Here is a 60,948-nt window from a genome sequence, read left to right as displayed (position 1 = left end):
ACTGCAACTCGCTGTTGGCTGGGCTCCATGCCTGTGCCATTAAACCCCTACAACTCATCCAGAACGCCGCAGCCCGTCTGGTGTTCAACCTTCCCAAGTTCTCTCACGTCACCCCGCTCCTCCGCTCTCTCCACTGGCTTCCAGTTGAAGCTCGCATCCGCTACAAGACCATGGTGCTTGCCTACGGAGCTGTGAGGGGAACGGCACCTCAGTACCTCCAGGCTCTGATCAGGCCCTACACCCAAACAAGGGCACTGCGTTCATCCACCTCTGGCCTGCTCGCCTCCCTACCACTGAGGAAGTACAGTTCCCGCTCAGCCCAGTCAAAACTGTTCGCTGCTCTGGCCCCCCAATGGTGGAACAAACTCCCTCACGACGCCAGGACAGCGGAGTCAATCACCACCTTCCGGAGACACCTGAAACCCCACCTCTTTAAGGAATACCTAGGATAGGATAAAGTAATCCTTCTCCCCCCTTAAAAGATTTAGATGCACTATTGTAAAGTGGCTGTTCCACTGGATGTCATAAGGTGAAAGCACCAATTTGTAAGTCGCTCTGGATAAGAGCGTCTGCTAAATGACTTAAATGTAAATGTAAAAAATGTAAATGTACTTCTGTACAGAAATCACTTAATGTCAACATTCTTCTCCCCCTCCCCACCACAACCCCTAGTGTCACTACTCTTGCTCAAATAAAAACAATCTTACGCATCATTTTTTAAGTCTCTCCCCAAATATTGCCATTTTACCCCAAGTTACCTACAACTGACCCATGTTACATTTAGCCCCTCCCCCCTCTTCATTCATGGTGAATTGTGGAGCAGTAACGTGACATTGATGGACAGACAGAAACAAGTAGCCTAACAGATCGGTTACTTCTGAAGTCATCTTGTGCTGCTATAAACTCTGGGTTTAAAATGGTGCTGTTCGCACATATTTTAGGAGTTGAGAAATAAATAAAGTAGGTTGTGGAAAGTTGGGATTCCCCCGCTAACAAAAGGCCAATACAACTGCTTGTCATAATGCATGTTTACCTCCCCATGACACACTTGAATGCTCCACAAGAGGAATAGTTCACTCCCACAAAACAAGTTATGTAAATAGGTGAACTATTCCAGTGGTAATCAAAGTTGGGGTCGCCAAATACATTTTTGTAACCAAAAAAATTAGAGTACAGATTATTATATGGGACAATAAAACATTTGAGAAAGATAATCTAAAACAATACTATTGAGTAAATGTATGGCTTTATTTTCTTAAATAAACCAATATATTTAACATTCAATTCATTAGTTTATTTATGTAAAAAAAAAAAAATCTACATTTTACAGAGTTTAAAGGTTGTGTCATTAGATTTGGGACAGGCTTGTGAGAATTGGCGGGGAAAAATATGGGGAAAATGGGGTTCTCGCTGAATTTGTTTTTGAAGACAACTGTGGTACTTTGTTACTCGTTTTGTTTTCAGAGGGGGAAAAAATGTGGACTGTTCTAGCATCTTCAAAGTGTGCTTCGGCAGAAATATTTTCCCAAGTTACATATTTATTTGCCGTGACTAATGATTTTGCCGTGGCGCAACTACGTTGTAAGGAATATCCGCTTGGAAGCCATAGGAACTGTACAACCACACTTTGGCTCTGCTCTCTGGATACTTGGCTCTCTGCTGTTTGCCACCAATGGTTAAAAACCACAGCTTGAAAAATATATATATAAAAAAAAAATCACGTGACTTTTTGAAACTGTATTCCAAGACCAGTCAGGCAGGCTTCTCTAACAAAGCACAATTGCACAAGCTTCCTACAGCACTGGAAAGAAGACGCCACACACACAACAGATAAAACACCAAATTACAAGCTTGCATATTTATTGCACTACTTCTAAAATTGCCAAAGTAAAGTACATGGGATACTGTAAGTTAAGCGCATCGTTATAATCATTTTTCCAAAGCTGGCATACTGTATATATATATTTTTTCAACCTTAGTGGTAAATACTGAATACCTCACGCAACACACCCTGCCTACGCTATTCACTTTGCTATGTACAAAACAGCATTCATATTAAGTAGTCTATGAGGAAAGAATTGCAAGAGGATATATATATATATATTTTTCACAAAACAAAAACCACAATGACAAAAAGAGAGCACGCAATTAACAAGACCAGAACATGCTGGTTCAATAGGTCCCAATATCGAGGGAGAATGGAAGACAAAAGAAAACTAAAGTGGGCTTTCAAGTTGGTTATTATTATATTAATTAGAATATTTAACAATGTAAAAAAGGGAAGCAAAAACAAAACTGCAAATACTGACATAACTTTGATGTTTTAAATCTCTAGCTAGGGTGGCAGATAGCCTAGTGGTTAAGAGCATTGGGCCAGTAACTGAAAGGTTGCTGGTTTGAATCCCCGAGACAACTGGTAGAAAAATCTGTCAATGTGCCCTTGAGCAAGGCCCTTAACCCTAGTTGTCATTTTTTTTTGGCTAAAATTTAAAAACTTTGGGGTTTTAGTTATTTAATAAAAAGGTTCAGTCAACAATTCATTTACTAAATAATTCAAAGACAATGAAAATATATATATTTTTAAAACGGAGATCACTTTATGATACGTGTGCCCTGAAAATGGTTTTCTAAAACAAGATTATATGCATCATGTGATTCCAGACTCATGTTAACTAACATTATATAACCACACATGACTCACTATAGCATTAATTCATATCCAGCTGGTGAAGAAAAGTTGAAACCCTGAACCCAAACCCTAACAGGCTGGGCCTTGACACACATTAAAGTGTGTGTGTCCATTTTATAATTTAACTATCAAGTTCTCTCAAGTACCATTTTCTAAAAATAACCTTTACGTTTCAGTGTTTACTTATGCTAACCAACTTGAAGCGGATATCTGACATTAACATTCTGTGGCGTCTTCTATACGTGACAATTTCATTACTCACAAGTGTGCAAAATCGCTTAGGAGATCTGTTAAACAAACACGTTAGGGGAAAAATGCACTCTTGGTTTCAAGATTGTCTGTCAATCAGAACATAAACAAAAAACGTAAACATTCTCTAAAAAAATTGACTTGTGCTGGGCACTACTGGATAAAACGTATCCCTTTGATTGCACATCTCAGTTTTAAAGGGTAACTAGTGTTAACGATTGCAGTTTTGTGATTGCTCCGATCAACATGGTGTATCCTCATAAATATTCTCACCTAAACCCCCCCCCCCCCCCCCTTTAGTAAAACATTACCATGAAAGAAGTTGATATTTTCCTTAAGTCCAATGAGAAAGCCGCACAGAAAGCGACAAGGGAAAAACAAAGCCAATCCAGACCAAGTTACAACAACCAGACGTCAAAGAACCAACCCCTTCCTTAATCAGAACATGAAAGTAAAAAATAAAAACCCATCTCGGCTACCTTTCCAAGGAGCAGATTAAAGTCCAAAATAGCACCAATCATCAGTGTCTCAGTTCCGTGGCAGCATCTCACTCACTTACCACAAGGAAACAATGCATTTCTACTATAGCTACTTCTATACATCACAGCGTACATGACTGTGTCTACACATGGTTTTATACTAGTTTGCAACGTAAACATTCAAAACTTAAAATACTACATCAAAATTTAAAAAAACATTTCAAAACAAAAAAAGAATGAACTACCAAGCATTTAGTAATCTAAAATGGAAAAAAGGGGGGACTCTTAGCCTCAGTAAATACTTTAGAGTATGTAAATATTTGAGTTTTGAGAATGAGCAGAGGATTTTTGAGAGCTGAAGGGTGTGAATCACCTAAAGAGCTGAAGGATTAGGACTATTAGAGGTAAAATACCGAACCCAATGTTTGAATGGTTATGCGTCGAGGTAGAACCACTCCCTTTCAAGATTTAAACTCTGAATTGTTCGAAAAAGACTCTTAAAGAATGTTACCGTTAGTCTACACCTGTAGTTCATGAAGCATGTCACAAATAAACATTTGATTAGATTTTTTAAGTGTGTTTGTACAGACAATGATATAAGTCTAGGCCTAACTACACACGGTGTTAAGCAGAGATCAATGCTGATGAGTGTGTGAGGTGAACAGAGCAGATAGAACTGAATGAGTGTTAAAACATGCGTGGAGGATCCAGCAGCTGTTTCAACTGTGTTCTGTGGAAGAGTGGATGACATGCTGCTGCCTGTCAGTTACTGTACTCAGCCCCCCCAAAAAAGGGGCCACCGGTAGAGTTTGAAAACGCAGACGTTGGGCCTCTGCTCGCCTGGTTCCAAAATCGGTTTGTGCCATCTTGCCGATGTCACGGAAGACAGCACAAACAGATCTCGGAACCAGGCTAGGTCTCAGATGTAGGAGACTCTGCTCAAGTCGGCCAGGTATCGGTGTTATTACATTCCTGAGTCTTTTCCTCTCCTTCCCGAAATACAAAACATATCGTCAAGGCTTAGAGTCCCTTACAGGCTACTGTATATCAAACATGTTAATAAATCACAGATAAGAGAGAGAAGGTATGAAACTTCAGAGTCATCATGATCTCATCTACACCCCCACACACCGACAAAAAAAAGAGACATGTTAACAAAAAAATATGAAACTAAAATATACAGATTTCATTTTTCCATTTGCTCTTTAGGGTGACAGTGTGGTGTTTCTTCCAGGAAGGAAGGGAAGGAATGGTGAGCCGTTTCGTTGCTGATCCCCTTTTGTCTGACTGGCAGTGACTTGCAGTCTTCTCTAAGAAAGGCAAATGTTAATTCAATGTTTTAGACATGATATATTGACTGCACATGTGAATACTGTATGTTGAGACTTGCCAAAATACATATTCAAGAAGCATCTGTAAATGCAGCTAAAATGTAAGTAGAGATTTGGGGTCAGACAACACAATACTAAGAAACCTTAACCATAATTTAGCCTAGAGCAGGTTTCTCAGCATGTACAGTTAAAGTTGGAATTTTACATACACCAAATACATTTAAACTCAGTTTCACAATTCCTGACATTTAATCATAGTAAAAAAATACCGTTTTAGGTCAGTTAGGCTCACCACTTTATTTTAAGAATGTGAAATGTCAGAATAAAAGGAGAGAATGATTTATTTCAGCTTTAATTTCTTTCATCACATTCCCAGGGGGTCAGAAGTTCACATCCAAATACTAATTGATTGTTAGCATTGCCTTTAAATTGTTTAACTTTGGTCTAACGTGTCAGGTAACCTTCCCACAATAAGTTGGGTGAATTTTTCCCATTCCTCCTGACAGAGCTGGTGTAACTGAGTCAGCTTTGTAGGCCTCCTTGCTCGCACACACTTTTTCTATTCTAGCCACACATTTTCTTTAGGATTAAGGTCAGGGCTTTGTAATGGCCACTCCAATACCTTGACTTTGTTGTTCTTAAGACATTTTGCCACAACTTTGGAAGTATGCTTGGGGTCATTGTCCATTTGGAAGACCCATTTGCGACCAAGCTTTAACTTCCTGACTGATGTCTTGAGATGTTGCTACAATATATCCACATAATTGTCCTGCTTCATGATGCCATCTATTTTGTGAAGTACACCAGTCCCTCCTGCAGCAAAGCACCCCCACAAGATGATGCTGCCACCCCCGTGCTTCACGGTTGGGATGGTGTTCTTCGACTTACAAGCCTCCCCCTTTTCCTCCAAACATAACAATGGTCATTATGGCCGACCCGTTCTATTTTTGTTTCATCAGACCAGAGGACATTTCTCCAAAAAGTACAATCTTTGTACCCATGTGCAGTTGCAAACCGTAGTTTGGCTTTTTTATGGCGGTTTTGGAGCAGTGGTTTCTTCCTTGCTGAGCGGCTTTTCAGGTTATGTCGATATAGGACTCGTTTTACTGTGGATATAGATACTTTTGTACCCGTTTCCTCCAGCATCTTCACAAGGTCCTTTGCTGTTGTTCTGGGATTGATTTGCACATTTCGCACCAAAGTTCATCTCGAGGAGACAGAATGCATCTCCTTCCTGAGCAGTCTGACGGCTGCATGGTCCCATGGTGTTTATACTTGCGTACTATTGTACAGATGAAGGTGGTACCTTCATTGCGTTTGGAAATTGCTCCCAAGGATGAACCAGACTTGTGGAGGTCTACATTTGTTTCCCCTGAGGTCTTGGCTGATTTATTTAGATTTTCCCATGATGCACTGAGTTTGAAGGTAGGCCTTGAAATACATCCACAGGTACACCTCCAATTGCCTCGAATGATGTCAATGAGCAAATCAGAAGCTTCTAAAGCCAACACTTAATTTTCTGGAATTTTCCAAGTAGTTTAAAGGCACAGTCAACTTAGTGTATGTAAACACCTAACCAACTGGAATTGTGATAGTGTGAAAACGTAAGTGATATATACGTGAAATTATCTGTCTGTAAACAATTGTTGGAAAAATTGTGTCATGCACAATGTAGATGTCCTAACCGATAGGCAAAAATATAGTTTGTTAAGACATTTGTGGAGTGGTTGAAAAACAAGTTAATGGACTCCAACCTAAGTGTATGTAAACTTCCGACTTCAACTGTATGTCAGCAGCTATTATTAGCTTATGACATCTTTACAGACCAATAAATACTACAGTAGCCCTGCACTGTCATTCATTCATTAAGGGACTTGGCTGTCTGACATAATTATGAAGCAGAAGTTCTTACCTCAGAGGATTCATCATAGCCTGTGTTCATTTCAGTTTGAGGGTTAAAGGTGATACCTAAGACCAAGAGAGACAAGCATGAAATACAAATGTTTGATGAATAACAGGAGTTAGTCTGTATTACAGTACAGAAAGTAGGCCAGGCCACCTGTTTAAAGCATAAAGACTGTCCTTTCCACTTCCCTGACTGCAGCTTGAAACGCATCCAGGACGCACCAGTCAAACGAGGCCAAATTTACCCCCAGCGTTGGTCCACCGTACTGAGCCTGACTCAAACCCACTTGACCCCTACAGGCAGCTTTGAGCTAGCAGAAACTTACAGGATACAGACAGTGTCCTGCTCGAGACACTGCCCTACAGAGTCTGTAGACACAGCTCCAGCCCATTGACATATAAGCCCAGTCCTGCTCCACTAGCACAACAGCCGAGAAGAAGGGAGGTTAGCCTAGCCAGATATTGTAGCAAGCTGAGCAGCCTAGAAGGATCTTAGAAGTATATAGACAGGAACAGCTCTCTAGCTCCAGTCCTGTACTACATCACGGGAGGGAGGGAGGGAGGGAGGTAGCCTAGCGAGCAGCCCTGCAGGGTCAGTGCTGCATCGGAGCCTGGGATTTACATTAGCCAGAGCACTGTTCAATGCTGAGCAGCAGTGACGATACTGTACCGGCTAAAGCTGTGACTGGAATACAGCTACCGGTATACTGCTGCTGCGCACTCTGATTGGATAAGGGAAGGCACACTGGTATCATTACAGCATCTACATTGGTGCTGGTTTAGTGTGATGCTGTGATTTGGTTATAGGTTCCTTCCGCAATTGGTTAGATTAGGAAATGATGTGACCGTTATAAAACTTGGCATGGATTATTTAAGATATGGCCAATACTCCTCCCTTTAGACTTGACACAGATACTTTTCTCAATGTTATAATGTGTGATTAAACATAGCTACATAACCTGCAACATATATCAAAGCAATATCCTAATAGCTATGTGACAAAATGCATATTTTAAATATGAAAATCAGCTTGGTTGGAATGTGTAATTTAGCAGGGCTGCATCAAATCTTACCTTGATTATCTGCCAAATCACCTTTGCTACTGCATGCATAGCCTGGCAGCTGGGCAAGTGTGGGACTCTAAGAGATTTAACAAAAATTTTAAAAAATAATGCATTTTTCCTTTTAAATGAGCCCGGGCGGATTGGCTATCTTTAGTTGGGTTGGCTGGTGAAAATTGAGGGAAAAAATAAAGATTGAAAAAGATTGCATGGCCGGTGATCCTTGGGCGTATTTAGATTTTTGAGCCATTTCTCTGATTGTTTATGAGACTTGTGCTAAATTTTCTATAATGCCTGCTACAAAAAGTTGGTTATTAGTAGTGGATGTGCATGGTTCTGGTTACATTTGTAACAAAAAGCGCATTTTCATAGACAGACTTGAAAGCCAAGTCAGTAATTATTGCAAAAAAAGCAGGTTAAACAATGTTTTTATAAAATAAATAATTTGTGAGTTTTACGTTTGAAGGCTTATATTTAACCTAGCTGTAATTTTACAAGCCCTGAATTATAATTGGATTATTCCCGACTGTTTGAAATGCAGTGTATTGACCTTTACTTGTGCAACAATGCTTAGACAGAAAGTTAATCGCCCCCAAAAGCACGTAGATAAGACTTGAAGGCCATATCGCCCAGCCCTACATAGGACTATAGGTCTAATTGGTAGTAGCCTACAACTGCAACGTTTATTTTAGGACATTAAATGTACTGCTGGATGAATACATGGCTACTAGCAGTGGGTATTATATTTAGAGTTAGAAATCTAGGGAGAGAAATGTCAACGTTTTCCTACTTCATATTCATCATCTCCAGCACATCCCCAAACACCTCTATGTTTTGTAGTAAAAAGGAGAGAGGAAGATACGTTTCCCAATGACGTCATCAGTGTGTATCATGTGATTTTAACCAATGATGAGTAGGCATTGCCTACTAATTGTCTGGTATTTGGCTGATGTCACCCGAAACACTTTTCTTCCTCTATCCTTTTTTATGTTGGAGAGGTGCTGGAGAAGATGAATAGGAAAGTGAACATTTTTGCTAATTTCCTTTCATGTCGATAAGGCGTAAGCAGACAGGCAGGGTTTCCGTTAGTTAAATATGGAGCCAGACATTTGACCCGCAGCATTTTAATTCACTGGGCATTTGAGAAATGCATTGGGTGCGTAAACTGATTAAGGTATCCACCCACTGTGCTCAGAATGATAGAAACCACATTTAGATTATGGTTATTCATATGAACATGCAAGTCGAGGATGCAACGATGTGTGGTACTTCTTACCAAATTCTGATGCCAACTTTTAAGATTTTTGAATAACTGTCCACATTTACTTTTCCCCCAGCCAACAAGAAGAGTAACCAACAGCAAAATCACTAGCCTATGTCAATCTACTTTCCACCATATTAGACAAGTTTACCTATTATATTGGGACAGCTGTGGGACAATAGATCCCAAATTCATACAACCAGTAGGCCTAGACAATATACAACAAACATGAAAATAATGAGTCTGATGCAACAGATCAAAACGTTAAGCTTAAAATGTTGAACTCATTTCTTCACATTATAAGCGCAGCAGGAAAACACCTTTGTTAAAAGCGCACCACACTTGCAAGCGGTTTTATGTTGACAGTGATGAAAATATCTGTTAAGACATTTAGAAAGTGGGGAGATCTAATATACAAAAACTAGCATGGGTTGCTATATGACTAGGATTGTGCCTTTGGCTACTGGACAATGAAAGAAAGTTTATATAAAATAATTGCCTCCATGGATATGGTCTGATTTTGGCTAGGCTACTTTGAAGCAAGGTAAGACATGCCTCATAATATGTAGTAAAATGTTCAGGTTTCAAACAATTAAGTATATGTTTTCAAAATGCATACTGCCTCCAGCTCATTGCAAAGTGGTGTGTGACGCGCTGATGAAGCCTGCCTTTTGTTGCTTATGCATTCGCTGTTTGGGATGCTGTTGCAGATTTTTCGCTTAAAGGCTCTGTACGCATGTGATAAATAAGATACATAATGAATATACTGTATATACACACAACAATTTAATTCCACTAAATTATGCAAATTAACCCATAGACCGATAAGCATTACCAGTCAAATGTATTTCCATCGACTGGTATTTCCATCAATGAATAGGCTAAAAAGCATTATTTTGCTATGGAATTGTTTCTTCGCCTGGACAATTGGCCGGCGCCAATTTTATTTAGCGTCTTTTCTATTTATTTATTTTAATCTGCCAAACGCCGCCTATTACCAGTTAACAAAACCCTGAGACTGAGAACAAGAAAAAGCAGTGTGTGATGAGACAGCCAACACACCAGGGTGACAAACAAAATGGCCAGAACAGAGTTACAGTCACAGCGCTAAGCTGCATCTCTAGTAGTGTGTTTACTGTAGTGCCGATGTTGTGTCAGTACTAATGTCTGTGTCTAAGTAGGGTGTGTAATGGGGCTTGAGTTGGCAGCGCGCACAGTGATGTGGATAAAATGTCAGGGCCGAATTCTTGTCCCAGTCTGCTACTCAAGGCACTGCAAATATAAAAAAAAATAAAAGTGTAATTCATGCATGCAGTCAATGACAGTCAGTGTACATAAAATAAGCCGCATCTCAATGCACAGTAATGTGCCATGCAGTCAGAGCTCATCAAATGTATTTGTGCAGCAAGCAGACAAAGCATGACTCTATCCGTCTTTGTGTCTAAATATAGATCCACGCAATCCCCGAATTAGCAGCTGCCTAGATACCAAATGAAAATAGCAATGCTGCTGCATAAACGTAACACATGTTGGATTCTATGGGTTGAAAGCATAATCTAAAGACCTCATATTAAACTCTAGACATCGAAGCCAGTTTCATTGCTTATTTCTCTCCACCACCAATCAGGTGGGCGCAATTCATTAGCAGATAGAAAAGAAAACCACCAGGCTCCGAAACTCGTAGGACAAGAGAGGAATAACCCTGGTCTAAAGGATAGAGTTTGCATCAAGCCTATTGCAGTGGTATTACTAGCCTCTCAAAACACAGGGGTTACTATAGTGTAGCTAATGTTAGCTTGCTAGTTTAGCACACCGTCTACGGCTGATAGCGGTGGCTCGCGCTGTATGACAGTGCAGCACAAATTCCATGCCAGTTTGGCAACTCGCTAGTTAACCCACATAGTTAGAGTCGCTAACTAACATAGAACAGACCATTATAATTCGATGTCGCTACTTACGGACTGAAGCCCCGATCCGCTAGCAAATTCTCGTTCGCTAGCCAGCTAGCGGGGGCTGGGCTAGCTCGCGCTGCTGAAGTTCCAATTTTACTGCAACCGTGCTGCATTCGCGTAGGTATAAAATCACATGCAAACTTGCGGGGATAGAACCCCATACAAGCCTACCTTAACCAGACTGCCACCGTCTTTAATTAGCCACCTAACTATATTGTATAACAATTAGCTAATCCTGACGGTTGAGTACCCGGGGCCAGGCCCCCCATTACAGCCAGACAGCCAGTCCGCGGTAACTCAAGGTCCCCCTCTGTCTAGGAGCCAGTTTCTCCAATCAGAGCGAAGGCTAGCGGAGCCAACCTCTAAACATTGAGGGGATTCAATTATTTGGCCCGTTACTCCGGTGGGAGGAGTTTGCGATGGGTGAAAAGTGATTGCATTCGTTATGGAACTGGGCTTCCTCCCGGGCTTAAGCCATTAGTTACACGTGGTCTGTAGTTGTAAGGACATGTGGATGTACTGCCAAACTCTCTAAAACAACGTTGCAGGTGGCTTATGGTAGAGAAAGGAACATTCAATTCTCTGGCAACAGCTCTGGTGGACATTCCTGCAGTCAGCATGCCAATTGCACGCTCCCTCAAAACTTAAGACATCTGTGGCATTGTCCTGTGTGATAAAACTGCACATTTTAAAGTGGCCTTGTATTGTCCCCAGCACAAGGTTTACCTGTGTAATGATCATGCTGTTTAATCAGCTTCTTGATATGTCACACCTGTTAGGTGGATGGATTATCTTGGCAAAGGAGAAATGCTCACTAACAGGGATGTATGCAAATTTGTGCACAAGAACAATATGCTTTTTATGTGTATGGACATTTTCTGGGATCATTTCATTTTAGCTCATGAAACATGGGACCAACAGTTTACATGTTGGGTTTATATTTTTGTTCAGTGTATTTTATGGAAAAGTGGTGCATGTTTCTGAACAATACTTGTTGACAACATGACCGAGTTGCGCAGAATACTCTTCGATTTGAGAAGGGCACTCCAGGAGTCGCTCCTCCCTCACTGCTTTTGGCCGTTATGCCACAGGCCATAGACCGGTGCACCGCGGTTCAGTTTAATCGAACTCACTCAGTAGGTGCAACTCGATCTCGTTTGCAGCACATATGATACCTGCATGCAATGGGTGGTGGCTGCAGATAACACTGATCTGGTTTCCCTTAAACATCCACTATCAGAGGAAGCTCTACGACTTCTTACATGCAGGATAATGCAGTAGTTTGGGGGTGCAGGGGAAAAAAATATGCCTGCACTGAAGAGGTCTATATTTGTCTCCTAATACATGGCTAGTAAAGGCCCATTGCACTACTTTTGTTAATGCATTTAAACTAAAACGTATTTGAGTGTTTACCAGCATTTGTAACTTCAGTCTAATAATTATCTGTACAAAAGTTAATCTGGTAATACTTGTGGAATTTAAAAATACATGCTTGATATGTTTTCCAGTTTCTTGAAATACTTTGCTAATGCACTTATTTCTATGTGAACTTAAATCGTCTCTTCATTCCTTTTTAGTTGACACTGTTATCCAGAGTATCTTACATTAGGGAGTGCATACATTTTCATAGTACTGGTCCCATGTGGGAATCAAACATACTTTTCTCTCGTGTTATTTGATCAAGAAAAATATGACATTTTAAGTGGATGTTTTGTGTCTTTGCCCATTACTTTGCACCTTTTGATGTAAATGTTTTGAGGACTGGGTTTTGTACTTTCTGGATTCCATTAGAATGGCAATCAAAGAAAAACAACCAACTCATACTATTCCAACTACTGAATCCTGCAAGACGTCTATATTGTTCCGTTAATACTAGTAAAGGCTCACAGTACAACTTTTATTTCAATTTTTGTATTTTTTTCTCTTCTGATTTTTCAGGGGGTGCCACAGCACCCTCAGCTTTCTGCTGCTATGGGATACATAATTCCCATATTCCCTATATTTGGACTTAATTGGCTCCTGGGTGGGTGTAATGCACACAATTTGCCATTTTATAATTGCTTGTTCATAATCAGAGACAGTGATGAGTTTATACTGTCTAAAATCATTGATTGGCAAGTGATGCACAGTAGAAGAGGTTGGTGGGAGGAGCTATAAGAGGACAAACTCATTGTAATGGCTGGATTGGAATCAATGGAATGGTACCAAACAGATGGAAACAACACATTTCACTCTGTTCCATTGATTCCATTCCAGCCATAACAATGAGCCCGTCCTCCTATATCTCCTCCCACCAGCCTTTTCTGATGCAATGTTTTCATTTTTTTTTTAATCTAGGCAGGATGGAAACGGTTGGAAACCCCCTGATTAATTCAATAGCAGTCTATAAAAGTGAATGCCCCTATCCGTCTTCAATATGGACCAACAGAAGGCGGGGCACTGCCTGTGAGAGGGTGGAATATTTATGTAGTGAGGTCACCTAGCAACCCCTACGATCTCCCTGCCTCTCTATGCTGCTTGGGAATGAAACATCTGCACGTTCCTCCCCCATCCCCCTTATGCACACACAGCAACAAAAAAATGTTTCCATTGCACTTTAAAGGCTTTTGAGATGTGCTCTCTTGATTTCTGTTGAGCCTAACTAAGATATCTGAACAATGTGTTTTTTAATAACTTTGTTACAGATTTCTTATGTTGCCATAAGGTTCTGCTGCATAGCTGGTCTGCAAAAAGCAGTCATAATTGTGCAGCTTGACTGCCTCCTGCTGGTCAACTGACAGAAGACCAATGTCAAAACAGAGCACTACATTCTCACTTTCAAGTCGGCCTCGGCAAAGCCACCTCTCCCTACGAGCTGAGCGTAGGGCCCCTTGGCCGCTAGGGGACCCAGACCAAAAAACCTCAGGAACCCAGTCAGGTTCTTAAAGTACTGCTGAGAATTAGAAAAGTAGAAAACACAAGGTGCAATTAAAAAATGTGGTAGTACATAAGCAGTTTCCCACTTGTTTTGTCAGTCACTCAATTAGCACATGTCAGCTAACACTTCTTAAATTGGTAGGTAATCATAACAAAATTACCATCCGGACCGCAGGGCATATGCTCAGGGGGACTGAACTCCCCATCGATTGTTATTCACTCTCACACTGATATCATATGCATTTGGCATAAATCAAGGGCACCTGAGTGGCGCAGCGATCTAAGGCACTGCATCTCAGTGCTAGAGGCGTCACTACAGACCCTGGTTCGATCCTGGGCTGTATCACAACCAGCTGTGATCGGGCGTCCCATAGGTCGCCACACAATTGGCCCAGCGTCGTCCGGGTTAGGCCATCATTGTAAAATAACAATTTGTTCTTAACTGAAAAATTACCCACTGCTAAGTGGAGGCACTAAAACTTTTTTTCCTGCAAGTTGGGCAGCTAAATCTCGCTTAAGGCCCATAAAAAGGCGACAAGGCCTACTTATCAAATGTTATTTTCTCATCTGTTATCGCAACACATGAAACAAAGTAGACGTTAACGTAGAAAACTTTATTCACATATTTTACATGAGCTACAGAACAGCTATGTTAGTTTGAACCAACAGTGACTGCAGAACATAATCAATAATTGAGAACTGAAATTGGACTCATGATCTGTGCACTGTACATGGATTAAACTAGAGGATTCTGTTCGAGCGCCATTTGAAATTATATTTCCTGTATCTTCAGGGAGCATGAAATAAAGAGACATTGCTGTGCTGTCCCTCAAAGCTGCAAAGCTGGGTCTTGTTCATGCATGAAGAGTGAAAAACCAAAGTAAATGTTAAGGATACATACCCCTCCAATATATCAGATCTAAATTATAATAAACATATATACACACAATGCTCATGTTTAGACAATGGCTACCTATGTAAACAATATTTCAAATAAGAACACAAATTTGAATGTGAAAGTCCCTGTAGTAGAGTGAGTTGACACTGATTTCAAGTATTCTCCTTCTTGCAGATAGAGGGAAATGATCATGAATGTCTGGCTTGGTGTGGTTTGAAAAAATGTAAACCAAATAAATATAAATATGTTATTAGAATGAATAGATTACTCAATAGGCTAGATGATATGATTGGGGTAAAATAGCCCAAAAAACGTAATCATTCAATATAGGAAAGTAGCTTAAAGGCGTGCCAGTTTGGTCCCCCCCAAAATTTGAAGAGCAATAATCCCTAGTTTGGTTTCACTGTTGCCATCTTGTGACCAAATCTGTTCGCTGCAAGCATGAAACCTTGTTCGCATAAACACAAGCAAGCAGAAACGTAATTTCAGTGGTAAATACAAAAACATGTTTTCTTAAGTATTTAACATTTTGTTCTCCAGTTTGATTCAAACAAAGAGTCAAAGAGTGCCTTTTTGATCTCCTTTCCCTTCCTCCGTCTCTCATCCCTCATTCTCCTCGACCTCGGTGAAGATGTCACTGAAGAAGTACTGGGACACGTTGATGGGTTCCTCGTCTGCTGAACCGCTGTCCACACAGGGAGACGCACTGGGCTGGGCGGCTGGCACCTGAGAGGACTGGTGGAGAGAGATGGGGAGGGAGAGAGCGCGGGAGAGAGAGGGACAGGAGTACAATGAGGGTTCTGTTTCTCATCATTTAAAACCCCAAAAAATACAAGGTCATACCCACAACAGTAGGTTTTTTGCAAAGTTCATAGGTAAAATACTGTATCACCAGATGTTGTCCATCTCTTTACCTCAGTAGCTGTAGTACACAGGGAAGTACTGGGCTCTGGGTTTGAGTGTAAGGCCAGGGCATCAGAGGGTTTTTCCTGAGTCACCCTGGTGGAAAAATCTGGCTTAGTGGTGGTTCTGGTGGCCCTAGTGGGGGTGGTGGTGTAATGCATTATGGAAGGTGAAGGCATGGTTCTGGTTGTGGTGGAAGGTTCGTTAGCAGCCCGTTTCCCCCCTGGGCGGGTGGTGTTGACCTGGGGCCTCCGAGCGGCTGCTCTGGTACCTCGGGGGGGGGCAGCTACAGGGGAGGCGTTCTTATTGGACATGAAAGACAGGAATCCTCTGGGTCTCCTACCAGGCCTGTAGGGGGAAGGAACATACAAAAGATTTAAAATCAATAATTATTAACACTCCTAATCAATCGAATCAATGGAAGACAATCGAATGTGTCCTGTCAATTAACTATAATACAACAGCAGGTCCTTTGAGCTACTAATGACTTAATCTTTAATTGAGGAGTTCATAACTAATAGATAGTACAAACAGGGGGAGATAGAGAGTGACAGGTATAAGAACGAATGCATTTCAGACAAATCACCTGCTCAAGGGGCCACTCATAGCCAGCGGTGTAATTTGACGGGCAGCCTGAGACTCCGCCCCTGAACTATTGTCCTCCCCTCCAGTCGCCGTGTGCTCGGTCTCTGTACGATCGAAACAGCCCACAGTCCCCTGCTGTGATGCAGTTCCCGTGACGGAGGAGCCTGGCTGGGCCAGGGGACTGGAGGCAGTGAGGTGGTAAGTGTCTAGGGTGGTAGTGGTCAAAGAGGGTGTCTGGTCTGGGGTAATGGGTGACACAGCCTCCTTGGCAGGGGCCGAACAACTGGTCTGTTCCCTTACTGCAGTGTTAGGTCTCACCTGCAGTTTGTCTACTTCGCACAAGCAGAGACAGAATTATATTAGGAGAATTTTACACAATAAAATGGATGGACGGATGAATGAACTGAATCGAATGAATGAACGAACAAACAGACGATGGAGAGTAAGTGTTCTACACATTGTATTATATGCACTACGGTGTACTCTGTGCCCACCTCTCCTGGCTCTCTCTGGCGCTTTCCTCTTCTTAGAAGGAGGATGCGTGTCCTCACTAGTCTCTGCATCAGCCATGGAGTCTTCTGAGGGTTTGGCCGAGGCACACACACCTACTGGACCCGCCGTGGAGCCAGACTCCACTTCCTTGATACTGGTGTATGAGGATTGAGGAAGGACCTCATCCACTGACATAGGCTCAGGGACTTCACAAAGGACACCAGCATTCCCTTTCTCCAAACCACCTCCGGGGGCAACAATATCACTGCTGAAGGAGAGGAGAAGGATATGTAAGGTGAAGGGACAGAGTGCACAAAAGAGGGACGAAAGAGAGAAAGAATGAGGGGGAGAGAGGAGAAAATGTACATTCATTTGGGGAAAAAATTGCATTTGGGGGGGTGGGGACTGAGTGGAAAAGGGGTTAGTGATGACTGACAGGCACTAACCTCTGCTGCAGTTGAGCGCCTGCGTCTGGTAGAAAAAGGAAAGGCTCAGAGAGGGTCTGGGATGTGCAGCCACTCTCCTCCCCTGCGGGGAGCACTGGGATTTCAGTCAGGGAGAGGATGAATATAGGTTCATCCGGGTCTGACTGGGTCTGGTCCAACGGAGCAGTCGACACACACGTTTCTGAGTGCTGTATGAAGACAGCATCACTTTGTTGCGAGAAAAAGCTTCCCTCCGTAAAGACAGACATATCGCCCTGTGAATATAAACGTCGGACACACACAGATGAGACGCATATCTTAGGAGCACATTTCTACACGCAACCAGATATCTTCGGGTAGGAATACAATGAATTACCTGGGTAGAATCAATGACGTCAGTAAGAGAGATGACTTGGTGAATCTGTTCCATTTCCTCCTATGAATACAAACACCACACACACAGATCAGAGACTTTAAAAACACACTGGGGTAATGCAACCGGCTAAACCAATAGCTGACATTTATAATAGCCTTACCTGGGTCGTATCGATGATGTCACAAAGGGGGGAGACTTGGTGGATCTGTTGTATTTCCATGGGAACCTCATCAGCTTCCTCTGGTGTCTGGACTTCAGGGCTTGGCCTGCTTTCTGGTACCTGGACTGCAGAGCGCGTAGCGGCTCTGGCGGTGAGACCCAAGTTGGGTTTGGGTTTAGGTAAACGGGCCCTCCTGGTTGGGGGACCTGTCTGTTTGGGCTGTTCCGAGTCTGATGTCGCTGACTGGGACCCTCCAGCACTGAAGGAAGATGAACTATTTTCCTTAGGGCCATCGTGACCTTTCACCTCTTCTGATGACCTCAGAGGTGACTCTGGGACTATGGGTCTGAGTGTAACTGGACCTGGCTGCTCAAGGCTTGAGGTGGGCTGTGGTTGTGAGAGTATGGTGGTACTCTGTGTGGATTGTTGTTTTGAGAGTGTGTTTGTGCTGGAATTTAGTGTGGGCTGGAGTGGTTCTGACTGTGTGGTGGTATTCAATGCAGGCTGTGGTTTTGAATGCGCTCCTCTGGTTCTCTGAATGGGCTGTGGTTCTGAGAGTGTGGTGGTAGTCTGTGGTGGTTCTGACAGTGTGGTGGTAGTCTGTTGGGGTTTGGTTTGTGTGGTCCTAGCAGCCCGTCCCAGGTTGGGTTTGACCTTAGGGAAGTGGCTCCTCCTGGTCTGTGAGGTTGTCTGTTGCTCTGAGCCCTCTGACACTTCAGAACCTGATTCCACCTGAGAGGCGTGTCCAATATCAGTCCCCTCCCTCTGTCTGAGAGGCCCCTCCTCTATGGGTGGATGAGGGATGACTTGGTGAATCTGTTGTATTTCCTCCTATGAATAAAATCATACACACCCTTTAAAAACACACTGTGGTAATGCAACTGCAACACAATCAGACATCTTTGTTAAACACATTCCATTATAAATAGCATTTAGGCTAAACCAATAGCTGATATTTATAAAAGCCTTACCTGGGTCGTATCGATGATGTCACAAAGGGGGAAAACTTGGTGGATCTGTTGTATTTCAATGGGAACCTCATCAGCTTCCTCTGGTGTCTGGACTTCAGGGCTTGGCCTGCTTTCTGGTACCTGGACTGCAGAGCGTGTAGTGGCTTTGGCGGTGCAACCCAAGTTGGGTTTGGGTTTAGGTAAACGGGCCCTGCGGGTTGGGGGACCTGTCTGTTTGGGCTCGTCTGAGTTTGATGTCCTTGACTGGGACCCTCCAGCACTGAGGGAAGAGGAAGTATTTCCCTTACGGCCATCGTGACCTTTCACCTCTTCTGATGACCTCAGAGGTGACTCTGGGACTATGGGTCTGAGTGTAACTGGACCTGGCTGCTCAAGGCTCGGGATGGGCTGTGGTTGTGAGAGTATGGTGTTACTCTGTGTAGATGGCTGTTTTGAGAGTGTGTTTGTGGTAGAATGTAGTGTGGGCTGGGGTGGTTCTGACTGTGTGGTGGTATTCAATGTAGGCTGTGGTTTTGAATGCGCTACTCTGGTTCTCTGACTGGGCTGTGGTCCTGAGTGTGGGATAATATTTGTGGTGGGCTGGTGCTTGGAGTGTGTGGTGGTGGTTTGTGATTTTGAGTGTGTGGTAGTTCTCTGTTTGGGCTGCGTTTCTGACTCTGTGTTAATACTCTCAGTAGGCAGTGGTGGCTCTATGGTGATAATCATGGAAGGTTGTGGTTCTGAGGTTGTGGTGATATTCAGCATAGAATCTAGTGGTGGTTCTAACAGTGTGGTGGTAGTCTGTGGTGGTTCTGACAGTGTGGTGGTAGTCTGTGTTGGTTCTGACAGTGTAGTGGTCGTCTGTTTGGGTTGTGTGGTCCTGGAAGCCCGTCCCAGGTTGGGTTTGACCTTAGGGAAGTGGCTCCTCCTGCTCTTTGAGGTTGTCTGTTGCTCTGAGCCCCCTGACACTTCAGAACCTGATTCCACCTGAGAGGTGTGTCCAATATCAGTCCCCTCCCTCTGTCTGAGAGGCCCCTCTATGGGTGGATGAGGGATGACTTGGTGAATCTGTTGTATTTCCTCCTATGAATAAAATCACACACACACACACACACACAAACACACACACACACACACACACACGTAATGCAACTGTAACACAATCAGACATATTTGTTGGAACACATTAAATTATAAATAGCATTTAGGCTAAACCAACAGCTGATATTTATAAAAGCCTTACCTGGGTCGTATCGATGATGTCAGAAAGGGGGACGACTTGGTGGATCTGTTGTATTTCCATGGGAACCTCATCAGCTTCCTCTGGTTTCTGGACTTTAGGGCAGGGTCCAGTATCTAATCTCTGGACCTCAGATTTGGGTCTGGAAGCCACATCTGGTGCCTGGACTGCAGAGCATGTTGCGGCTTTGGCGGTGCAACCCAAGTTGGGTTTGGGTTTAGGTAAACGGGCCCTGCGGGTTGGGGGACCTGTCTGTTTGGGCTCGTCTGAGTTTGATGTCCCTGACTGGGACCCTCCAGCACTGAGGGAAGAGGAAGTATTTCGCTTACGGCCATCGTGACCTTTCACCTCTTCTGATGACCTCAGAGGTGACTCTGGGACTATGGGTCTGAGTGTAACTGGACCTGGCTGCTCAAGGCTTGGGGTGGGATGTGGTTGTGAGAGTATGGTGGTACTCTGTGTTGATTGTTGTTTTGAGAGTGTGTTTGTGGTGGAAGTTAGTGTGGGCTGGGGTGGTTCTGACTGTGTGGTGGTATTCAATGTAGGCTGTGGTTTTGAATGCGCTCCTCTGGTTCTCTGAATGGGCTGTGGTTCTGAGAGTGTGGTGGTAGTCTGTGGTGGTTCTGACAGTGTGGTGGTAGTCTGTTTGGGTTGTGTGGTCCTGGCAGCCCGTCCCAGATTGGGTTTGACCTTAGGGAAGTGGCTCCTCCTGGTCTGTGAGGTTGTCTGTTGCTCTGAGCCCTCTGACACTTCAGAACCTGATTCCACCTGAGAGGCGTGTCCAATATCAGTCCCCTCCCTCTGTCTGAGAGGCCCCTCCTCTATGGGTGGATGAGGGATGACTTGGTGAATCTGTTGTATTTCCTCCTATGAATAAAATCACACACACACACACAGGTAATGCAACTGCAACACAATCAGACATCTTTGTTAAACACATTCAATTATAAATAGCATTTAGGCTAAACCAATAGCTGATATTTATAAAAGCCTTACCTGGGTCGTATCGATGATGTCAGAAAGGGGGACGACTTGGTGGATCTGTTGTATTTCCATGGGAACCTCATCAGCTTCCTCTGGTGTCTGGACTTCAGGGCTTGGCCTGCTTTCTGGTACCTGGACTGCAGAGCGTGTAGTGGCTTTGGCGGTGCAACCCAAGTTGGGTTTGGGTTTAGGTAAACGGGCCCTGCGGGTTGGGGGACCTGTCTGTTTGGGCTCGTCTGAGTTTGATGTCCCTGACTGGGACCCTCCAGCACTGAGGGAAGAGGAAGTATTTCGCTTACGGCCATCGTGACCTTTCACCTCTTCTGATGACCTCAGAGGTGACTCTGGGACTATGGGTCTGAGTGTAACTGGACCTGGCTGCTCAAGGCTTGGGGTGGGATGTGGTTGTGAGAGTATGGTGGTACTCTGTGTTGATTGTTGTTTTGAGAGTGTGTTTGTGGTGGAATTTAGTGTGGGCTGGGGTGGTTCTGACTGTGTGGTGGTATTCAATGTAGGCTGTGGTTTTGAATGCGCTACTCTGGTTCTCTGACTGGGCTGTGGTCCTGAGTGTGGGATAATATTTGTGGTGGGCTGGTGCTTGGAGTGTGTGGTGGTGGTTTGTGATTTTGAGTGTGTGGTAGTTCTCTGTTTGGGCTGCGTTTCTGACTCTGTGTTAATACTCTCAGTAGGCAGTGGTGGCTCTATGGTGATAATCATGGAAGGCTGTGGTTCTGAGGTTGTGGTGATATTCAGCATAGGCTCAAGTGGTGGTTCTGACAGTGTGGTGGTAGTCTGTGGTGGTTCTGACAGTGTGGTGGTAGTCTGTGTTGGTTCTGACAGTGTAGTGGTCGTCTGTTTGGGTTGTGTGGTCCTGGCAGCCCGTCCCAGGTTGGGTTTGACCTTAGGGAAGTGGCTCCTCCTGCTCTGTGAGGTTGTCTGTTGCTCTGAGCCCTCTGACACTTCAGAACCTGATTCATGTCCAATATCAGTCCCCTCCATCTCTCTGAGAGGCCCCTCTATGGGTGAAGTTTCTAGATCGGGCGTATCACTGCTCTGAGGCACTGGGACAGATGCCGTTGATGTGGTGACTCGAATAGAGGCCGTTGTTGTCAAGGTGACTGGAGGAGAGGATGTTGTCGTGGTGACTGGGACTGAGGCTGTTTCCGTGGTAATTATGACACAGGCTGTTATTTTGGAGCCTGGGATAGAGGCTGTTGTCGTGGTGACAGGAACAGAGGCTGTTGTTGACGAGGCAACAGGTACAGAATCCTCAGCGATTCGTGATGCCTCAGTGACCCTAAGAGATTCAGAAGGAATGGTGCTAGTTTGTGATTGGTCAGTGGGCTGTGGTGTCATCTGGTACAGTTGGTCCTCATTGGAACGTTCTTCCGTGATGATATCATCTGCTTCGGCAGTGAAGGCCTCAGCCGCCTGAGACAGGTGGGTGAGGTTGCCGATGGCCAGAAGGGTTCTAGCTGCCTCGTTGTAGCTCTCCTCAGATACTGGAACACAGAGGGGAGAGGAGAAGAGAAACAGATGAACATTCAATAGTTAGTGGTGTGAGGGAGAGCGTTTATATTTTGTATATTTTTTTTTTTACTTAAGAGGATACAATAGATATCAGCTCTTGAAAGGACCAACCTACCTTCCATGTTATCTGGAGACAGGAAGTCTATCACATCCTAGAACGAAGAAAACAAAAACATTAGTCCTCATAACATAGACAGAATCTGGAGCAAAACAGCAGCCGTGCTTGACCCAATTGGATGCTTGACCCAGTGATTTCAATTTAACACCGAGAACTTCTGAAAGGTGCTATATACTGAATCTCAAATGTGAAACTATAACCAGATTTCTACCCAACCATTTAATACGGATGAATTGCCTGACACATGAAAAAAGTCACGAACGGACTGATGGAAACCGTAAATGCTGGTACAATTTCAGAAATGTTGAGAATTCGTTCGTTCGACATCTTTTAGTGTCTGGAAAATGTATTATGTGAGAAATGGCGGTGAGAACCGCCTTAATGCGCAAATAATAATATAATAACCATCAGAACATAGTAAACTTGAGTCACGCGATGATGCGTTGTCCTCCCACTACCAAGCATGCAGTTTATTAGGCTACAGATGAAATGAACTTCACAGGGTGGTGAAAGTGCAGTGATGAGTTTGATGCTCCTTTCCCATAAATATCGAGGGACTTATTCTGGTGACATGATGATCGATGCTTGGCTGCCGTTTTGACAAATAAAAATCCCCTAATGTTGGGAGGTGACCCACACTGTATCTGCGAGCTGTTGGCTGGAGCGCTTGTGACAAGACTAGAGTGGGCACAGTTGGTATATAACTCTTTTTTTTTTTTTTGCGACTGAACCGTCAGTAGAGTTGAAAAGGCGATGTAAACCCATTTTACTTGTTTCCCCCCCCCCCCCCGGGCACTTGGGAATTTAACCGTAAAAAGTTATTTTTATGTGCACTATGTCATCACACACAGCCTTTTATCCGCAATAAGTCTGTTTGATTGAAACATCTCTGGTAGGAAAATGCTTATATATTTTTTTAATGCAGATTTGAGAATTTTCACCTAAAAATCTGTCACTAATTGGATGGAAACCTAGCTATTGATGACAAAATGTTGGTCAAAAACATGGATGAAGGAGGGATGGTAGACAGACAGGACAGGGCACATGATGACTTACTACTAACAGGTCCAACTGATGTTCACAGGGCACTGTGCCCATTTCACCACCCTGTGCCCGCTCGCATGACGAGTCAGGGCAGAATGCATCATGGGAAATACCCAGGACATCAGGCACGTTGACGGAGATATCGAGCTGTGAGCGGGGTAGAGGATGACAGGATGGAAGGGAGGTTACAGGATAGAAAAACCATGCATGATAAATAAATGAATGAAAAGACATACATCGGGTCGGTTGTGCCTGGTTTCCAACGTGTAGGACAACTAAAGCGGCTTTGTGAATAGCAGGTCGGAGAGTGAATTAAATGGGTAAACCAATGGGATGCAACTGTGACTGGATAAAATAATAATAAAATAACCTAAAAGTAATTACAAATAGATCCATTATGTAGGATCTAGATCCCCGGGACAGTAGAATAACCTTTTTCAAAGCATTGAGCCAACACATTCCATAGTGGCTCAGATTTGTTCTTTACACATGGACCCTTCCAGCAACTATGGTGCAATTATGGTGGAGCAATTAAAGGGGATGTGTAACCAGGCCAGTGCATTACAGCTAAGCTCAGTAGTGTGAAAATGGTAAGTGTGTCACCCCTTTCACCTCTTCCATGGTCTCCTCAACCTCTGTGGCGACAGGTTGTGGCGAGCGAAGGCTCATGGGAATGAACGCAGGTGCCTGATTCTCCTCCTCTGGGCTTGTGGGATTGTGGGTGTCCTCCTCGGCCTGCGCCTCCTCTCTCCATGCTACTTCTTCCTCATCTTCATCCTCATCTTCAGACTGGGACGCCCTGAGGGTGACCAGCTTGGATTTCCTAGCCGCTGATTGGCCCATCCTACCTGGCAGGGCTGGGCCAGGTTTGATTTTGGCCCTCCTGGTAGCTGGTTTGGATTTGGGCATGGTGGGGGGGGATCCGTCTGAGGCGGGAGTGGGGGCAGAGTCTGAGGGCGAGTCGCCATCCTCCTTTGCAGGGTAATTCAAGAGCTGTGTCTTTTTGGGTATTCTGCCATACCTGAAATACATTAACATAGTTAGTTTTACTGCCATCTGTGGCTGTGACCCTCTTCAGTTATGTAGGATCAGTGTGCGTGTGTACCTGGTGGGTTTGATGGGTTTATCGCTGGCTTCTTCCTCCTCTTCCTCAGATGAAGAGAGTTTACCAGCTTTCTTCTTCTCCTTTTGACTGACTGAAGGGGAAGAATCTTTATCTACCTGAAAGTAAGTTACGGTAGAGGTTGGACCACACAGACACTCAACTACTTTTCAGCTACTGAGGTTCAGACAACAGTCTTAGGGTTTATAGAATGTTACAAACATTTACGATTAAATTTGTCACAGGACAAAGACCTACCTGTTCTTCAGACAGCCCTTCTTCAGCGTTCTCCTCCTCTGTAGGTGTGGCCCCATCTTTAACGTTAGGCTTGGTATTGGGCTCGGGGCCCCTCTGGCCCCACTTCCTACCCAGGTTAGGAAGAGGTCTCTGGGATCGGCCACGGGACAACTGGGCTGGTTTGATCACCACAGGTCCATTGGCTGCTTCCACAGGCCCTTCTGCCTGCTTTGAACTAATAAAAAATGCATCATAATATTAAATCTACAAGATGTAATATTTTGGGCGACCTGACCAAATTCACATAGGAATGCGAGTTATAGATCTGTCATGCTCATTGAAAGCAAGTCCAAGAAGTGGTAGATCTGTTCTATGTACATTATTTCTATGCCTTTTACTTTCGGTTTTGTACACCAGCTTCAAAACAGCTTTAAATACAATATTTGGTTATTTAAAAAATATTTCACAGGGGTTTAGATGGCATAATGATTCTTTACAAAAACTGAAATTAGGCAAACTAAGACTTTTAGCAAAATTGAAAATGGCAGAGCGATATCTGCATACTGCGCCTTTAAAAAGGGACATTTCTAAAAATGTTCAACTTCATAATCAACATCTCCAGCACCACCCCAACATCAACATATGTGAAAATGGCACATTTCTATGTACTGTTAGATACAGGAAGATAAGTATTTCCAGTGACGACGACGTCGGTGTGCATCATGATATTTTAACCCATTGTGAGTAGGCATTGCCTACTAATTGGTTGAGGATGTCATTAGAAACACTTATCTTTCTTTATATTTTTCCACACAAAACATAGAAACACTATTTTCATAGAGGACTCTTCATGACCAAAAGTATATGGACACCTGTTTGTCGAACATCTCATTCCAAAATCATGGGCATTAATATGGAGTTGGTCCCCCCTTTGCTGCTATAACTGTCTCCACTCTTCTGGGAAGGCTTTCCACTAGATGTTGGAGCATTGCTGCGGGGGCTTGCTTCCATTCATCCACAAGATCATTAGTGAGGTCGGGCTCTGGTGTTGGGCGATTAGGCCTGACTCGTAGTCAGCGTTCCAATTCATCCCAAAGGTGTTCAATGGGGTTGAGGTCAGGGCCTTGTGCAGGCGGTTCCACTGCTTCAGAGACCAACGGCGGAGAGCTTTACACCACTCCAGCCGACACTTGGCATTGCACATGGTGATCTTAGGCTAGTTTGCGGTTGCTCGGCCATGGAAACCCATTTCTTGAAGATCCCGACGAGCAATTCTTGTGCTGACATTGCTTCCAGAGGCAGTTTGGAACTCGGTAGAGTGTTGCAACCAAGGACAGACGATTTTTACGCGCTTCAGGGGTCCCGTTCTGTGAGCTTGTCGCCTACCACTACGCGGCTGAGCCACTGTTGCTCCTAAACGTTTCCACTTCACAATAACAGCACTTCCAGTTGACCGGGGCAGCTCTAGCAGGGCATACATTTGACAAACTGACATGTTGGAACGGTGGCATCCTATGACGGTGCCACGTTGAAAGTCACTGAGCCCTTCAGTAAGGCCATTTAACTGCTAATGTTTGTCTATGGAGATTGCATGGCTGTGTGCTCCATTTTACACCTGTCAGCAACTGGTGTGGCTGAAATAGACGAAATCACTCATTTGAAAGGGTGTCCACATAATATGTATAGTGTATGTTGATGTTGGGGTGGTGCTGGAGATGATGAATATGAAGTCTAAAAATTATTTCAGCACTTGACACTTTTTCTCTTAATGTAAAGAACAAAATAGTTGACATTTACAAACTGCAAGTGTTACCTCTCTGGAGGCCCTGCCTCAGAATCTTCAGGTACACCAGCCTCTTCTGAGGAAGCAGAGGAAACAACGGCAGTAAGTAAGATAAATAATGAGTTACTAGATTTGGTATATTTTCACTTTGTTATATGGCTACTGTGAAAAGCACCACTGAAGTCGTGGAAGTTCTACCGCACCTTGATCACTTGTTATTAGGTCAATCTTCTTTTTCTTTCCATCCTTTGCTTCTTCAGGAGAGGACTCTCCTCCACCATCCCTACTTTTGCGTTTTCTCTTAGGGGTGGGAGCGGAAGAAAGCGTGGTCCCTTCGTTAGAGACGTTCTCGTTCTCCTTCTCTCCCTCCACCTCCTCTGTGTCCATCTCCGCGTCTAACCCCTCCTCCTCCACGTCGCTCAGCTGCTTTGCTGCTTTCTTTTCTGATGGACAGTGAGAGCAGAGATATTGAGACTCATACAGGGAGCAAGGACGGATAATGCGTGGGCTGAAGACATTACTACCTTTTAACTATGAATAATGTTCAAGAAATCACAACAATTTCACCAGATTACATAGGTGAGAGATGCCATACTGAGAATTTCAGGCATTGACTTTGTGGTGGAACTCCCGACATGACCAAATAGGTAGTAAACAAGGAAATGTATCTTAGTTACCTTTCTGTTTGATTTTTTTCTTGATCCTTATCTTCTCTGTGGGGGACTTGTTATTTTTGTTCCTCTTTGCCTCTGCAGCCAAGATCTTCTCCAGGAGACTAGTGAAGAACTCATGGTCCAGCCTGCGTTTCTCCTCTAAATCAAATCACATTTTTGTTGGTTAGATACACATATATAGCAGATGTTATTGCGGCTGTAGTGAAATGCTTGTGTTCCTAGCTCCAACAGTGCAGTCAGAACAGAGAAAAGACCAAGAAGAATTGGATTCCCGAATCACGTCTATAACGGTAAATTCCTTCTGAAAAATGTTTCAAAACTTACTGAAGGCCTTGTCTATCCTCCAGCTGTTTGCTCTCTCCTCTTTCTTGAACTTGTTCTGAAAGACAAGAAATGGGAGACAAAATTACAAACCGGCAGTAACACAACCTAGTGCAGTTGTATAGTGCTACAGCCCCAATCTACAGTATTTAGGGTTGGGCGGTACCCAGACCTTCATATCTTCATTACCGTCCTTCTCATCCTGGGTTTTATGGTATTAGCAACTTAGTACACAAGAGGGTGCCAAAAACACACAAAAGAAAAGCCCATTGGGCATCCATTACCAGAATGCTAACAAAATGAGTGCAAGTAATGGCGAATTTCCATGGAGGCTGCTAGCTAAATATGCAAACGAGCGCAAATGAAGTCGCTCGGGCAACAAGCCTGCTTGCTCTGCTCAGAAAAGGGGGGGGGGGGGGGGGTAGCAGAGAGAGCTGTACAAATAACTCATCCAAAGGGCTTTGACTTCTTAAACAAGGCAGAAAGCTAACACAATATGATGCCCTGTTACCTTAATTATTCAGCCACTTACTTATAACGACCAAGTTAAACTTGAACGTTAACGCAGAATTTCCCGCAGGAAAAAATAAATATCTTCCTGCATTTTGTAAACGCAGACCTAAAATGCTCCTTATTGTAATTTCTGCTCGGCATCAGACACATTTTATGCTTCAATTGCACTTCTCCACTCAGATGAGAATTCACGAATGGGCATTCTATCATCAGACTGACTGCGCTCTGACTGATGTGTAGCTAAAAATGGAAAGATGCTGGAGGGGTGCTTTACGCCATCTGTCAAGCATAGTGGAGGCAATGTGATGGTCTAGGGATGCTTTGGTGGTGGTAAAGTGGGAGATTTGTACAGGGTAAAAGGGATCTTAAAGAAGGAAGGCTATCACTCCATTTTGCAACGCCATGCCCTACCCTGTGGACGGCACTTAATTGGAGCCAATTTCCTCCTACAACAGGACAATGACCCAAAGCACAGCTCCAAACTATGCAATAACTATTTAAGGAAGAAGCAGTCAGCTGGTATTCTGTCAATAATGGAGTGGGCCAGCACAGTCACCGGATCTCAACCCTATTGGAGCTGTAGTGGGAGCAGCTTGACCGTAAGGTACGTAAAACATGCCCATCAAGCCAAAACAACTTGTGGGAGGTGCTTCAGGAAGCATGGGATGAAATCTCTTCAGATTACCTCAACAAATTGACAACTACAATGCCAAAGGTCTGCAAGGCTATAATTGTTGCAAATGGAGGATTCTTTAATGAAAGCAAAGTGACAAGGACACAATTATTATTTCAATTAAAAATCATTATTTATAACCTTGTCAACGTCTTTACTATATTTCCTATTCACTTTGCATCTTATTTCATGTATATTCTCATGGAAAACAAGGACATTTCTAAGTGACCCCAAACTTTTGAATGGTATCAAATCTTAAGTGTAACATACACATGGATAGCAGATGTTAATGCGAGTGTAGCGAAATGCTTGGGCTTCTAGTTCCGACAGTGCAGTAATATCTAACAATACCCCAACAACTACCTACTACACACAAATCTAAAGGAGTGAATGAGAATATGCACACCTCTCTATGTTAGTGATGGCTGTTTAACAGTCTGATGGCCTTGAGACAGAAGCTGTTTTTCAGTTCGTCGGTCCCAGCATTGATCCACCTGTACTGACCTCGCCTTCTGGATGGTAGCAGTGTGAACAGGCAGTGGCTCGGGTGGTTGATGTCCTTGATGATCTTTTTGGCCTTCCTGTGACATCGGGTGGTGTACGTGTCCTGGAGGGCAGGTAGTTTGCCCCCAGTGATGTGTTGTGCAGACCTCACTACCCTCTGGAGAGCCTTACGGTTGAGGGAGGTGAAGTTGCCGTACCAGGCTGTGATACAGCCCGACAGGATGCTCTCGATTGTGCATCTGTCAAAGTTTATCAGGGTTTTGGGTGACAAGCCAAATTTCTTCAGCCTCCTGAGGTTGAAGAGGCACTATAGCGCCTTCTTCACCACACTGTCTGTGTGGGTGGACCATTTCAGTTTGTCCGTACGCAGAGGAACTTAAAACTTTCCACCTTCTCCACTACTGTCCCTTCGATGTGGATAGGTGGGTGCTCTCTCTGCGGTTTCCTGAAGTCCACGATCATCTCATTGACGTCGAGTGAGAGGTTGTTTTCCTGACACCACACTCCGGGTGCCCTCACCTTCTCCCTGTAGGCCGTCTCGTCGTTATTGGTAATCAAGCCCACTACTGTTGTGTAGTCTGCAAACTTGATGATCGAGTTGGAGGCGTGCATGACCACACAGTCGTGGGTGAACAGGGAGTTTGTACGGACAAACTGAAATGAAACTGAAACTTGAACATCAAGCCTCCAGCTTGATGATGAGCTTGTAGGGTACTATGGCATTGAAGGCTGAGCTGTAAGTCAATGAACAGCATTCTTACATAGGTATTCCTTTTGTCCAGATGGGATAGGGCAGTGTGCAGTGTGATGGTGATTGTGTCATCTGTGGACCTGTAGTGGCGGTATGCAAACTGAAGTGGGTCCAGGGTGGCCGGTAAGATGGAGGTGATATGATCCTTGACTAGTCTCTTAAAGCACTTCATGATGACAGAAGTGAGTGTTACGGGGCGGTAGTCATTTCATTCAGTCATCTTTGCCTTCTTGGGTACAGGAACAATGGTGGCCATCTTGAAGCATGTGGGGACAACAGACTGGGATAGGGAGCATTGAATATGTCCGTAAACACACCTGCCAGCAGGTCTGCGCATGCTCTGAGGACACGGCTAAGGATGCCGTCTGGGCCAGCAGCCTTGCGAAGGTCAACAAGGTTTAAATGTTTTACTCACGTCAGCCACAGAGAATGAGAGGGGGAGCAGTCCTTGTTAGCGGCCGTGACGGTGGCACTGGATTATCCTCAAAGCGGGCAAAGAAGGTGTTGAGTTTGTCTGGAAACGTGATGTCGGTGTCTGTGACGTGGCTGGTTTTCTTTTTGTAGTCCGTTATTTCCTGTAGACCCTGCCACATACGAGACGTATGTGTCTGAGCCATTGAATTGTGACTCCACCTTGTCCCTGTACTGGCATTTCTCTTGTTTTATTGCCTTGTGGAGGGAATAGCTACTGTCTATATTCAGTCATATTCCCAGACCTCTTTCCATGGTTAAATGCGGTGGTTTGTGCATTCAGTTTTGTGCGACTGCCGCCATCCATCCACGGTTTCTGGTTAGGGTAGGTTTTAATAGTCACAGTGGGTACATCATCTCCAATGCACTTCTTTATAAACGCACTCACCAAGTCAGCGTATAGGACGATGTTGTTCTCTGAGGCTGACCGAAACATATTCTAGTCCACGTGATAAAAACAATCTTGAAGCGTGGTTTCCGATTGGTCGGACCAGCATTGAATGGTTCTCGTCACTGGTACATGCTGTTTGAGTTTCTGCCTATAAGACGGTAGGAGCAAGATGAGGTCGTGGTAGGATTTGTCGAAGAGAGGGGCTTTGTATGCATCATGGAAGTTAGAGTAGCAGTGGTCGAGGGTATTGCCCATGCGTGTAGCGCAATAAATATGCTGGTAGAATTTAGGTAGCCTTGATCTCAAATTTGTTTTGTTAAATTCCCCAGCTACAATAATGAGGCCTCAGGATGTATGGTTTCCAGTTTGAATATAGTCCAGTAGTGTGTGTGTGTGTATATATATATATATATATAGAGCCCTGTGCCTTTACAATTCAGGTTATGTGACATGAACAACCAAAACACAGGGCCTTACTTATGGGGCTAAATCAGGAATAACACTATAATAAATTACACAGCTAAGACTATCAGTGATACCTTGATCTCGGTGCGACCGCGGTGAGGGAACAGCTGTCCAATCATGGAGAAGTCTGTTCCCACCATACTGATGGCCAGGAAGAACATGTCCGTCTCTGAAGAAACAGCACAAAGACTTTGTTTTAGTAGTTTTGGTTTCAACATGCACAAACATAGGTAAACTAAGGTGTAACTGATGATTAAGTAAATATTGGGATAGAGTAGAGTTCTATTGGACACATGTAGTGGTTGTCAGACAGACCTTTGTTGGACCAGGGCTTGACGTGTGTCCCCTTCCTGAAGCTTGAGTAGGTGGTTGTGGAGCCACGCTCAAAGATGGGGTCTCTATCATCAGCTGGGTTGGGCCCTTTCTGCCTCAAGACCTCCACCGTCAAACTGGGACACACACACACGGGGAGAAAGTTAAGTAACATCCAAACATAACAGGATTGGGGTGAAGTCCAATTCAGTCAAATCAGTGAGTCAATTCAGGAAGTAAATCAAAAAATTGCTTTTCAATTAGGAAACAGAGACGTCGCTGACCTCTCCTCATCGATGATCAGAGAGCCGTCTTCTGCCACCTTCACCCGCGGGACCATCACCCCATCGTCATCCTCATCTTCATCTTCATCTCCCTGGCTGGCTATCTCAGCTGGGGCCTCCGGTGTTGGGGGTCTTTCAGGTGACCTGTACAAGACAAAGATGATAATTTCAATTGGGTTAAATAGCACAGCTCACTTGGTTGTTACATTGTGAGATGATATTTCACACACTTTATTGCCTGCCTAATATATATTTTCTAGAAATGGAAAATAAACTTGAACATGATACGGTCTTACTCTTCTCTTGGTGGGGTGAGTGGGAGGACAGTCTCATTCTCCCTCTGTTCCTCTACCAGATAAGACCTGGAAGGAAAACACAACACAGGGAACTTACGCCTCAGAAAAACCTTTAAAATAGAACATAGATTTACACTGACTGTGCCCAACAAATACACCCCCCCAAGTCTCACACCCACTGAAGGTGTAAGCTTACGTCATGGGGTTGGTATCAGGCAGGTAGTAGATGAGATCTCTCATGGTCATTTTAGAGGGATCTAGTGTGTATTCGCTCACACACACCTTGGCTTTGCTCCGTTTCTGCACGTTCAAAACATCACAATGTTAAAATTCAGTGGCATGGCAAGCATCTAAACAATGACAGTAAACACTGTGCTCTGTTGTCATCTAGCAGCTTCTCTTGGTGACAGCAACAACTGGTTTAACTGAAGAACCTCTGCTATCTAAACACAATCCGTGTGAGTGTATGAGATATGCTAATTCATTGCAGTTCTTGGTATCTTCAAACATTGACAGTGCCTAGAGAAGCGTTTAACATAATAATCCTACATTCTGTGCAGATTGTGTGTTATCAAACATGCATAATGGTGTTAGCTTCACAAGATTACATTATCCAGCCCCAAAAATAGATTGACGGGATCTTAAGCACATACAAATTAATAACATTGTACGAATTGGAATTTGTAAAATACTAATTAATTTTAAAAAATGAAATCAGGACGTAACAGAGTAAATGGATGATGTTGAATACAGTTGTGCACAATTGCTGGGGATCTGTTTTGGCTCGTGAGCGCTACTTTCAAAATTACTGGCTGAAATTATACAAAACCTTTCTAGCATCACTTTATTCTTTGAACTAAAGATCACCAGTGAGACTAAAACCAATCTCACCTTCTCCTTGTTCATCTCCTGTCTCAGCAGCTCTCTGAGCTTCCGGGCCTTAGCCAGCCTCTGTAGGTCTGTTGGGTCATTCAGGAACCTGCTAAGCCTGGACTTCCCTGGTGCCAGCCCGGTGAGCCCACCAGACACAGACCTGGCGACCAGAGTCTTAGCTCTCTCTGATACTGAGATACCCTCTTTGTCTGGAAGGGAGGACGATGGGACCATCTCTAACGGAATGGATGGAACTTTAATGATTGGTGATTTTTTCAGGAGATCTGATTGGATGCTGCCTTTGCCTGCTGCCTGCGGGGTCTGTTGTGACGAGGATGAGTTCTCCACTGCCACATTCCCCAGAGAGGTTGTTGTAGGGCCTGGGGAAGCTGGGGACAGTGGCCTGGGTTTGGGCTGTCCTTTGGCCTGCCTACTACCTCCAGAGGGCCTCCGCCTTGGGGATCTCATGCCCTGTGGGGGTCCAGAATCTGTCTGGCTGGGGGCCTCAGGGGTTGGAGCTGGAGTCTCAGTGCCCGCTTTCACAGGGGACTTGGGGGTCCTGGGGGAGGAGCGGGTGAGGGCTGGGGTGGCGGCCACCCGGGGTTTGGCAAGGTTTGGCATGACAGAGAACCGCTTCCTCCTTTGAAGACCGGCAGAGGGGGTGCTGCTGGAAGCCTCGCCATTTGGGTCTTTTCCATCCCTATACCAAAGACAAAAGGGTCAGAGACAATGCAGACAATCAGCTAATACGTGAGCAACACTGAACCACAGTCAGTGGATGGTTGTTGGGGCAAAACCAAGTTTAAACCTAGTCTGATTAATATGTATATACAGCCTGAAGCCAATGGCTGCAAAATTGTGTAAATGTTTCTTATGAGCCAGAATGTATAATACATTTACATTTAAACTTACTCTCCAGGTGGTCTGTGCGGTTTGTCTTTTAGCCGCTTGAAATGTGAGACAAATCTGAACAGGAAAGTATTATTTACTGTGACAATAAATGATACATTCTGAATCAGGGGAGGATGGAAAACAATCCAGACCTTTTTTTTGTGTGACTTTTTCATTTATTTCTATTTTTTTCTTCAGATTTCCATTTTTAATTTGTAATTATGATTTTTTAAATTAAGGTGTGGATTGTTCTACAATATAACAACTTCATTGCCATGGCATGCTTAGTTCAAAGCTATTGACGAAATGAAAAAATATCCAATACAAAACAAACTTTACCTTGGTGCCAAATCATATACCTACTGGCTCGCTAAAAAACAAAATCTGGTAAACAACACTTTCCTGTGGATATTTTGTCTCAGATTTTTAGCAAATGAAGGACAAACCGCACAGACAACCGGTATACTAAGTTCAAATGTATTTTTATTAAACATTTACACGATTTTGCAGGCATTAGCTTATGGCTGCATATACAAATGAAGTGTATTACAGCCTAATTCACCAGACTAGTTTAAACCATGTGTACAACCCATGTTACCTTGAGTAGTTCTCAATTCTACAACAAAATTTGAAATCCTACAAGAGATTATAAACCTCCAGAACAGTCACTGACAGCCACACCTCTGCATTTACACATTTAGCTGTAAAAGCGACTATAATACATTTGATTCAATTATGGATGTTGAATATGGCAGCCCCATGCACCTCTCTGATTCAGAGGGGTTGAATTAAATGCATTAGACACATTTCAGTTGAAGGCATTCTGTTGTACAACTGACTAGGTATCCCCCTTTCCCCATTGATCGATTGGCACTCACTCTCTGGGTGTGGTGGACTCTGTGGAGGCTTCTAGCACTGCAGTTGTGGTGGTGTCCTTCACGCACTGGCCCCCTGCCTGGGGAAGGTCCTCGGAGGCCTGGGAGACTGCAGCTGGAGCCTCCTGGGAAGGTGGAGTGTCCTGGGAGGAGGCTGGGGCTGGCCCTCTGCCTGCTGGCCTGACGTTCGGACGAACACTGATCCTGGATCTGCGAAGCATTCTGTCCTACTGCAGAGAGGCTGTGACACGGATGATGACATTAGCTATAAGAAACATATCAGAGCTCAGGGTTGCTAGCAAGCGAACTTTTATTATATATTTGGCAAATGACCATCAATGGCTTGTGTATAAGCTAGTTAGCTACTAAATGCATCTGTTGGCTGCAGGAAGTCTGCTCAGCTGCTAAATGTCACTCACTGGCTCACTTATCTTCTGACTCAGCTAGCTAACGTCAGCTACGTGTCAGTCACATACCATAGCTGACTACCACGGGTAAGTCAGCTAGGGAAATACACCAGAAAACGTAAAGTGAGATAAAGTAAATACCATTTCAGCTCACTATATTTTGTTAGCTAGCATGTCTTACATAGTAGTAACGACGAATGAGCATTATTAGCGTGCTAAAAGTTGTAAACTTGCTAACAGTTAGCTAGCAGTCACGCTTTCTTTAGACGTCTAGGAAAGTAATGTAGCAATGTAATACTGCCACTTCTCCAAATACGTATCGTAATCCATAAAAATACAAACCTCGTATTTAATGGTCAGCTTTTCGACATATATTCCATATGGTCGACGTTTTAATCCAAGTCTAGCACCATGCACACACACGAGTCCATGACGTTTTCGATGACGTCAGTGTCATTCGTGAAAGGGATTGTGGGAATAGTAGTTTAAGTGATTGAAAGGCCAAAAGTTGTTAGAACAGCAGCTCGTGTTCATGTTATTTTTACATTGCGAAATTGGAAGGGACAGGTCCACAATATTATTTGAATGCATACTAGCTAGCAGTACTTTATTTAGAACATGATTTTAAAGTAGGTATATCAAACACATAAGTCATCACATCATAGGGCAGGAACCTTGAGTCAAATTCACCCGCTTTAATTTCTTAATCAGGGGCACTATAAACAAACTCAAAAAGTACAATGTGACTTAACATATGAATATGTATTAAAAAGTCAAATCATTTAAATATCAGTGATTCTGGCAACAGCAAAAAAATACAAGTGAGTCACAACCCATTGTATGATCAAAGCGCAAATAGTTAAGAGTAATAGTAACCTAGGATTGTGTTACATTTAACCAGGTGCTTTACAGTCTGCACTCATTAGGTGAATCATTACCAAAGTATCTATAGGCTTATTTGGATAAGGCAAGTATGTATTAGCAACCAAAATTGCATATGAATGAATTCAGCCTTTTCTCAGTTTTAGATTCTGAAGACCCAGGTCCACAACTCAGTAACTGTTGGTAAATGTTACTTCATAGGTTGACTGAAACATTGCACCCCACACAAGTACATGTCTATGAAAACTTGTTTGAGTGGCCTATACTAAGACACATGAATGTTGCCCACTTTAAGCAGCCTAAGGTGAGTAGTCTAGGGATACAGTAAAACCCCTTAACATTTCCCAGAGAATAATAATATCTAAGACACAAAGACCAATGAAAGGAATGTGTGTTTAATTAATAGACAGTATTTGTAGGGCCTTCCCTTCCATCTATGTTCCTCCCTGTCGGGAATAATGTCATTAGAATACATTTCATTCAGTGGCACTGAAAAGCTAAGTGAGCTGGGAACAGAAACAAAGTACTACTAGCAGCGATTGGGCAAGACATTAAAGTCCTCCGGGCTCATTCATCACCTGATTTACTTAAAGGCACAGACCAACTCCTTGAATTGGCTTACGAGGAAGTTTGCACTCATCTTTTTTAAAAAACACAAAAAATATTTTGCTGAAAATCTTTATTTTTCCCCTTAAGTGTATACAAATGTGGGATATTGTTTTTCCATCAGGAAAAGTTAAACATTTCTGGAGTGCATCTTTAAAGTGAAGGTGGTTTGGGGGAAGCTAAGTAACTGACATCAAAAAAGGCAGGTGAGGAGTTAGTGTGCATTGGGGCAGGGGCTAAAAGACGCAATCATGTAGATTGTCTGGTGCTCGTTGTAGCAGCTGGTTCTGAAGATCTTATTTGGTCGTAGAGCCTTGCTGCTTATTATCTGGAACTGATGGGCAGGATGTCACTTAGGCAAAGGGGTTTCCAAAGGGGTCTCCGAAGGGATCCGAGACGCCAGTGGTCTGGACAACAGGAGTGTTCTGTCGGAAAAACAGTGATACAAAGCAGTACGTTATCGTCAATTGCTTGGCGTTTGATAGGATTCATTGCGATACGAGTCTGTTTCCGTACCATTGCTAGGAGTGGTGCTCCAAAGGCATTAGGAGTTGCAGTGCCAAATGCATCATCAAATAGGCTCTGGTTGAGACCTGTTGCTGCTGTTGGAGCCAGGCCTGGGGCTGGATTTGGGGCAAAGGCATCCAGGAGCCCTGGAACGAGGGCCGGTGCAGAAGACATGGGAGCAGCTTGCCGTGGGGCCGGTTTGGATGAGTCTAAAGACAGACAGGAAAGAAACGGGAGAAGAATCAGGTGGATCAAAAATAACTACATTTCACAGATACAATACCAGTCAAAAGTTTAGTCAAGGGTTTCTATTTTTACATTGCAGGATAATAGTATAGACATCAAAACTATGAAATAACACATTTGGAATCATGTAGTGTTAAATCAAACTATATTTGAAATTCTTCAAAGTAGCCACCCTTTTCCTTGATGACAGCTTTGCACACTCTTGGCATTCTCTAAACCAGCTTCATGAGGTAGTCATCTGGAATGCATTTCAATTAACAGGTATACCTTGTTTTTTCCTTCTTAATGCATTTGAGCCAATCAGTTGGTAGGGGTGGTAAACAGAATATGGACTTGGTCTTTTACCAAATAGGGCTATATTATGGCAGGAACAGATCAAATAAGAAAAGAGAAACGACAGGCAATCATTACTTGAAGGTCAGTCAATCCGGAAAATGTCAAGACCTTTGAAAGTTCCTTCAAGTGCAGTCCCAAAAACAATCAAGCACAGGAAAGGAAGACTGTTACCTCTGCTACAGAGGATAAGTTCATTATATAGTTACCAGCTACAGAAATTGCAGCCCAAAATAAATGCTTCAGAGTTCAAGTAACAGCCACATTTCAACAACTGTTCAGAGGTGATTGTGTGAATGGTCGAATTGCTGCAAAGAAACTACTAAAGGACACCAATAAGAAGACTTGCTTGGGCCAAGAAACACGAGCAATGGACATTAGACGTGGAAATCGGTCCTTTGGTCTGATGACCAACCTCAATGTCTTTGTGAGACAGAGTAGGTGAACGGATGATCGCCGTATGTGTGGTTCCCACCATGAAGCATGGAGGTGTGATGGTGCTTTGCTGGTGGTTTATTTATTCAGCAGCAAGACGCCATCCCATCCGTTTTGCACTTAGTGGGACCATTTGTTTTCAACAGGACAATGACCCAACACACCTCCAGGCTGTGTAAGGGCTATTTGACTAAGAAGAAGCGTGATGGAGTGCTGCATCAGATGACCTAGCCTACACAATCACCCAACTTGGATTGTTTGGACCACAGAGTGAAGGAAAAGCAGCCAACAAGTGCTCAGCAAGGAAAGGGAACTCCTTCAAGACTGTTGGAAAAGCATTCCGAGTGAAGCTGGTCAAGAGAATGCCAAGGCAAAGGGTGGCTACTTTAAAGAACCTTAAATACATTTATTTAATACTTTTGGTTACTACATGATTCCATATGTGTTTCATTGTTTGTGTTCAAGATTATTCTACAATGTAGCAAATAGTCAAATAAAAAACCTCGAATGAGTAGGTGTACAAACTTGACATCAAATAACATCCTGTAACCCAAGCCATAGACTTCACTGTGCTACCGTCCAGGAAAACGGTACCGGACCATGTTATTTTTTTTACACATTAAGGTCTACACCCATTGTATTCGGTGCATGTGAAAGATTTTTTATTTAACTTGATAATTGCTGGGGCTAGATGATAAATAGGTATTGGGGTAATCTCCTACAGATTTGATAGGATTTTGAAATTCCAAAACCACCATTACCATTGGCAACCGCTGAAATCTGACTCTGAATTTCAAAGTCGTCGTGATCCGCAACCTCCTGGAGCATGCCCACTTTGCTGGAGAAGTACTGGGCAAATGCGCCATCCCCATTAGTGCTGGGGGCGGCTCCAGGAGCCTGATCCCCCTTCCTGGCCGGGATGGCTGGAGGTTTGGCAATCTGGAAGTCCTTGAACATGTCCTTCCCACTCTTCTTCTCCTTCTCCCCTCCCAGGGGGTCCAGAGCCGTGAAGGCACTGGGTTCTACCTTGGCTGGGGCCTCCTTGATTGGGGGCCGGGGTGGTGGCCGGGGTGGACCTTGTGGCATACCCTGTGGAGGGCCTCCCATCATGGCATAAGGGCTGGGTTGGAAGGAGTTAGCCATGGGGGGCTGGCCCCAGCCAGGTGCAACCATGGGCCCTGCAGGAGCAGGCTGTCCCCAAGGCTGGGTTACCGGCTGGGCCCCATACGGGGATGGAGCCTGCTGGCCCCAGGGGGCCGGGGGTATAGGAAGGGCACCGAAGGCAGATGGCTGGGGGAAGGTGGTCTGGGGGTTGTGGAGTGTTACCCCTCCTGGCATGGTGAACATGGAAGGTCCTGGTGCTGGGACTCCCCACGGTGATGTGGCTGTGCCATGAATGGTGACTGAAGGGGGACCCAACTGCAATGCTCCTGGAGGACAGAGGAAGACCAGGGGAGAGAAGAGGATAAGGTGACCTTTTCATTTAGGTATAATAGGTAGACTGAATAGAACTTAACGCCATCTAGTTTGCCTCAAATGCAGCATAGCTAAAGGATGATTTGCGCCAATGCCGATTTAAGCTAGCCAATCGTTTCCCTTCAACACAACATGGGTTCTCACTATTTGGAGCCAATGACGCTACTAGTCTTACCCAGCGATGCTATGGGAGAGGTGGTGGGCGGACTGTTGAAGAGGTCATCAGAGGCAGATGAGCATTCAGGCTGACTGAGAGCAGCATATGGGTCGGTCCCAAACAGGTCATTGGCAGGAGGAGACTGGTGGTCAAACCGCAAACAAGGCAACCAAATTTACTACAGGGATATTGAACAATTGACTATCCATCGAGGGCCAGTGAACAAGGGAAAACTGTAGTGAGCACTGAATTAATGGCAAGGTTTATATGGATGATAATGCGGTTGAAAAACTCTTATATACTGTATTCACATTAATATGAACCTTCAAAAAAACACATCCCTAACAATACTTAAAAAGACAAACACCAACACTTACCTCCACACCTCACTGAAGCATGAATGTTAAGACAAGGAACATATAAATAGATAGCAACAGGAGATAAACAGTGGTTACAGTCAAGCAGAGAGGTTGTTAATCTCCAGGGACAAGCAGGTTAGAGAAGCCATGTGAGCACCACTACATGCAGTTACATTAGAAACCCATACCAGTTCCAGTTGTATCCCCAGAGACAAAAACACCAACCCTGACATCCTTGTACCAAAACCATGTTGGTAAAGACAAAACAGTGCAATGCTACCTGTTGGCATGTAAGAATAGAATATGCCAGCATGGTATCCCAGTGCTGTGAAAGGGGGTTGTTGTTAGAAGACCAATTATGGTTTGGGGAGGTGGTGTGCAGACAGACTCATTCTCAGACATGCAGCAACATCATAGGACCTCTATGGAGCTTCACCTTGGCACTCCTCCGACCTCGTCCAGCCTTAGTGCTCTGTGGAGGGGGGCTTATCACAACCGAACCATCCTTGCTAGGACCCACAGGGGCAGGGAGTTGTGGATCGAACATCACGTCTTTACAAAGGAGAGGACTTTTCCCAGAAACGTCAAGAAAGGGGTTCTGTGGTGAGTGCACAGATCCCAAAACATTCTGGACAGGAACCCTGCTCTCTTCTGTCATCACTCCCCCTAGTGGCCACTGGCCATTACTGAGAGCCAGGATCATGTTCCTATTGGACAACCCGCTCAACTGCTGACCGAAGTTGTCAGAGTCTTCTGTAAGACCAACTCCGCTCCCGATTGGCCTACCCAAGAAGTTAACAGAGCTTTCTTGGATGTGATTGGTGGAGGGGGCTGAGATCAGAGAATGGGGGGGTGCTGATTGGGCAAGGGGGTCATTGCCAAAAGGGTCCGTGTCTGGGGTTGGAAAGAAGCCAAACGTGGAGGAGAAGGGGTTCTCTGTCTGGGGGGTGCCCCAAGGGTTAGGTGTACAGGAGGTGAAGGGATTTCCCTTTATACAGTTCTGATTGCCGTCAACCTCGGCAGATAGATCCAGCAATAGAATATCACTAGTCTCCTGGTTATCAAGGGAGGGAACGAGAGGGAGAGAGAAAAAAATAAAAATCTGTTGCGCTGAAAGAGAGAAGCAACTGTTAACACAGCTAAATGAATAACAAGTGACATGACAAGACGGTTTGATTGATAACGCAACAGTGGTGATAGCTAAACAAACATTTAAAACAGGATTCAGAAACTCAACTGTAGGAATGTGCTTTGTCAAGGCACCCGCCTTTGTGTCCGAGGGATTACAAGCATTATTCGGAATGTGTTGCCATTTAAGATATAGCCAGGATTTGACCTTTGTAATCAATCAAAATCAATCAAAACCTACCTCAAGTTAATAAACATACACTTATTACAGACAGACCTTTACAGAGTTGAGTTTGAGAGCCCTGTATGACATAAGATGGTTTGATTGGTTTAAGGGGTGAAGTTAGGCAGTTAAGCTATGGTTTTGGGCGAAAGACTGGCATACATCCACAAGGCAGAACAAAACATCTATGGCCAAGGGTAAGACTGAGCTAGCTAGCACCTGAGGGGAACTTTACCAGAGCTTGAGTAGTCAAAGCCACCTGATTATAACATTGGGGGGAAAATATCCTTGTTTGGAATAGGAAAGGGTGCAAAAAGCCTCCAATATTTAAAATAAAATACCAGCAAGTTAATTTGTTGTCCGTTCTGTCCAAAAAGTTTACTTCGAAGACACGCATGGCATATAACATAATTGCCAACCATTGGCCCTATCCATGTGTAAAGTCTGTTACGAGCATTTCCCCCAGCTCTAGCACTTAGGCCTTTTCACATTATGAGTATATTCCCATAATAATGTGTGCACATCCAGTGAACACAACAGCAGGCTAACTTACTGTAGGAGAGTGGATGTCTGGGGGGGTGGACATATCACCAAATAAATCCAGCTGTTGCACCTCCTAAACAAAAACATATCCATTTTAAGTATCTTAAAAATACTGGATGTACCATAAAATGAGACTCAACAGCACATCTAGTAGACGACACTTGTGCCTGGAGAATCCTCTTCTGCATCCACTTTGCACTCCTTCACATGTATGATTCCAATATCTTAAAACACTTACTTTGGCAGCGCCAGCCTGGCCATCGATACTGAGCAAGGCATCACCACCATTCTGTAAATGAAAACACAGCAGTAGGAGGTCAAGGATGCAGTACGTTGCAGATGAAGCTTATAGTTAGCCAACATACACAGGCACTTACCTCAACTACCGCATTATTACTCCCACCCTGAAAAGATCGTGCAAGAAGAGAAGCATGGTGAATATTCCCATTGGAGGAATGTAATATGTTCTCCATTTACTTATTGGAAGCGATTTGTGTGCGATGAGTCATCTCATCGGTATTGCAATGAAAGCATGGTTCGTGGTGCAGGACTAATGAAGCACTAGGGGGCAGTGTTGACTACAAACTTCAGTCACATGACCAAAAATGTTTGGAAACAGGGCTGTACTACCAGAATATAGAAAAACATTTTCAACAGAAAAGTACAATTTGTATGGCATGCCCTAATGAACTACCCCACCATAGGTATTTACCTTCTGTGAAGCCTCGGACTTCTTCACGTTGAAGATGACCTGGAATAGATCCTTTAGGTCAATGACCAGGGGCTCTGCCTATATGGAGAGGAGATGAATGGAAAAACAGTCAGACAATCAACTACTTGCAACAATCGAACAATCTACGCGTGTCCCCATGAGTCTTACCTGCTGGCCAGTCTTTATGGCGAAGAACTGGTGTTGTCCCTCGGCCCCACACACGTAGCCGAAGGCCCTGTTATCCGTTACGTCTCTGGCGATGAATGAGATCTTATTCACTAGGTGCTCGTGTTCTATCACCTGAGAGGGAGAGGAGAGAACTGATTTTAAAAACAGTCAGTCTTCAATAACTTAATGATATAAACACTTGTATTTAGGCCAACATGGAACCTACTCGACTGAGATCATGTCCTGTGTTTACCTTGTGAAAATATCTCTACAATTCTCTATTATAGGAATTGTAGTTGTAAAGGTTGATACTCCCCAGGCACTGAGACATGATTTAGATAGAGGGATGAAGAGGGATGAACTGTGGATTAGAAAGTCAAACCGTTCTCACCCCTGTTTTCTCATCAATGATCTTGATGCCTGACATGGATATGTTGACCCAGATCCTTTGCTTGTGTTTGCCCTGGGACCGAGAAGCTATTGCCATGCCCTGCAAAGACACCACAACACAATGACATACTAACACAAAGATAGCTCACCACCATATGCACACCCAGAGAGAAATTACCATAGAAAACAGACTAACAAAAATCATATTCAATTTGCTCTTCACTAACGTGTACTGTAGCATCTGCATCCTAATATCTGGTACCTTGAGTTTCATCATGGAGTCCTGGCTCATCTTGTCCCCTCGGGCCTCTGGAACATAGTCGATGCCGATCAGCTTGGCCTTGTACCGCACACCATCACCCTGGAACCTTGACAGCAGGTACTCATCAGTCTTCTCTGGAGCTGGGCAAAGGGAAGGAGAGAAAAGTGAATCATTGGATCGAGTGTCACTTTGTCTGGTTGAGAATGCCATTTATAATTCATGACGTAGCCTCAACCATCACACCACAAGACGCATAGAAAGCAAGATGTAAAACTTGACCATATAGTACCTTTCTTCTTCTCTTTCTTAAAGGGGGTCTTGGCTAGTGCTGTGGAGGGTGTGGTGGGAGGGCTGGTTGTGGAGGCGGGGGTGCTGGAGGGGGCATCCGGGACCACGGGTGCAACGCTCTCCATTTCAGTAGACATGGTGGGGTAGGGGCTAGCCTTACTTGAGTCAGGACAGGTAAACCAAATCAGACGGCAGCTCCTTGTTCAGGTCAGGGGGTCGACTCAGCAAAGAGACTCAGTACTAGCACATGCTCCGTTATGTGCCTGTAGGAGGGAGGGGGAGAGCGAGAAATATAACGCAACTACTCTGATGTTAAAGTAACTGTCCAGTGAAAAATGTCACTAAAAAAAAAAGTTGAATATTCTGTTAACTCGTACCCAAAACAATGTTGTTGACTCGTATGGTCAAAGCATAAAATTAAATCAGTCGAATCGCATTAATATTGTTAATGAAAGGCATATGGCCACAGCATTCCGACACAGAAAACTGCTTTTTAACATATTAAAACGGCAATATTCACATAGGAGTCAGATCTGCCACTCATTGAAAGCGTGTCTAAGAAGTGGTAGCTCTGTTCTATGTGCGCTATTTCTATGCTTCCCATTCTAACATTTAGTTTTGAAGTCTTTTACACCAGCTTCAAAATACTAGATTTTCAGTTATGGCAAATATATTTCAGTGGTTTAGATGGTACAAGGATCCTCTACAAAATACTGAAAAAAGGCAAACTAGAATTTGAGCAACCGGGAAATGGCAGGGCGATTTCTGCATAGTACATCTTTAATTTTTTTTTAAATCCCGAAAGAAAAGTATCACTCATATTACTAATTATAGGTCATATTTCATAGAAATTAGGAAACACTGGACAATTACTTTAAGCTTTTGGAAAATGTATAAAGTATGAAATTAAATTTCACATAACATGAACTTGTTTACAAAAACATTTGTGATAAAAGAATAATAGAACAAAGACATTACAGCTCCAAACATTTTAAAGATTAACAGCTTCTGCTGGCTTCCGCTACCTGAAATTGTCCCCTAAAAGGTTTTGTGAGCATCGTAAAAACTAATATCCCTATAATGATCCACAATGAGGAGCCATGACCCAGTACCTCGTTCTTACTAACCACCCATCATATTGAAGTCTTGCTGTAACCCATTGATAGCCATACATGTAGGGATGGGAGGTGATTCAACTCTGTGGGGTCTTTAATTAAGACAATGTGTGCGAGAAAGGAACACCTGGAGGGCATCAGAAACAGCTGCGCAACTAGCCAGGGACACACACTTCCTCTTTCGAACAGTGCGTCCTGTCAGTCATGTGATTCACATAGGGCAGAGGCCCTGTCCAGTCCAACTCTAGGCTGTCATAAAGATCTTAGGGTGAGAGGCTGGGTGTTCAAATTAAAGCTGTTCCATGTAACCTACAGTGGCTTGAGAAAGTACTCAACCCCTTTGGCCACTCTTCCATAAAACCCAGCTCTGTGGAGTGTACGGTTTAAAGTGGTCCTATGGACAGATAGGCCAATTTCCACTGTGGAGCGTTGCGGCTCCTTCAGGGTTCTGATTGGCTTCTGATTAATGCCCTCCTTGCCTGGTCCATGAGTTTTGGTGGGCGGCACTTGTCGAAGGTTGAAAGTCATGCGTCCTCCGATACACAACCCAACCAGCCGTACTGCTTCTTAACACAGCGCGCATCCAACCCGGAAGCCAGCCGCACCAATGTGTCGGAGGGTACACCGTGCACCTGGCAACCTTGGTTAGCGGCACTGCGCCAGGCCCGCCACAGGAGTCGCTGGTGCGCGATGAGACAAGGACATCCCTACCAACCAAGCCCTCCCTAACCCGGACGACGCTAGGCCAAATCCTTGCTCTATTCACGCACCACTTTTACATGTAATTATTTTTACTTGTTTTGTAAAATTTCACTTCAACAACTTGGACTATTGTGTGTATGTCCATTACATGAAATGTAAATAAAAATCCATTTAAATTACAGGTTGTAACGCAAAAAAAAAGGAAAAACACCAAGGGGGATGAAATCTTTTGCAAGGCACTGTAAGTCAGGAGACAATGCTAGAGTATAATCCATTGTGATTAACATTGCGCCTCTTTCAGTGTAGTGAAGACAGTAAGAGGCAGAGTGAGCCATGGAATACCAAGATATTATGTTAAAGGAACACTCAGCAGTTCTGGTTTTAGAGAACGTTGTGACAGCTTCTTAGGAAGTCACACTCAGCTTGGGTCACCCTATCTGAGGCTAAAAGACAGCTGGATACCACCACACTGTCCATCTGTGTGCAACGTGGTCCTCTGGTTATGGTAGGAGACAACATTTGCTATTAACAACTATAGCCACAGTTCATTATTACTAACACTATCACAGCTGTAACTAGGCCCTTCATGACAAAGACAGAAACCGAGCACAGACAGAGTAGCCTACAGTAAAATATAAAGTCAGTGGCCGACCAGTACTGTAAACTGCAAGAGGAGACTTGACTGCCAACACAGAGCTCTGGAACCATCAACACTCACAGCTGGATTAGGGAACAAAATGGCTTCTTTCTGAGAGAGAACAAGAGAAACACTACAACAGCACATTATAAAAACCACCATAGGTTGATTTCAGCAGCTAAACACTAAGCATTTATTTTCCATATGACACATACCTTCAGGGGCACTTGCAGATGCTGCGTAGATCGCCGCACTACTGGAAATTTGCCTTGACTGACTATGGTGAGAGCAAAGGTTGGGAGTGAACAAAGGTTGAGCTATTAAATTAAGTTAATCTTACGCTACCTGGTTGGTGTTTAAAACTGGCCATACGCTCCAGTAATCTCATAACACACAGGACAACATGACAGTAGAGCGTGCAAGCCACCCTCAGCAGCTGTAGTCTAAAACCTTAAATGGGTGAGAAGACTACAGTGCAAAGGATTGACAATGTATAGTAATGTCCAAGAATGTGACTGAGGCAGGATCAAGAACATAGGCCTGCTAAACTCCATTTCTATAAAATAGAGTGTAACTCAAGAATAATGAGACTTACAAGGTCAAGAACCAATGTTGCCTCAATTTTTCAGCACTGAGCAAATTTCAGGTCTGCGGAGCACAAACTTCCAGCTATAACTTTTGCCAATTAGGCTACTTCATCACAATGTAGGCCTACCAGAGTGGCCTATTATCAAAACAATGGAGAAAATGCATCCCATAACATTTTTACATGGAAATAGCTGTTCTATCATTCAGCCTCCAGTAGAAGCCAATGTGTGGTGTTAAAGCCTGTCTCAAAATACAACACTGCCCATTTAAGACAAAATAAATGCTCTTTACTAGACTTGCTTGTCAAAGATGCCTAGAAATGTACACGTTTTGTGCTCTTGTAGGAAGCAATCGCTCCCCTATTGCTGACTACAAATGATCTAAAACTTGGTGAATAACTCCAACTAAAAGGATATGTGAACAAAATGAGCACACGTGGCTACATGCCAGTCTCACTTGAATCTCAAAACAAGCATCATTGGAATTTCAACCTAATTGTCTGTAAGTCACTCTGGATAAGAGCGTCTGCTAAATGACTAAAATGTAAATGTAATGCCGCACAGGTCTGTGTAGAGTACGGGCTGAGTTGTGAGTGTCAGTGCAATAGTATCCTACTCCGATGTGTTCGGCCTACAACAAATTCTCTTGCATAGTTACTTTTGGTATGTTGCAATGAAAGTGGCTATTGATTTGATCACAATTGCCACAGTGAAGGGAAACGTTTCTAGAGTTTCCCTGTTGACGCTAGAAAGTTAAGTGAAATTCAGTCTGGTGCTTTTCTCCATGGGCTGACATTTCTTCTGTGCGGCAGTCTCGGGCTACTGCTCGCCCGCTTACTAGCAGAGCTTAGAGAGAACATTTCCAAGAACCTCATGTATGACACAGCTCCAGCTGAATTCCCGCCACTCTACATAGAGGCCTCTTGTAGTCCTCTCAGGGTCAGTCTGGGGGGGGGGGGGGGTTACTCAAAAACAAACAGTCCACTTCCTGAAAACAAGTACAAAGCTGACAGTCCACAAGCTCTTGTAAAACGAGTGCACAGTGACTGCTGAAGAGTAGTTAACATTAACTTGACTCGTCAGGTAAATTCCCCTCTGATGACTGGTAAACACGTTTAAACTACAGTGGGAGACTGGAAGCTGTTTAAACAATAGTCAAGGCAGCCCCTTAAGTACCCTTTTTCACACTACTGTGCCAACCTGAACATTTATTTTCACATAGTCCTGAACAGGACAGTTCCAGCCACTACAGGGGATGCATAACCAGCCCAGTACACATTTCTTTGGTGAAAAGCCTTAGATGAAATTATTATATAATGACTGTCCTCAGTCCGTTGTCCTCAAGCGATTGGACTAGTCCATATTCTATTAAGATGAGAAATAAGCTCTTGGGGACGTTTAGTGCATCAGGCCTGTATGTAAATATCACCTTCAACCATCTAAATCAGTGATATAATAACACTTACAAACTGCCGTTGGAGAAGTATGCAGCTCTTCTAAACCAAACTAATTTCAGCATGTAAAAGTCAGATGACATGCTTTGCAGAGCTACAGTGGCAAATGTTGATCTAACATTTTCTTGCAAATCAAGTTTATAATTGCACGCACAATCAAAACCACAGCCAAATCTCGCTCTGCCAGCAATCATGTGCATTATATGGCTTGAATCACAAGAGCAACAGCACTAAGACAATAAAACGTTCATGCATTGGTTTCTGCTATGAGAGCAGATTTTCTTTGTCGACCTTGGAACACACCAAAGTGCAGTCAAGGTCTACAGAAATGACTAACAGTTTTCCAGTCATCATATGATAGCTGGAGACAGGGTTTGATTGCATCCCCCACTTTAAGACACACGTAACCTTGGGGCCTATCGGTCACCGAGTAAATGTTCTCACACTTTACATGTGTGTTTACCGGGCCTCTATCACAGAGGAAACAGTTATGTTCCTAATAGCCAATAAATTATCAGATAACAAAGCAGAGAGGGTTTCCTTTCCAAACCAAATGACTGACTAGATAACCAATCAGATCCCAGATAGCACCACGTGACTGATTGGGTCATCTGTGGATCACAACACAGTGTTTGTGTGTCAAGTCAAAATCCCAAGTAAATGGGCAAGAGGGTTATTGGGATACTGTCAGCCAGGGTTGACAGGCTGAACTACCTTTCAGGTAGTGGTTACATTAGGCACATGATGCTAGCTGCTCAGTAACTACCTTGGACTGACAGTCCCAGTGACTTTGCCCTAATAAGAGGCCGTGTCAGCAACTTCAGAAAAAAGCTATTTAAAACAACTTCCCAATGTCAGCATGACTAACTAACCTGACAGTAACTGCAGGAAGAGACTGCCCCTAATCTAAGGACAGACAAAAACCATTGGCATCTCCTGAGCGAATACTCAATGCCACGGCTTTAAAAAAGGTGAGAGAAGGACTAGCCAGCAGCATGGCTATTTGTAATTAGGCATTTTAAACCAGCCAGGGGACCAACTTTCCAAACACTGGATGGTTAAGCTACATCAAGAACACCTACCATCTTTTGGATTCTTCAACTAGTTAGGCTGAAACCATACTTTTTTTTTTTACAGAAAAGATTTACACTAAGTCAACAGAATGGCTGCAAAAGGGGAGAGATGTCCCAATCCTGGGCGTTGTGTTGCTTCATTAGAAGGAAAAGTGAAGTTCTATTCAGCACATCTGGAGGAGATCAGGGCATGAATCAGACACTCAATAGGATGGTGAAATACCACAACTGCAGCCTAGACCCACTGTGGATACAGACAGTGGCCGAAGCTACAAAGACTACATTCCGATACCGCCAGGCAGCTGTCGACTAGGGATACTAACAAATGCTGTTAGTATATGACTAATGAGCTATGGCAATTCATATACACGCAAATATCCAATTATGAAAAGGATAAATATGGTTGCGCAATGCAAAGAGACCATGATAACCCATTTTGGTAGGCCCATGAAGACGGCCTTGTTTAACAGATAAACATCTTAGGTCCCCAAAACATGATTTTAGCGTAGTTTAAATATAATACTCAACAAGTTGTCCCGGAAAAAAAAATCTGTTACTCAGCTGAAGTATCTTTTCAGAAAGCTAAAATAGCGACCTCCCACAATTACCTAGCACTAAACCATTACCTTAGCGACGTGTGCATAGCGCGCACAGCTGGATCTAATGGAAAAATCATGGGGGCTTCTTGGATTTGTTTGATCCAGCATGTAAAATATAATTCCAAATTAATGAATTTCTATTTTAAAGTGAAGCATTCCGTGACAGCGAAACACAAATAGCCTTCCCTGCCTGTGAATTTGTGGATGCGAAAGAATGTGGATGTCACGTACCGTTAACAAGCGCTCCAGACAGAATTCTTCATATTCGAGGTTTCTCTTCCAGTGTTCTGAATGTTATTCAAAAGCTATCGAGACCGGTCGACACGTCTCCTATCCTCTATGAAGGTTGAATCAAACACCGCTTTTTCAGAGATGTGTTGGAATCAGATGTTTTCCGCTAAGAAGTGCCCCAGAACGCGCCGCTATGTGGTGAATTGGTGACTCCCCTACCTCCCAATTTAACCCCTAGCACGCCAGAACGTCAGGAGGCACGTTGCGCCTGTATAGGCCGCACAACTACACCAATCAATGATGAGACCAATAGGATGATTGCCATGTAACCATTATTTCATCCATCATAACCTGCAGTCCGACGGGTTTAGGGTCATGAAATATTGTGTGGATGAAGGGCATTTGGGTGGCGGGCGGGTTGAACAAAGATAAAACAACACATTAGAAAACCATACATGTATCATTCTTGTGTAATTTATATTGATACCCTAAAATAATGAAATAAAACTAAATGTAGCCTTTCTGGCATTAGTGCATAAGCGTACATTTTAGGCCCTTACTGTATGTGCGCCAAATATGCCAAACACCAAATGTTTTTGGGAATGGGGAGAAAAAGTTCACGTTGGAGGCAATAACGACAATGTCAGAGTTTAAGTTGATAAGAGAAAAGCTGCAAAATGGAGAGTTAAAAATAAAGAGAAGAGAGGGCCAGAAAAGTAATGTTTGAGAAAGATTTGGTTCAAATGCGCCTATGGCACTTCAACCGTAGCCTACTATGCAGATTAGTTAAATGGAAACTGATATCTGGACACTGACTGTACGTCTATAACCTCGAACATAGCTTTAATGTTAAGTTCATCACAATGAAGCATTTCTTGCAGTAAATTGATACACCAAATGTAGGCAAATGTTGACTCGGGAACAGGAGGAGAGAAATTTGATGTATTTATTTCAGCATCTTGAGAGAATGCTAATGCAAAGTTAGATGCCATATGTAGAGGTGTTATCTTTATCAGCATCATTAGTTGATAGTAAGTTAATACAACCACATAAAATATGTATCCAAGCCCAACTGAAATCTTATCAGAAACATGTTGGGTCGTTCTCACAGCTTTCTATGTCCTTACAACCGGTCAAACTGATGTCATTTGGACATTTTGCAATGAAAATCTTTCCCGTTTAAAAAAAAATTAAGCTATTGCGTTTTCTCCCCGGTCCCGGGTAAAGTTTGTTCTGTCGTCTCTGCTTCTTTCGCGGAGCAAAGACATTTGTCTTTGCTCCGCGAAAGAAGCAGAGACGACAGAACAAACTTTACCTATTTGAACTCCACTGAAGCAAGGGTTTGTTTAGTATTCTAGGGAAACATATAATGACAGAAGAGAAGCTACATGTATCTAATTATAGACGAGTTGATTAACAAATAGCCTACGAAAATGTTGGAAATTATAAGCAGAAACATATCTAAATCAGTTTATTTTTTAAATATCCTGCACCCCCTGTCAAAAAAAATCCTTCTGCTATCTCTGACTGTAGCCTACAGCACATTTTCAATTTTAGTTGCATGTATCACTATGCTCTTACCACTCACATCAAACATACTTTCAACCTGTTTTTGCCTTTTGCTTTGTAAAAATCTGTGGGCCATGTTACTTAGCTATGGGATCTATGTAGCCTAAGCCTATAGGAACATGATCCGATATTTCCTGATGTTCTTTGCAGATTAAAAAATACATATTTTGCCCACTGCACTTCCCCAGGTTTGTTTGACCCAAATTTAGTAGACTTATAGTAGGCTAAAGACAAACATTGTAAATGCAATTTACAGTAAGAGAACATATTTCAGTAAGACATGCTGCTTAGAGTCAAATTGGTCAAAACCTCCATCAGACGAAAAAGAAGAGGAGGACAAAAGTATTTCCTTTTCAACCTTGCACCGATTGTTCACAATGGGTATGATGACAGTAGAATGTGTTAGTGCATGTGTCCATGCTTGCATACTTTCATGCATTTGTGCTTCCACGTGTGTGTTTACATGCATGTGTGTGTGCGCTAGTGGTCAGCAGTTTGTTAACCCGCACCCGGCAGCAACCACTAATAACCCATCTGCAACGCCCGACTATGTGTGATGTTTGATTAAGTTCAAATCTGAGGCCACCCAATCCTAACACAATAATATACAAAACGTCCTATAGGCTAAATCAAAATCAAATCAAATGATATTTGTTAAATACCCCGAATACAACCTTAACGTGAAATGCTTACTTACAAGCCCTTAACCAACAGTGCAGTTAAGAAAACATTTACCAAAAAAAAGAAAGAAAAGAGCAACAATAAAATAACAATAAGGAAACTATATACTAGTCAATGTGCGATACAGATTAATCAGGTAATTGGAGTAATATGTACATGTAGGTAGGGGTAAAGTGACTATGCATAGATAATAAACAGGAGTAGCAGCAGTGTAAGAAAAAGGGGGGGTTTAATGCAAATAGTCTGGTTAGCCATTTGATTAGCTGTTCAGCAGTCATGGCTTGGGTGTAAAAGAAGCCTTTTGGACCTAGACTTGGCGCTCTGGTGCCACTTGCTGTGTGGTAGCAGAGAGAACAGTCTATGACTAGGGTGGCTGGATTCTTTGGAAATTATTAGGGCCTTACTCTGACACCGCCTGGTATAGAGGCCTGGTATAGTGGCAGGAAGCTTGGCCCCCGTGATGTACTGGGCAGTACGCATCGACCTCTGTAGCCCTTGCGGTTGGAGGCCGAGCAGTTGCCGTACCAGGTGGTGATGCAACCAGTCAGGATGCTTTCGATGGTGCAGCTGTAGAACCTTTTGAGGATCTAAGGGCCCATGCCAAATCTTTTCAGTCTCCTGAGGGGGAATAGGCATTGTCGTGCCCTCTTCACTACCGTGTTGGTGTGCTTCGACCATGTTAGTTTGTTGGTGATGTGGACACCAAGGAACTTGAAGCTCTCAACCTGCTCCACTGCAGCTCCGTCTATGAGAATGGGGGCGGGCTCCGCTCTCCTTTTCCTGTAGTCCACAATCACCTTCTTTGTCTTTATCACGTTGAGGGAGAGGTTGTTGTCCTGACACCACACGGTCAGGTCTCTGACCTTCTCCCTGTAGGCTGTTTCATCGTTGTCGGTGATCAAGCCTACCACTGTTGTGTCATCTGCGAGCTTAATGATGCTGTTGGAGTCGTGATTGGCCTCACAGTCACGGGTGAACAGGAAGTACAGGAGGGGACTAAGCACGCTCCCCTGAGGGGCCCCCATGTTGAGGATCAGCATATCAGATGTGTTGTTGCCTACACTTACCACCTAGAGCAGCTGTCAAGAAGTCCAGAGGGAGGTGTTTAGTCTCAGGGTCCTTAGCTTATTGATAAGATTTGAGGGCACTATGGTTTTGAACGCTGAGCTGTAGTCAATGAACAGCCTTCTCACGTAGGTGTTTGTTTAATCCAGATGGGAAAGGGCAGTGTGGATTGCAGTAGAGATTGCATCATCTGTGGATCTGTTGGGGCGGTATGCATTTGGAGTGGGTCTAGGGTTTCTGGGATAATGGTGTTGATGTGAGCCATGACCAGCCTTTCAAAGCACTTCATGGCTACAGATGTGAGTGCTACAGGTCGGTAGTTATTTAGGCAGGTTCCCTTGGTGTTCTTGGGCACAGGGCCTATGGTGGTCTCCTTGAAACATGTAGGTATTACAGACTCGGCCAGGGGCAGATTGAAAATGTAAGTGCAGACACTTGCCAGTTGGTCAGAGCTTTCTTGGAGTACACCTCCTGATAATCCATCTGGCCCTGCGGATTTGTGAATGTTGACAAGTACTTATTAGGGCTGCAATCCCGATAACGGGATCGATATGACAACAGCCAGTGAAAGTGCAGGGCGCCAAATTCAAAGCAACACAAATCTCATAATTTAAATTCCTCAAGCATACAAGTAATTTACACCATTTTAAAGATACAATTATTGTTAATCCAGCCACAGTGTCTGATTTGAAAAAGGCTTTACAGCAAAAGCACCACAAACGATTATATCAGGTCACCACCAAGCCGCAGAAAAACACAGCCATTTTTCCAGCCAAAGACAGGAGTCACAAAAAGCACAAATGGAGATAAAATTAATCTCTAACCTTTGATGATCTTCATCAGATGACACTCAAAGGACTTCATGTTACACAATACATGTATGTTCTGTTTGATAAAGTTTATATACAACAAATCTGAGTTTACATTGGCACGTTATGTTTTGCATAGCCACATCAATTTACAGAAATACTCATTATAAATGTTGATAAAAATACAAATGTTACACATGGAATTATAGATATACTTCTCCTTAACCTGTTGCGACGAGCAATCCCGTATCCGGGATCGTAATTATAGCCTCAAGCTCATTACCATAACTATTCATGAAAATCGCAAATGAAATGAAATAAATATATTGGCTCTCAAGCTTAGCCTTTTGTTAACAACACTGTCATCTCAGATTTTCAAAATATGCTTTTCAACCATAGCAAAACAAGCATTTGTGTAAGAGTATTGATAGCTAGCATAGCATTAAGCCTAGCATTCAGCAGGCAACATTTTCACAAAAACAAGAAAAGCATTCAAATAAAATCATTTACCTTTGAAGAACTTCAGATGTTTTCAATGAGGAGACTCTCAGTTAGATAGCAAATGTTCAGTTTTTCCAAAAATATTATTTGTGTAGGAGAAATCGCTCCGTTTTGTTCATCACGTTTGGCTGAGAAAAAACCCAGAAAATTCAGTCATCAAAACGCCGAACTTTTTTCCAAATTAACTCCATAATATCGACAGAAACATGGCAAACGTTGTTTAGAATCAATCCTCAAGGTGTTTTTCACATATCTATTCGATGATAAGTCATTCGTGGCAGTTTTGTTTCTCCTCTGAATCACATGGGAAAATACATGCAGCTGGAGATTACGCACCAATTTCGACGGAGGACACCAGGCGGACACCTGGTAAATGTAGTCTCTTATGGTCAATCTTCCAATGATATGCCTACAAATACGTCACAATGCTGCAGACACCTTGGGGAAACGACAGAAAGTGTAGGCTCCTTCCTGGCGCATTCACAGCCATATAAGGAGACATTGGAACACAGCGCCTCAAAAATCTGGCTCACTTCCTGTTTGAAGTTTCATCTTGGTTTCGCCTGTAGCATTAGTTCTGTGGCACTCACAGACAATATCTTTGCAGTTTTGGAAACGTCAGAGTGTTTTCTTTCCAAAGCTGTCAATTATATGCATAGTCGAGCATATTTTTGTGACAAAATATCTTGTTTAAAATGGGAACGTTTTTTTATCCATAAATTAAAATAGCGCCCCCTATATCCAAGAAGTTAATGCAACCGCTGTGTCAGATTTCAAAAAAGCTTTCGGGAAAAAGCAAACCATGCAATAATCGGAATCTGGGATGATCTTCATCAGAATGCACTCCCAGGAATCATAGTTCCACAATAAATGTTTGATTTGTTCGATAATGTCCATCATTTATGTCCAAATAGCTACTTTTGTTAGCGCGTTTGGTAAACAAATCAAAACTCACGAAGGGTGTTCACTAGTTGCAGATGAAATGTCAAAACGTTCCGTTACAGTCCTTTAGAAACATGTCAAACGATTTATGGAATCAATCTTTAGGATGTTTTTAACATAAATCATCAATAAGGTTCCAACCGGAGAATTCCTTTGTCTTCAGAAAAGCAAAGGAACACAGCTCCCTCTCATGTGAAATGCGCATGACCAGCCTGTGGCACTCTGCCAGACACCTGACTCATTCCCCTCTCATTTGGCTCCACCTCACAGTAGAAGCCTCAAACAAGTTTCTAAAGACGGTTGACATCTAGTGGAAGCCTTAGGAAGTGCAACTTTACCAATATCCCAATGTGTATTCGATAGGGGCTGAGTTGAAAATTGACCAACCTCAGATTTCCCACTTCCTGTTTGGATTTTTCTTGGGTTTTTGCCTGCCATATGAGTTCTGTTATACTCACAGACATCATTCAAACAGTTTTAGAAACTTCAGAGTGTTTTCTATCCAATACTAATAATAATATGCATATATTAGCAACTGGGACTGAGGAGCAGGCAGTTTACTCTGGGCATTTCTGGGCACCTTTTCATCCAAGCTACTCAATACTGCCCCTGTAGCCATAAGAAGTTAAAGGTCTTGCTCAGTCGTTAGGAACAGCTGGTGCTCTCATGCATGCTTCAGTGTTGCTTGCCTCGAAGTACGCATAGAAGTCATTTAGCTCGTCTGGTAGGCTTGTGTCACTTGGCAGCTCGCGGCTTGCTTCCCTTTGTAGTAGGTAATAGTTTGCAAGCCCTGCCACATCTGACAAGCGTCGGAGCCGGTGTAGTATGATTCAATCTTAGTCCTGTATTGATGCTTTGATGGTTTGATGGTTCGTCGGAGGGCATAGCTGGATTTCTTTTAAGCGTCCGGGTTTGAGTCCCAGTCCTTGAAAGCGGAAGTTGTACTCTTTAGGTCAGTGCGGATGTTGCCTGTAATTTACGGCTTCTGGTGGGGGTATGTACATACGGTTACTATCATCGATGCACTTATTGATGAAGCCGGTAACTGATGTGGTGTACTCCTCAATGCCATCGGATGAATCCCGGAACATATTCCAGTCTGTACTAGCATAACAGTCCTGTATCTTAGCATCCGCGTCATCTGACCTCTTCCATATTGAGCGAGTCACTGGTGTTTCCTGCTTAAGTATTTGCGTGTAAGCAGGAATCAGGAGGATAGAATATGGTCAGATTTGCCAAATGGAGGGTGAGGGAGAGCGTGGTATGTGTCTCTGTGTGTGGAGTAAAGCTGGTCTAGAGTTTTTCCCCTCTGGTTGCACATGTAATATGCTGGTAGAAATGAGGTCAAACGGATTTAAGTTTCCTGCATTAAAGTCCCCGGGCCACTAGGAGTGCCGCCTCTGGATGATACTTTTCTTGTTTGCTTATGGCCTTATACAGCTCGTTGAGTGCAGTCTTAGTGCCAGCATCGGTTTGTGGTGCTTAATAGAAAGCTATTAAAAATATAAATGAAAACTCTTGGTAAATAGTGTGGTCTACAGCTTATCATGAGATACTCTAACTCAGGCGAGAAAAACCATGAGACTTCCTATATATTAGAATTCCAACACCAGCTGTTATTGACAAATAGACACAGACCGCCACCCCTTGTCTTACCAGAGGCAGCTGTTCTGTCTTGCCAACGCACATAAAACCCAGCCAACTGTATATTATCCATGTCGTCGTTCAGCCACGACTCAGTGAAACATAAGATATTACCGTTTTTAATGTCCCGTTGGTAGAATTGTCTTGAACAGAGGTCATCCAGTCTATTCTCCAATGATTGTACGTTGTACGAAAAAATCTTTGCCCAGTTTGAGGTCAGTAATCGCTGTTCTGATATCCAGAAGCTATTTCAGTCACAAGAGACGGTGGCAGAAACATTATGTACAAAATAATTTACAAACAACGTGGAAAAACACACAAAATTAGTTAGGAGCGCCTTCTCCTCCGGCTCCATTTTGGCTCCCTAAAATCTTGAGACATCTGTGGCATTGACTCTAAAATTGCACATTTGGCCAGTGGCCTGCTTATGGAACATTTTTGTGTAAAAAAAATGTAACTCATGAAACCAACACTTTACATGTTGCTTTTATAATTTTGTTTTGTGTGTTTCTCTTTCATCTCTGCTTCTTTCTTGGAGCAGAGACGGATAAGTACCAGGGATAAAATGCAATAACTCAAAAGAAACAGGAATGATTTTCTGTGCAAAATGTCATCAGTTTGATCATCTGTAAGTAAATAGAAAGCTGTGAAAACGACCCAATGTGATTCTGATAAGATTTCTTTTGGGCTTGGATGCATATTTTATGTTATGAAATAGCCTACTTTCAGCATTTATGATACTAATTAAGATAGTACCTCTAGGCTACAGATGGTATCTAACTGTGTATTAGCATTACCATGTGTGCTCCCTCTCCGGCCTCTAGGTCACCAGGCCGCTCGTTATGGCGCATACCTGTCACCATCGTCATCAGACTCACCTGGACTCCATCACCTCCCTGATTATCTTCCCAATATATGTCACTTCCTTTGGTAACTTCCCCAGGCATTATTGTTTCTGTTCCAGTGTATTATATGTGCGTTGTTTGTGTTTCTTGTTTTGTATTTAGTTGTGTTTACTTATTATAACAGTCACTCCCTGAATTTGCTTCCCGACTCTCGGCACACTCGTTACAAGCATTATTTCAAGAAAATAAACCATGTTTCTCCACTCCTGTTCCTAAATAGTTGAAAGTTGCTAATTAGCTAAACTGCTAAAGTTGTCCATGATGAAATTTGAACTCACAGCCAAATATTTTCCAAACATTACTTTTCTGGACCTCCCTTCTCTTTATTTTCAACTCTCCCTTTCGCAGTTTTTATCTCATTGAATTGAACTCCGTCATTGTCCTTCTTGCCTCCTTGGATCTATGTTAACTTTTTTTTGCACGTTCCCAAAAGCATTTGGCGATTGGCGTGTAGGCTTTTAGGCACTCATACAGTTAGGCCCTACATTTTAGGCTTACCTGCTGATGCTAGATAGCCTCAAATAATGAATGAAAAAACTCAATGTAGCCTATAGGTATAAATTCCACAATAATTATATAATTATGATAGGCTACATTTATGGATTTTTAAGGTATTATTTCTTTATTCAACCCGCCACTAGTGATCCGCTGGTTGACTCATCCCGCGGTCTCTGCGGATATATAACCTCCGCGACTGCGGGTTATGAGTCAACTTGTGATGCGCATGTCCAGATTAGCCTCAGGGGACAGAGCTGTGCAGAGCAGGGGAGACAATAAGACAGAGAAAGGCCTTCCTTCCTGGCTAGGTTTCCTGTGTAGTTCTGCTGACAGAGGGTGTTATTTAGGAGGAGAAAGGGAGAAGAGCCTCTCTGAACCAGATCATTGACAAGCCAAGGAAGAACATATTTTCCTTTTTTCCTGTCACCTCTGGAATGCATAGCCAGTCGTTGCATCCCAAATGGCACCCTATTCCCTATAGTGCACTACTTTGGGCCAGAATCCTATTGGCCCGGGTCAAAAGTGTTCTGGTCAAGATTTGTGCACTATAAAGGGAATAGGGTGCCATTTTGGACGCACCCAATCAGGCTCAGTGAAGTGGATCAGCCCATTTCTGCTATGTTAACCCATCACATATGATACAGGGGTACTGCATTAAATGATGTGCAGCTTATAAAGGCTTCGTAAACACTATATAAATGTGTCACAAATCATAAAGGGTTCATAAATGTAGCATAACTGTGTGACATAACCACTAATGTCAAATGTGACAAACTTATGCTTTATAAAGCGTGGCATAAGCATCACCTATTAAAGGCTTTATAAATCATATTAAATGGAGGGTTCAAAAAGCATTTACAACCTTGTCCTGAATCTTGGTAGAGCATTGCAATGCCAGGATAGTGGGTTCGATTCCCGGGACCACCCATACGCAAACATTTATGCACACATGACTTTAAGTTGCTTTGGATAAGTGTATGCAAAATTGTATATATGATATTACTCTAAAACATTTCTAGGATGGCCTGACCTCTTTACCTGTTGGTTGCATAGCCAATATTGGACCTGACCTCAACAAAAGACGTTTGTAGGGCCTTTTAAAATCTGTTTATATTTTTGGCCCAATTTTGTTTTTTTGCCCAAATTCAGTAGTTTTCTCGATTTAGTTTTTCCAGGTTTCGCTTCCCCACCAGTCTTTTCTGTTTTTCCTACTTTTTAATAGAAAAACAACCAAATTTGATTTTTGTGTTCACAAAAATACTTAAAACACATCAGGGGATGACATTTAATGTCTGGGAAAAATCGAAGAAACTTTTATTTTTGAGTGTAGTTGCCCTTTAATTTAGTGTGCATGCCCTGCACTATTGTTTGGTTGGTGGTGTTTCTGTAGCACAGTAAAGTGCGCATGTGATGAGTTCGCAAAATCAAAAGGCCACTTTCTTTATTGTAATATTAATTTGTTTGTAGTAGTTAAGTGTTGAGTTAGATTACATAATTACCCCAATTTTTATTTCAAATAATTTTGGTGACTTCACAGCAATTACTAGCTAGATGGCTAATTAAACTTAGCTCGCAGGCTCCGCTAAATATAAATCTCCCTAGATACAGCCCCTTCTAATAGTCATGTCATGAGATTTGTAAATGAAAGAGGAATTTTATAATATGAGTTTCCCATCTCCCCATTTAGAGTATTTCTGGCACAGCACAGAAATGATCTTATCCAGATGGTGTGACAAAGGCATTTCCTAACAGACCTGCTAACTTTCTTTGTTGTTACTTTTAAGGTTGGAATCAACATGCAGAACCTCCATGAGGAAGAGAGGCAAGAACGATTCATCTGCCAGCTCAGG

At 43.3% G+C, this 60,948-nt stretch overlaps 2 protein-coding genes and 1 long non-coding RNA gene across 9 annotated transcripts; all 3 read right to left on the bottom strand.

Moving 5' to 3' along the window:
- Positions 1-1,831: 1,831 nt before the first annotated feature.
- On the bottom strand, positions 1,832-11,278 carry LOC115126971 (uncharacterized). The gene is made up of 4 exons (XR_003863279.2): positions 10,934-11,278; positions 7,727-7,793; positions 6,661-6,716; positions 1,832-4,727 (listed from the first exon to the last, which is right to left on the bottom strand). It is a non-coding gene; the product is annotated as an uncharacterized LOC115126971 (long non-coding RNA).
- Positions 11,279-14,436: 3,158 nt separating this feature from the next.
- On the bottom strand, positions 14,437-35,965 carry LOC115126890 (transcription factor TFIIIB component B'' homolog). 4 transcript variants are annotated; one of them, XM_029656530.2, is made up of 27 exons: positions 35,714-35,965; positions 34,968-35,229; positions 33,217-33,898; positions 32,522-32,625; positions 32,326-32,391; positions 32,030-32,173; positions 31,749-31,882; positions 31,508-31,602; positions 27,669-27,723; positions 27,348-27,482; positions 26,874-27,113; positions 26,701-26,746; positions 24,909-25,122; positions 24,654-24,769; positions 24,161-24,569; positions 23,561-23,695; positions 22,502-22,538; positions 20,869-22,358; positions 19,876-20,739; positions 18,654-19,715; positions 17,683-18,513; positions 17,523-17,582; positions 17,168-17,421; positions 16,724-16,989; positions 16,231-16,561; positions 15,656-15,992; positions 14,437-15,476 (listed from the first exon to the last, which is right to left on the bottom strand). In XM_029656530.2, the coding sequence occupies exons 2-27, from the start codon at positions 35,183-35,185 to the stop codon at positions 15,342-15,344; spliced, it is 8,460 nt and encodes a 2,819-aa protein (XP_029512390.2). In that variant the 5' UTR covers positions 35,186-35,229; positions 35,714-35,965; the 3' UTR covers positions 14,437-15,341. The 4 variants fall into 4 exon arrangements, with proteins under 4 accessions (XP_029512390.2, XP_029512382.2, XP_064873704.1 ...); XM_029656522.2 differs by having other exon boundaries at positions 34,968-35,205; XM_065017632.1 differs by having other exon boundaries at positions 16,231-16,558; positions 34,968-35,205.
- Positions 35,966-36,917: 952 nt separating this feature from the next.
- Positions 36,918-50,703, bottom strand: LOC115126936 (disabled homolog 2-like). Of its 4 annotated transcripts, XM_065017633.1 has the most exons (15): positions 46,756-46,793; positions 46,622-46,651; positions 44,088-44,349; positions 43,799-43,938; positions 43,538-43,636; positions 43,147-43,278; positions 42,979-43,056; positions 42,644-42,670; positions 42,505-42,555; positions 42,277-42,339; positions 40,809-41,426; positions 40,032-40,155; positions 39,142-39,810; positions 37,376-37,575; positions 36,918-37,284 (listed from the first exon to the last, which is right to left on the bottom strand). In XM_065017633.1, exons 3-15 carry the CDS (start codon positions 44,221-44,223, stop codon positions 37,213-37,215), a joined length of 2,409 nt encoding a protein of 802 aa, XP_064873705.1. In that variant the 5' UTR covers positions 44,224-44,349; positions 46,622-46,651; positions 46,756-46,793; the 3' UTR covers positions 36,918-37,212. The 4 variants fall into 4 exon arrangements, with proteins under 4 accessions (XP_064873705.1, XP_029512431.1, XP_029512440.1 ...); XM_029656571.2 differs by lacking the exons at positions 46,622-46,651; positions 46,756-46,793 and adding an exon at positions 50,485-50,703; XM_029656580.2 differs by lacking the exon at positions 46,622-46,651 and having other exon boundaries at positions 46,756-46,823.
- Between the last annotated feature and the right edge of the window lie 10,245 nt (positions 50,704-60,948).

This window comes from Oncorhynchus nerka, linkage group LG4 (assembly GCF_034236695.1).
Source record: "Oncorhynchus nerka isolate Pitt River linkage group LG4, Oner_Uvic_2.0, whole genome shotgun sequence".
NCBI lineage: Eukaryota > Metazoa > Chordata > Actinopteri > Salmoniformes > Salmonidae > Oncorhynchus > Oncorhynchus nerka.
The sequence above is the reverse complement of the archived record's forward strand: the minus strand, read 5'-3'. Positions and strand labels throughout refer to the sequence as shown.

Bases quoted from the DNA above. Each gene is read 5' to 3' on its own strand.
- LOC115126890 (XM_029656530.2), bottom strand. From the start codon at position 35,185: ATGCTTCGCAGATCCAGGATCAGTGTTCGTCCGAACGTCAGGCCAGCA. The intron at 31,603-31,748 runs GTCTGTCTGACA...CTGTTTCTTCAG, and splicing joins CAAGCCCTGGTCCAACAAAG to AGACGGACATGTTCTTCCTG. The intron at 20,740-20,868 runs GTAAGGCTTTTA...TTTTATTCATAG, and splicing joins ACATCATCGATACGACCCAG to GAGGAAATACAACAGATTCA.
- LOC115126936 (XM_029656571.2), bottom strand. From the start codon at position 44,223: ATGTCTACTGAAATGGAGAGCGTTGCACCCGTGGTCCCGGATGCCCCC. The intron at 43,279-43,537 runs GTGAGAACGGTT...TCTCCCTCTCAG, and splicing joins TCATTGATGAGAAAACAGGG to GTGATAGAACACGAGCACCT. The intron at 37,576-39,141 runs GTAATGGTGGTT...GTCTGTCTTTAG, and splicing joins GATTTCAGCGGTTGCCAATG to ACTCATCCAAACCGGCCCCA.